Below are 60,948 nucleotides of genomic sequence, written 5' to 3' on the forward strand. Positions count from 1 at the left end.
CCATCCCCACCCTCACACTCTCCGATCACACCCATCCGGTTTTCCAAACACAGCCGTGCAACACTGCGCAACACTTTATAGGGTTGCATTTTGGTCTAAAAAGAGTGAACCATATAAATTTCATCACTGTATTCTCCTGTGGTGTTGATGGTGTTATTATTACTATTATTATTAATGCATTGGTGTAATATTATATCTGAGAACAGTTATATCTGAAAACCCACAGATAAAATTGATTTTATAAACCAGCTAATATTAGCTAGCTGCAGAAAACACTGTTTCAATGTGGCTGCACTGAAACATCGTATTATCATTTTTTAATGTATTCTGATATATTGTTAAAAGGTTTACAAAGAAATTTCAAGGTAAAATTGCTTGTTTACCATACTGTACAATAATTTCAATTGACTCATAATTTCAATAATGGAAATTTGAATTAACTTTAAAGTAGAGTTTTTCAAGCTGGAATGTCAAAACGTTGATGTGACCGAATTCCCCAGTGTTGAATTAACACCTACAGAGTGAAATGAACATGAATGATCTCTGGAGAGTTAATTCAACACTCTAAGTGTTAATTCAACACTGGGGATTTTTGATATTCAGTACAACAGCACAATCGCGAGTGTGATATTGCTTTTATACAACAATTCTATAAACAAGAAATTAATATCAAGTAACTGACACATTATCACCAAATAGTTTGTTCATTTTTGTGAAATTGTTCCCAAGAAGCCACAGTTGGATCGAGCCTTGTGTGTTGCCATGCCAACGCCACAGACTGGCTGACAGCCCGTAGTAAGTAATGAACTTTTCCAATCAAATTAGTGGACTGGAGCTTACTGTATATATAAATATAAATATAGTTATAACACAATGCTGTTGAATTGATGCACCACATAAACAAATTAAAAAAAAAAAAATGTTGTTGTTGATATGGTGAAGTTTTCTGCAAGAAGATGTTTATTTAACATTTTTGGAAGGAGTCTCCAGTGTCAACGCTTTGCAATAGTCGAAGGTAAAGCTGTAACTTTAAGTTTTCAGACACGGGAAAGAACAGAAGACTTTTCATTTTTTCATTTCTGGGTAACATGACAAGTTCGTACAAGTGAACAGGAGCTAACTTGTTTCACGGATGTTTTATATCATGACCTTTGATATGTGTAATGAGGTCTGATTAGAAATGTAGTTTGTAAAAAGTGTGTTTTTTTTCATGTAATTATAATTGAGCGTGTCTAGTAGGTGTAGTACGAGTAGAGATAAAGGCAGCAGCGGCGTCCTGTTCGGCGAAGAGACCCGATACATACAAGAGTGTTTGCATGACAGGCCTGCTAAGAGTTCCCATGACGACACACTCTTCTCTTTTACAGCCTTACAGCCCAGTGAATGTGTGAGTGTATGAGTGTGTGTGTGTGTGCGTGTTTTGACTCGTTGCTTGAGAGTTTTATTCACGTAAGAAGTATCTGTGTGTTAACGATGCACTGAGAAGACGGACTCACAAGCACTCATTCAACTCCAGAATAAAACTCGGGTACGCTAGCGATATTTCCATTTGTCCTTTAGTGGTACTACACATGTCCTACTTTGTGTGTGTGTGTGTGTGTGTTATGTGTGTAAGTGTATATGACAAGTCAGATAAATGGGTTCCCATGACACCACTATCTCCTCTCGTCACAGAGCCGGTGTGTGGAGGTGTGTGTGTGTGTGTGTGTGTGTTGCAGACAGTGGAGCAGGACGAGAGAAAGACGAAAAGGTGAGACATGGAGAGGGAGATGTCTCGCAAATTGGTTACAAAATTCACAGAAATAGCGCAGGGCTCCACCCTTTTATTTATTCATTCATTCATTCTGTCCTCCTGTTTGGAACAAGAACCAAGAACTGGGTCAAAGCCTGAAAGAGAACCTGAGTGTATGTATTTGGCTGAATTTACATTCAGTAGCTGTCTGGATGACGGAACGTCTTTGTCGTCGTGTCAAACTAAGTCCGGGTTAGAAAAGGTGAGAGGTGTATAGCTTTGGCCTGATTACTTCACGGTGTGTCTGAGGTGAAAGAATTCGACTCCATGACGTCTCTCGTTTTTGTAGAGCGGGAGCCGGATTAGGCTGATGAGAGTCACTGAGACAGACAGACAGCAAAATAGAGTGAACGAGAACGAGGTCCAGCCAGATACGTATATTGGAGCGGAGAGAAAAAAAGGGTACAATACAGAACACATCTAATTTAAACACTTTCAATATTTTCTCACTAAAGGGAATGGAGCAAGCGCACTCCTAATTTCGTGTTTACATCCTGGACCACATTTATGTGCATTTTGTGCCAGCGGGTGTGTTTGTTTTGTCTACGTTCGTTATTCCTTTACGTTCAGGGACATACTAAGAGTCCATTAAGTGATGCACAAGACGCCAGTGTAAGAGCTTTTATCTCTGTGCTGTGTGTATCCCAAATCCGATAAACTGACGTCTAAATGTCTAGCTTTGCACTTTATCCAATTCATCCACACCAACTACCAACCTGGACAGTATAAATAAATAGAAATATTTCCTCCGAGAACAAAATGTAAATAAATTTTCTTTTAGACTAAATATAATCAATCAACCAAGACAGATTTGGTGGCTGAAGTTAGCTTTTCTTTTTATAGTAAAAGAACTATTGTTTAACACCACAGTACTGTTCAATGCTTGATCCTGATTGGTCAGAAGGACAACTCAGACAGCATTGCTGTAGATCTAGTATCTTATCATTTCCAGTAACAAATTACACACGCACTTAAACAGCAAATGCTCCACATAAACGGAAAAAAAAAAGGTTTATCTGGTGAAGTTTTCTGTCCAGAGACATTTATTTAGCATTTATGGAAGGAGTCTCAAATGTCAGCACTTTGTACCATTCAGAACTAAAGCTGTAACTTTAAGTCTTCAGGACAGAAGGCTTGATTGATTGATTGATTGATTGATTGATTGATCGATTGATTGATTTAACTTCAAGTAAGAGGGAAAAAAGAGCCTGGTGAAGGAACACCTGTTTATAGCTTCTATAACGTAAATACAGTCATTCCACAACGTTAATACAACTATAAAAAGGATTTTAAAAATAGTGTTTTGTTATATAATTAAAAAAAAAATTACAGTTGGCAAACTGCTGTGGAAAAAGAGGAATAAAACATTTCAGGACTTGGGGATGGTGAAAGTAAGTCCGCTTTGCGTCAGGCTGCATCACGTCACCCGGTCGTTGATTGTTTTTCTATAACATACAGTAGTAGTTTATTTCCTGTGTAAGTTATGGTCAAAGTGGCCCAAATCAACTCCTGAACATTTTCAGAACACTCGATGAATCTTGACTGTCCATCAGGCACTAGTAAGGGGAATGCGGTAGCAAGGAATAATAGGCAAAAGTGTTGGTTTTATTTTTGTTATTCTGTTGAAATATAATTATGCATGCATTACATGACATGAGGACATCTTTGGGTTTTTTTTTTGTGTCCTCATCCGAGAAAGACGATATAGATTTGCATCATCAGGTGTCGTACGTATTAATCTTTCAGATCTTTTAGACTGGTGTTTCTGCATAGTCAATATTTTAAGTATAAGGTCATTGTGTACAATCTAAGAAACAAATAAGGTGTGTGAGATGTAGAGTCAGAGCTCCTGCTGCTTTCCAACCCCAATTCACAGGCCCATTGCTGCAGAAGTGCTGCAGAAGTGCTGCAGTACGGAGGCTTTGGTTTCAGAGAGTAACTTTTTCAAGTCAGTTATATTTGTATAGCACTTTTAACCATGGACATGGACACAAAGCAGCGTTACAGAGATACGGATGTAGATTTATAACTTTAATAAGCAAGCCAGAGGTGATAATAGGAAGAAAACTCCCTGAGATGACTTGAGGAAGAAACCTTGAGAAGAACCAGAGTCAAAAGGAATCCGTCGTCTTCTGGTTGTCACTGGATAGTGGAATTATAAATCATTACATTATTCAGGTGACTTTGGTGACTTTTTAGACCCCATTAGCGACTTTATTGAAAAAATTATTGACTTTTCTGCACTCTGTACAGCCCTCCAGCTCACATCACAGCTGCTGGTTATATGAGGTGAGACAGCAGGTTCAGTCAACTCACCACCAGTGTGTAAAACCTGAATGAGCTGTGAGTCTGTGTTCCCAACGACCAATCACTGATCACCATTGTACAAAACAACCAATCACTGATCACCATTATGCTCACTGACGTATCACTGATTACGATTTTTACCAAAGATCAATTACTGATCACCATTGCTCCCAACAACCAATCAATGACCACTATTGTTTCCCAATGACCAATCACTGCTTAGCATTGTTCCCAAAGACCAATCACTGCTTAGCATTGTTCCCTACGACCAATCACTGCTTAGCATTGTTCCCAATGACCAATTACTGATCAACATTTTTTCCAACAACCAATCATTGATCACCAGTGTTTGTCCCACACACACACACACACACTTCTTTGTTCTTAGTTTTCTCTCTTCTTGGAGATATTTACACGTAGTAAAACGAGTTACTTCTTCCATAACAGGCTCCTTTATGTCGATTTTTCAAATACTCATTACCAATGCTTCACTTTGTCTAGGTTCTTGATAGAAATTATATTATTTTCAAAATATGTAAAGTGGCACCGTGACCAAAGATTTCTACTTTCTATAAGCACTTCTATTCTATTCAGTTGTGTCTGCTGAAAATCTGCCTTCTTCATGTAACATATTTTGATATGCAAATGATGATTCAACGAATAAGCAAATTAGTAACAACTTCATCTGGTGCCTTCTAGCGACTTTTTAAGCACACGTTAGCTACTTTCCTCTGAAAGCGAGGAAGGAAGCAGTACGAGAAGCTTGGAGCTTAGACAGTGGTCTATATCTAGGTATTTTCTTTAGAATAGATAATCCACTAACTCATTCATTTATGAGAAACCAGTGATGTTGCTTTCTGTGTATATGGAACGTGGACAGAAAAGTTGCATGTGCAGCAGTGTGTGAGTGATCGAGAGCGAGAGAGAGAGAGAGAGCGAGAGAGAGAGAGCGAGAGAGGAACTATTTGTTTGAGCCGAAGCTCCACTTACATCCTCTTCTCATATGACTCTGACTAATTCAAGCTGCACCTATTGATTTCGGCAAGGGTCACCTTTATCAACGCGTGCTACTCTTGCACAGAGCGACAGAGAGAGAATTGACACGCGAGTTGAGAATATGAGTTCATGATGTGCAGCATTTGAGTGATGATTAAGAAAGGCTGAGACCCTGTGAGGAAGATCGGAAAGCTGAAGTGTACATATGACAGAGAAAAACAGCGATATTCTGGAAATAGAGGAGGCTTTGAGGACTTTATTCATAACTGAGTGAGCAGTGAATGCTAATCTTGCGCACTGTGTGTGTTCAGTATTCAGACTTCAGAATTATCAGTGAACTTTAGGAGTGATGCTGCTTGTTGGAGTTGAGCAGAAACAGACGCTCAGTTATTCATGATTCTGGCCTTAAACTGGACGGGATTTTCTTACATGACATCATCCCTAGCCAAGTGTGGCACCACTATCAGGCAGCAATCGATGTAACCACCCTGAAATTTATGATTTAGGCAATGTACATTCTACAAAAAATGATTTCAAGGCAACGTTAAAATATATAAGTAAGCCAAAGCATTTTTAACCCGTTACTCAACCTCCCAATTTCTTTATAGTGTTTAAATAATATATAAAGACGATACACAAAATGGTGTCCACGAGTGTGTAGATTGCTGCATGCTCACTGCAGATCACTTCTAGTTCATCATGAAAAAAAAATCTTTTATTATTAGGATCAGTAACAGTGATTCGGTATCAGTGTAACGTTTTATAGGCTTGTAGCCAATGAATTTTGCAGACTCTAGATTGCTAAATTAATCCGATTAGAGAAACATTACAATAACAACTAGGACTATTTATCACATGTAATATATTGTATGCAAATGTTTATGTCAATATTTACCTTCTTTTCATTTATATAGTGTCCGATCGGTTTAAAATTCATTCTCTACCATGTTGCAGTTGACACCAAAATCTGCTTTATGTCTTTTTTTTGTCTCCTAATATTTGTTTTTTGTGTGTGTGTGTTTAAAGACAGTGCGAGTTTTAAAATTAGTCTATTATTAATGGTCTAGTATTGCTGGAGAAACATCTCAGAGGAGTGAATTGTTTGCAGGTAAGTACAATTAACAGAATTTAATTTCAATTTCTCAGCATCTCTTTTGACGTACGGTATCGTTTGAACTTAATTTGCAGACTCGGTCTTCAATCAAGAGAACAGTTCGATTCAAATCACAGCGTTATATTAATGCACTTGTCCTAATATGTTGTCGTTCCTATAGCAACAGCTCCTTCACATCAACTCGTATGATGGATGTTCCTCAAAATGTAAAACAAATACTAAACAGATTAAAAGAAAAGGGTGTAATTGTTGATATGTTGATGTTTTCTGTAAGGAGAAGTGTCAGTGCTTTTGATCCTGAGCTCAGGTTAGTGTCTGTGTGATGTTTTGGATGTTCTCCTCATGTTCCTACCTCCCAAAAACATGCTCAGAGGTGAGTTGGATACACAAAATTTCCTCTAGGGTGTATTTCAGCCACGACGTCCAGTGTCCCGGGATACACTCCGGATCCACCACTATCCTGACCAGGATAAAGATACTGAAGATGAATGAAGGACGGTGGGTTTTGTCATTACTCCATAACATGACATGCTGCATTTTTCTTATTAACTTCGAGAGAAAAACATCAAACCTTAAGAGGAACTCGTTTCAAAAATTCTAAATGGAAAAAAAGTGTGAAGTGTTATTCTTTAATTAATAATAATTTTTGGAAAAATGCTGCAGTATAAGAAGAATAAAACACTTGTGGATGTTGTGTTGTCATTGGAAACTAATCAGCGTAGAGCTGGGGCCATATCACACCACACCTTCGTTGATTAGTTTCCTTTAACATCACACCCTGTCATGTTTTATTCATTACATGATATTCTCAAATTCTGTGCACTATTTGTCTTCCGCAGGGAAAGGAATTCTCAGATCAAGGCTGTATCATGCCACATTAATAAAAGACTCTCCCATCCTCCCATATCTCTCAGACACCGAAACGCCATCGACCGAGTCGCATCATTGAATATCGCATCTATGATCTCGTGGCCTTTTGTCATTTTGATCAAGCAATATCAAGATGAAAGAGGTGGCTAGAACAGTCCACAAAGGGCCTTTTGTTCTTTAAACTCACACATTGGACACTATTTATTTTGGTAGACCAAAGCAGTGAGGATTTTACTGCTTCCTTGTACTTTATTTAAGTTGTTGGGGTAAACATGTGGATAAAGACACAAAATTCATTCTCATAACCGTGAAAAATTAACTAGTTCAAATGAAAACCTGTGAATAGCTGGGTGTATGCTGTGTTCTGATATAAAAAAAACACACACGGTGTCATTGTTGTGGACCATATAAGGCTGCCTTTAGGATTACCAAAGTGTCATAATTAAACATTTCTGGAAGGAGTCTCCAGTGTCAGCATTTTGAAACAGAAAATTAAAGAAAGTCTTCAGGATGGAGGACTCTCTGCTTTTCAGTTTCTCAGTAAAGTGACAAGCTGTGTTATTAGGGCTTTTTGCACCGCTTTAGTTCCAGAACTAAATTTATGGTACTAAAGTACTGGGCGATTTTGCGTGAACTATTTCCCAGTACCGTTTAAAGGGCTGCATTCGCACCGACAGCGGGCACTAGGAAGTGACGTAAGCCGGTCGACAGCGACGTCATTTGTGCGCGGCGTTCAACAACAGAAACAAAGAAGAACAACGTAAACAACCGGAGGATGGAGGACGCTGTGATCGGAGCTGTGTGTTTGTTGCGTCTCGCGTCCATCTATCGCTGTTCTCCATACTTGCGAAATAAGTCGACACTACAGTATGTTTACACGGAGGTTTAAATCATGGCGGGTGAGGGCGTTTTCCTACGCGTTTGGCCAATCAACGTCTCCTTACGTCACGGATAGTACCAGTTGTGCTGGTTAGACCCTGCTCCGGAGTAGGAGCTCATTTGGTTCTCGAAAAAGGCAGTCGGTACTAAAATCACACCCAGTTCCGGAGGTGCGAAAACGCCAAAAAGTGGGTAGTTCCACAATTAGTTCAGGTACTACGAAAAGGTTCCTGCGGTGCGAAAGGCCCTATTAACTTCAGGAGAGGCTAGTGAGGAAATCCTTATGGAAAAATGCACATGCATTTCACGTGATTATATGAATAGCGTAAGATCAGACGTGAAAAACATATGAAGGCCCATTTCAACCTGATATGCGCTGAAGCAACATTTGACAATAAATCGTAAAATGTGAGAAAATAACATCTGAAAAAAAAAGAAACCATGTTCCCTACATGGGAAAAAAAAACAATGTGAAAAGAAATGAATAATGTGTAATAATCATATAAAAAAATGAATCGTTTGGGTTGGAGGGGGAATCACGAGTCTCTCATAAGGATGAATTTATAGCAAATTAACAGAAATTAGAAACACGCCTGTTGGGGGGAAGGGTGGCATCGTGACACACTTCTATAGGACGTTCATTAGACTTCTGTATTTGCCCTATTTGCTCGTCCTTTCACGTCTCTCTCTCTCTCTCTCTCTCTCTCGCTCTTCCATTTCTCCATATGCTGAAAGTCGCCATGTGCTTATCTTCCCATCAGTTTTTCTAGTTGTCATGGAAACATAGGGATTTTTTTCCGTATTGGGGTTGCAGGGTCATGATGGAGAGTACGGATCTTTTATTAGCGCCTCCTCTTCCTATTTATTTTACATGAAGAGGTGAATGAGAGCATAAAGATGGTTATTTCTTTGATACCCTGCTGCTGAATGCATAATCTATTAACCTGGTTATTGAAGTCATCTCATTGGTGTGCACTGTACATCTTCCGCTTTGAGACTTATCAAGTAGCTTCCAGGCTAAGAAATGTAAAATAACCTTTTTTTTTTTTTTCAGGTAATTAAACATGAGCTTTGATATAACCTTGATATATTTAGTCTTTTAGATGGAGAGATTTGCAGAGATGCAGCTCAAAAGAAAAACGGTGTCCAGGTTATCCTGCTTGTTTAGAGTAAGTATGTGACCTAGGTGACCTTTGACCTTTGAGCGGAGATTGTGTGTTTATTTGGATGTCCTTGAAGGACGGATGGTGAAAACATTAGCCAGCGATAAAGACAGACACCCGACTGCTCCTTCATCACTCCATCTATTTTTCTCTCTGACAATTAATCTTAACAAGATTTTTGCCTTCCGCAGTTAACCCCTTAAACTCCCCGAATTACTTTCATCCCTCTCGTCACTACAAACCTACTCTCCTAGTTTCAAATGTAGGTCTTGAATAATAAGTTTTAAGATAATAAACAGAGACGTTATGTGGTTGATTAAATATAAATCAAAATCACAACAGGGCATGCTGTTACAGGAAAATAATCCACAACGGGGAAGCAAAGCTACTGTTCTTACCCTGAAGTTGATTATTTCCCAGAGTGTTTTATTCCCCTTATACCAGAGTGATTTTTTATTCATTAAAGAATGACATGTCGTACTTTTTTATCCATTTATTGTTACATTTAGTGTTGGGGAATGTCCATGAAACAAGTTAGATCCACATCACTTAACAGCTGTGAACAGTCGTTCCCTCACCAGCCTCTTCTCCTGAAATCAATCAGACTATATATGTGTGTGTGTGTGTGTGTGTATATATATATATATATGTATACACACACACACACACACACACACACACACACACAGAGTATATTCAGCTTCTCATGTTACTTAGAACCCACAAAACCCTCCGCCCTGAAAACGTAAACGTTACAGCTTTATTTGTTATTGTTACGAAACACTGACACTGGAGACTCCTTCCATAAATGTTAAATAAACATCTCCCTACAGAAAACTTATCCACACCACATCCACATAAACATGCGTTTTTTATTCCGTTTATGTGGATCGTCCTCCATACAACTGGCTGTGTGCCATATCAGAACGAGCGCATTAGTAGTAGTTAACCTTGAAGCTGATGTAGATAATTAGTCAACTCTTTCTGACCAATCAGAATGAAGCATTCAACAAGGCTGTGGTGTTCATTTATTATTCCACTCCTGGGCAAAAAAAATGGGTCAGGTCCAAAATGGCAGATATGAAGCTTTTAATGGTCTGAACTCCTGAGAGCTCCTGTGCCTCCATTCGCTGGTTTCCTTCTGCTGTTTGGGGAAAAGCTAGAAACTTCACTTCTATAGTCTTCTTATACACAAAGGTAAAATCATGATAATGATTCAAATATTTGATATTTTCAAATATCTTCTGGGATGTTTTTTTCTTCTTAAAAGATTAGTGATTATTTGGTTATCTGCCACACCTGATGCAGCTCATCAAGAGCCACGAGGCTTAAACATTTAAAGCAATCGAAGAGAAAAGCTCTCACATACTGAGCTCCTTTATCTATCTGTTTAACTCTTGCTAATTTCCTGACCAGTGATTTGTTATTAAGACCATTAAAAGCTTAATATTTTGCTTTTTTTATATATTGTTTCTAGCTGTTTCTAGCTCATTAAATCATGAATTTATGAATATATTTTCACTGACAATTTGGTGGAATATTCAGCCTATTTCTCAAGTTTCCTTTGCCGTCCTTTTTTTTCTAGCAGAAATACATTGATTTTAAAACTGATAGATTACAGAATATCTGCTAAAATCTGCAAAAAATTTAAAGCTTTTGTTATTTTCCTTTTGATAAAAGTTATACTTCCAACTAAGCAACAGATGTTTGGGTGGCAATGAGGTGTCAGTTCCATGTGAATTAAGATGAATGAAGCTAAGTAACCCGACTCTTCCGTGTTCCTCTCTGCTCTGTTGTCTTACCCTTTTCCTATAGTTCAAACTGTATTTATTTGGATTTGGGTTAAATGCCATTTTAGGGGTCGTTTTTCATCCTCGTTTTATCCACCAATGACTCTGCATTCATCTGCCACAGCGGGGGATGAATAGGTGAGTAAGGCGACACTAAAACGGCAGTTGAACTGAATTCAACGTGACCCTTAAAATGGCTGCCGTTCTGGCTATAGACAAAGAAGAGCAGGCAGCTGGGCCTGGATGATGTGAAGCTGGAGAAGGCTGGTAAATAATGCAGAATCGTCAGAGTATGTCCGACAATAATCACATGTAAGCACACTCTCTTTTCTTTCCTCTCTGTTGGAGTTAATAAGACAAAAAATGCCGCTTGTTATATCACCGAAAAACTTCATACGAAGACTTTCCTGTGGAGGAAAACTGTTCCAAGGGCTGACACTGGAGACTCCTTCCATACATTTTAAATAAACATCTCCTTACAAGACGAATTCACAATGTCAACATTTTTCTTTGTTAAATAACAACACATTTTTAAAATCAGTTTATTTTTAGACTTACATTACATGGAGCATTTGCCATACCCGCCCCTTGTGAATTAGCCATTACTAAAGAAACGATAATTTATTAGAACAAACGCATTAATGTGGAACGGTGATTTATCTTGCAGACGAACTTCTGTCAGAGCTGCGGTTATGGTCTTACAATCAGACCAACACACAAACACAGACGCTCCAACACTTCTAGCGCAGCCCAGAATAGTGGAAAGTGCATCTGAGCCTCTTGCTTGCCAGCCAGCCAGGTAACTGGAGACTGTGGGTCTGAATATTTTAGACAGAGAGAAAAAGAAGGATAAAGAGAGAGGGAGAGAGCAAGAGAGAGGGAGTGAGAGGAAGGAAAAACACACATCCACTACCCTTTGAATGTGCTGCATATGTGTATTGTGGTCCAGATCCATTGAGGTGATATCAGAAAGAGTGGAATAACACATAGACACAACAGCCTATTAGCCAGCTGCTATTGAGCCACCAAGGCCGCTCAGGAGAGAATGGTTGGAGCAAAATGTAACATGATTGTCCACCTCAGGCCAAAGTGAATAGAATAGAAAATGAAGAGGTAAAATGAACCCCTGAAAGCCAGGAGAGCAATCACATGTGGCCTAAAGCTGCCACCGTGGGGTGTGACCACGGTGTATTTAACTACCGAATGTCAGTCAGTGGCTGTGTGTGGTTATAGCGATAGTGGTCACATGGTGTGGGTCAGCTTCCTGTGTGGCTGGGGTCACAGCCGACGGAGAGGCTCTGGGGTGATGGGGTCATTTGTTCATGTGAGGAGGGGGAACAAGAGCCCATCAATCTGATTAAGCCCTGACCCCTGACCTGTCCAAGACCTCAATCCAGCTTCACGAGTTTTGGATTTCAACAGGAGGGATTTGGGTGAAGAGAGAAAGACAAGTTAGAGTTATGGTGGGTACTTTCTTAGTTAGTCTGATGGAAAGTAGCGCTTTTTTTTTTTTTTTTGCGTTATTTTATAGCTCTGTGGAAAAGCATCTGAAGAACTAGAAAATCTGAAAAGCCCTGATGGATCTATAGGGCCTTTTGCACCGCTTTAGTTCCAGAACTAAATTTATGGTACTAAAGTACTGGGCGATTTTGCGTGAACTATTTCCCAGTACCGTTTAAAAAGCTGCATTCGCACCGACAGCGGGCACTAGGAAGTGACGTAAGCCGGTCGACATCGACGTCATTTGTGCGCGGTGTTCAATGACGGAAACAAAGAACAACAACGTAAACAAGTGGAGGATGGAGGACGCTGTGATCGGAGCTGTGTTTTTGTCGTGTCTCGCATCCATCTATCGCTGTTCTCCATACTTGCGAAATAAGTCGACACTACAGTATGTTTACACGGCGTTTTAAATCATGGCGGGTGAGGGCGTTTTCGTACGCGTTTGGCCAATCAACGTCTCCTTACGTCACGGATAGTACCAGTTGTGCTGGTTAGACCCTGATCCGGTCCTAGGCAGTCCGGTCCTAAAATCGCACCCAGTTCCGGAGGTGCGAAAACGCCAAAAAGTGGGTAGTTCCACAATTAGTTCAGGTACTATGAAAAGGTTCCTGCGGTGCGAAAGGCCCTTATCTGTGCCATAGTAATACACCGTTACTCAGAGAACAGTGAGAAACGATAAAGATACGAACAACATCCAGATGCGCATTATGTCCCATATTTGGATTCTGAAATTATGCTAATTAGTATTTAGACCTCAGACATAACTACAGTGTTAAACTCTTTTCAGACAGTTGGGCAGGAGTTAAGTGTTCAGGGTGGAGTTTGCTTATAACGGAGGTGTGTCCTAATGAAACATGATTCTGAACTTAGAATTACACCCATTTTTCTTGCATGATATCAGCTCGAGTGAGGAGCAGAAGAAGTCCAGCTCCACTGTCTGACAGTTTGATATAACCGCAATACGTCACACTGAATTTATGTCTTGGGCTGTAAATACACTTCAAATAGTATGAAATGCCATTTGAGGCCAAAATTTCAATACATAAATAGGACACTCTTAATAAATTAATACAATCATCCCTTTAAAGTCCATGAAAATCTTTTTTTTCTGTACGGAGGACATAAGAGGAGACAGCATCTTATATGGAGACCAGAGGATTGAATTTTTTAGTTGATAAAATTATGAACAAAGTGAGCAGTAAGAATGACAGAGGAGTGCTCGGTCAGCTTATCCTTCAAACTGTAGACGTGTTTTTGTGTTTTCTAATTAAATAAAATAGCAAATTAAAAGCATGATAAAATAACTTAGATCCATGCACACATTATGATTTCATGACCTCGATTCAGTATCTTCATAAAGTTCTACTTCTTCAGTCTGGATTTTCTGTTCTCCTGATTTATTCTGGGATTAATGGCAAGTGATTGTGTTTAAATCCCACACTATTAGAAATATAATAGAAAAATCTGCACAGCCTAGGAGTCAGGAACTGCATGATCATTTTAATAATCTGAATAAACCCAAAAAATCAACTTAAGTAACCCATAGCTGAATATGTGGACACAAAGTCAAGCTTATATGCTAATATGGCTAATTAATTACAGCTAGGATGATTCTAATTACTGGTTATTAGCATATTTAGCAAAAAGCTGTGATAAATGGAATGTAAAGGGATGTATATGGGATGTATTTAAGAAACATTAGATGGCTGGTTGATGATTATATCATACAATTCAACACAATGATGCTCATCCAAATGCAGTTTGGAGTTGCGTTGGCATTTTTTAAGCTCCGAGCTCAGAATAATTAGCCGCATAATTTCCAGACACATTATTTTTGGCTTCTAAGAGATGCAGACAAGTGAGAAAGTAATGGAAAAACCAACATATAAAGTGTATGAGTGAGGTATTACACCATCATGAACCACCAGAACAGCTTCAATACACCTTGGCATGGATTCTACAACTCACTGGAACTGTACATAATGCTGTACTTAACTTAACAGCGAAAGATTCATCCAAAAGATGAATTCCCTCAGTTGGTGTTTTGATGGAGAGCATTGCTAAAAATCTCCTACAGGCGTTAAACTGGGTTGAAATCTGTGAAGGTTTTGGCCTACATCATTGACTTCGTCATTAAAACACTCAGGGAGCCCTCATGCCATGTGGAGGGGGGCATTGTGGGAAATAAGGAGGCTTTGGGTCAGAAAATAATGCAGTGTGCAACAATAACGGGACAAAAAACTAAACGACACTAATACAAGTCACCTTGTAGGACGTATAAAGTTTATATAAAATAAAAATGCCTGATGTATGACAAGCTGTAACATGGCTTACGCTCAGACTAAAGAGCAAGTCCAGACATTACAGTGTGCCGCTTGTTGCTGAGCGTCTCGGACCAAAGCTGTGTTGTAATTGGCTGCTGGTGTCAGTTCCAAAGTGATGTCATCCGTTTGCGTGTGGTCAAGTTTTGTTTGTGGTGTCTGCCTGCGTGCATGAGGACAGTATTTGTAATGTCTCTTTCTCTGGAGTAGGTTTGGGAAGCTGTGTTGGTTGAGTCGTGTGTGTGTGTGTGTGTGTGTTTGAAGTCTGCAGTGTGTTTGTGTGTGTTCGTTGTTCAAAGGTGTCTCCAGGCTTTGCTTTCGCCTCTCCTTTATGTGTGCAAGTGTTTGTTTATTGTTTGCCTAGTGATTGTTTTGTCTCCTGTCTGTTTCCTCCGTTTCCAGTCAGGTGTATTCATATGTGCGTCTATGGAGAGACTGATGGACAAAGAAACTTGTTTTAAGTGGGTGCGTTTATGTGTGTGTGTGTGTGTGTGTGTGTGTGTGTGTGTGTGTGTGCGCAGCTTTCCTGGTTTTAGCTTTCTCTTCTGTGTGTGATGCAGCATGCCCCTGCTATTTCCCATCCCCCTCATCTCCAAGGCTCGCTGTATGGATTATTCCATCCCCACACACACACACACACACACACACACACACACACACACACACACACACACATAAAAAGAGGAGTGTCTTTGTGTCAGATAATCCACTCACTATTCAGCATAGCTTTAAAAAAATAAAAATAATCAAAACTATTTTTAAAACAATCATTTAAAAAACTGTTAAACAGTTAAATATAACATTCATTTTGTACTACATTATTTTTTATCTACTATATGTGTAGTTTTAGAGTACAATGACTCGGAGTAAACACCTCTTTGTGTGTGTGTGTGTGTGTGTGTGTGTGTGTGTGTGTGTGTGCATACAAAGGTGTTATATCCATGTCAAATATGTATGTATCAAGTATGCCTGGTTTTCTGCGTGTTACTGAGATTTTAGAATAATTTTGGTTCCTTGTAAATGCTGATTTAAGTGAAAGTATTGTGTTTGGTTGGTACACACACACACACACACACACACACACAAACACACACACATAGTATCATTTTTACTTTAATGAGATGTAGGAGTGATTCGTGTCCTGTCATACCCTGACAAAAGAAGAGCATGAACCCTACGGTACCTACATGACCCCTGTGTGTGTGTGTGTGTGTGTGTGTGTGTTGTTCACAGTGTGAGACGATATGTAATGCATAAGCAGTACACAAACCAGGCAGCAAGCAAAACAGTTTTGTCATCCATCCGCTCACTTCCTGACCTGCCTGTCCATCTTTGCTAGTGTGTACACCATCTGTGCTGGCTATTTGACGTTGGCCAGATGAGCATCCCCCTCTCTTTTTCTTTCTCTACCTCTGTGCTCCTCCCCCAACCCCTCCATCCCTCCATCCCTCCATCCCCCAGCTCCATCCCTTCATTGTGGACAATTGGCTGACTTTATTTGTGACACGTGCTTTGCCAGAAGGTCTTTGTCATCATCCCCCCCATTTGGATTGCTTCGAAGGCCCCTTATCTTTGCGAGTGTGTGGGTTGCGGAGGACCCCTTTTGTCCCTCGGATTAACCCCCCCATTTTTTTTTTTCTTTCCCCACCACATGCTGCTCCTAAAGTGTTAAAACTCCCTCAAGCAGAAAACGAGGGGGCAATTTACAGCCTGCATGGTCAAGAAAAGATGAACAGAAAGTTAAACTGAGAGAGATAGAACTCTTTTTCTCTCAATTCCAATATCAGCTCCTTCCTCTGTACCAGGTTTTTTTATTAGCTGATATACAGGAAAATAAATTAAGCAAGGTCAAATTAAGTATTTATGAGATTTCCGTTGAGTTAATAGACGAGGCCTGGAAACGATTCATTTTCCCAACCATGCCGCTTGATCTTTTCGTAGGTTTATGATGTGAAAAACCATCCCAACTTCCTCATAGTGTGATGACTGGCAGCTTGTCTTTTCAAGCTGGCTTTCCCAAGGGTTATTTCTAGAACCGCAGTGACCAGCTCGCACGTTTTTGAAGGATGTAATAGTGTTTTAATGTGTCTGCGGCTGGAAATGTGTGTGCACGGTTTTACAGCCTTTCTTTCATACCAGGAAAAGGGGTCTGAAAAGGGTGATTGAGTTTGCTAGTAGAGTTGCGGAAAAGGGGGTCAGCTTCTGGTAGAGAGATGTGAAAAGCTACGCCGCTCTATTTCACTCTCTTTTAGTCTGTCTTTCTCTGTGTGTCGTAGGAGAGGAAGTGGACAGGAAGCACATATCATTCTGTAAGTCTGAATGTACACACACTCAACAGGAGGGCGGAGTGTGTGTTTTAAGGTTGTAATGAGTCATGGGTGTTGAAGAGAGACATTTAGCACAGGGATTGTCTTTCACTAGACCGAGCTATGTATTTTTTTTTTAAAAAAAATACTGTAGCAGAGACGATAAACGTATGGGAAAAATCTTTCAGCAACTCTAGGGTCACTCTAGGGTTCTGGTAGCTATAGGGTTACAAATATTTGCACAGAAAGGGGAACGTTTTCAAAGGTGTTAGTAAATTTTTCTTTTTATGTACACCCTCTGGTCTGATTAGCTAACTGACCACATGGCTCGTTTAAAGAAAAGTTCAAAATAAATATTCTCATTTATTCAGAGTCCATGGCGCTAGTCATACGTGGTAACACGTTAAGTGTTAAAACGAAACAAAACATAACCAATCCCAATGGTGTTACTTATAGCTATAAACTAGTCGTTAATGGTTATGCATTAAGAGGTAATTGTTGCCATTCAGTCATGTTAGATGCGTATCCAGTGTTTTGTTAGCAAGGAAATTTATCTAACTGTACCTTCACAAATTTTAGCTGGTTTCATGTGGATGCTTGGATATTGTTTCTTATAAGGATTTTAAGAAATGTAGACGGAGACAGTTGGTGTAAAAAGAAAGAAAAGCAAACAAAAGATGCGCTTTCTACATTCATAGTGAAGTCGTGAGTACCAAATTAGAGAAGCGTGTGTGTTCTTGTCCTGCTCCCCGTGTATCTTTCTGGCTTTCTGATTGGCCAAGGAAGGCAGAGTGTGAGAGTTGGGGGTGGGGCAAGGGGCGTACTCTCTCTCTCTCTCTCTCTCTCTCTCTGTCTGTCTCTGTCTCTCTCTCTCTCTCTCTCTTCTCCTGTCCCTTCACTCCCTGTCTCTACTTGACAAGAACAGAAGATTGCTTTTCACCATGAGGCAGCTCTTGTGCTGCTGCTTCCTACAACGTCTACCTTTCTTCGTTCTCCCTCTCTCTGCCCCGTCCTCTTTCCCTTCATCCATGGGCTGATTGAACAAGAGGAGTTTCCGAGCTTGAACGGGACAGATTAGCCCCAAGGAGGGGGTTGCAGAAGAACAGAAGGGGGGTGACATCTCAGGGGAGACGCTTCTTTTCTCTTGCCTCAGCAGGGCAGGGAGAAAGAAAGACAAGAAAGGGAGAGGCAGCGTGCTCTTTTCAATGCAGAGGAGCTTTTTTCTTTCCTTGGGTTTCCTTTTATTCGCCCTGCTTTGTTTCTTCATTCCCCGTTGTCCCGAGTGCGGGGACAAAAGTGAACTACGGCGGACAGGACTTGCACAACAGTAAGCATTGTGTATGTATGTATGTGTGTATGTTTAAATGCAGGAAATTGAAGAAATGTGGGCATGCATTTGGTTTTTAATGTGTGTCTCGGAGTTCGGAAGATACAGGTGTTTCCTCTTCACACCTTCACACGTCTTTCTGTCTCTTGGTCTCTCTTAATGTCTTTCTATGTTGGCTTTAATTCCTCTAATGGAAGGAAGGCTTCTGGCCAAAAGGTATAATCTCTCTTTCTTTTCTCACCATTTTCGGGACCTTGGGAGTGTTAAATGCTCATACAGTAGGACAGTATAGCTGGTCAAGAAGAAAGACCTGCTGATAGTGCCAGGTGTGTGTGTGTGTGTGTGTGTGTGTGTGTGGGCTGTTTTCTCAGCTGCTTTGGTTTGATAAGATAAAGTGATTAGAGAATGAGTGCAAGACCTGGGGCTTTCTCGTCAGCTCTCCGTGCGTCACCTGCCGTCTGTTGCGTCTTCCTCCTGTCTTGTATGTCTCTCAGCGTGGGCGTGTGTGCTGTTCGAAAATGCAGGTTTTTTTTTTTTTTTTTTTTTGGAAAAGGATCACCTCTGGAATGAGACTTGAATGCTCCTTATTGTGTCCTCGGCTTGTGTGCGTGTGTGTGTGTGTGTGTGTGTGTGTGTGTGTGTGTGTGTGAGGGTATGTTCTCTCAGCTCTGTGTGTTTGTGGCTGCCAGTTGCCAGCAGACGAATGTGTTTATATTAGCTAAGAGTTGAAGTAGTGAAGCTAACTCCAGATGGTAGTTTAGTGTGTGTGTGCAGGTTTGGTTGGGACGAGCACACTTTGGCATATGTGCATGTTTGCGCGTGTGTGTGTGTGTGTGTGTGTGTGTGTGTGTGTGTGTGTGACCCCAGCAGGCTGAAAACATTGCACTTCTGGATGGAAAACACATCTATATCTGTGTAAGCATTGGACTGAAACAGGGGAGGGACACATTTGGCCTCAGCTGTGCCTAAGAACGACCCATGATATGTGTCAAACTATTCCAGTGTGTGTGTGTGTGTGTGTGTGTGTGTGTGTGTGTGTGTGTGTGTGTGTGTGTGTTTGTTTTGTGGACAGGCCTTATTGGACAGAAAACAGTCCATGTAAAACAGGGCATTTGTGTGTATGTGTGTGTTTGTGTGTATGTATGTATGTGTGTTTTGTGGACAGGCCTTATTGGACAGAAAACAGTCCAGTTCATCTGCCATGTAAAACAGGGCATGAGTGTGTGTGTGTATGTGCGTGTGTGTTCGTGTGTGTGTGTGTGTGTGTGTGTGTGGACTTTTGCAGTTGTCAGACTGCCTAGCCTCCAATTGCTGTCTCTCACACACTCCCCTCTGACACACTGTAGTTTCTCTCTACCATGACACACAGTCTCCACATGGCTGAGTGTTTCCTGAACTCTGCGTAGTTGAAAAAAAAAAAATTTACATTTCCCGTTGTATATTTACATTGATACCATGGCGATGTTGAATTCTCGACTGTGATTGGTCAAAAGGTGTTGATTAAAAAGCAAATCACAGGTTTATATTAATACACAAACATTAAATATACAATAACTATAAACTCATTTAAAAAAACTAAGACATGTCATTCAATAGTGAAAAAAATAATCGTTGGTAAATTACTGTGGTATAAGAGGAATAAAACACGTAGAGACGAGCTGTTATTAAAAAAAGTAATCACCTTCAGGATGGTCACAGTAACTCTGTTTCTTCACCAGCCATTAGAAAAGCAGAAATTTGCAAATATAGTAAGTTGCATTGAATTCCTAACCAGACTAAATTTACCCCGGGATGAAGAACTGCTATTAGCTTTAGCTAGCATTTGCTATCTAGCCTGTTAACCAGGGAACTTCTCTCACCAGTTCCACTAGCGAGAATCCCTGACACCATCTTAATGGCTGTTCCATAACTCTACTCGCTCAAGAGCGGTTTGTTAGATGACCGCTTAGTGCGATGACGGAACGAGTCGATGTAGACGTAGCAGAAATCATTGCAATCTGGTGATTTCATTCCCACTTCCGAAAAAAAATGAAGGACCGAGCGGTTTATAAGTGCAAACCAGAGCAATAGAGTAATACGATACTTTGGAAACAAAACACTTCATTTGCTTTATTTAGCTTTAAGTGTTGTTGATGCGATTTTGTTTGCATTGCTAAGTAGTTAGTAAGCTTATGTTTGTTCAGAAATGGTTTTCAATTAACCTTATCGTTTTAGTTTTTGCTTTTTTTAAGGTCAGATTGAAGATAGGGAAAGATCTAGCATACTAAAGATGCGACTAGCATCGCATAACATCACCATGCTTGCCATGTAGTCCATCTGGTGCTCTGTAGACTTGTCAGTTGATTGGAAAGGGACCACCGTAGCACCAGATATCATTTGGGTGGTGGATCATTCTCAGCACAGGAGCATGGCTATGATTCTGTACACACTGTACACTTATTAGACACAGTTAGCTTGCTGGCTCATTTTGTTAGAGTATATTTCGAGCCCAGATCTCATCCTGAATTTCCTGAAGATCATGGGAAGAAGAAAATGAAATTCTCTAATCATGGATGCTAGTTAACCACATTGTGTGTATTTGCTAATCCTATTCAGCTTGTTAGCAGAGAAACATTATAAACAATGAGATGATGATGTCTGAGATTCTTTTTTAGGTTTAAATGCATGTTTTCGTAGATGTTCAGTGTTGAAAAATGATAAAGAAAGAAGAGTTCAGATGGCTAAATGACCTTTGATTGAAGAGTGCCTTTAGACGTTACAGCTTCATTCAAAGCTTTGTGTGTGCTCCACAGTTTTCATTGTGCTTTCTTGGTCAAAGAACAACATCGACAACTACAAAAAAATCTATCGAGAACGTTTACTTGTGAACTGTTGATGTGGGTAATCCAATTTCCCACCTCTAGATTCATGTTTGTCCTGGCTGAACTTCATTTACCCCCGACCGAGTTTGGATGTGACAACCTCTGAAGGCCGTCTGCAGATTCCTCCGTCTGTGTGTCATCTCGCCAGTCAGATCATGTCACACATGTCGCACTTTAAAGACAGCCTCTCTCTATAAATCATTTCTTTTTTTAATAACCTGAGATTGAAAGAGTAACTGTGCCCGGCCAGCCTCTCCCGCCGCTTCCAGGACCTTCTAAGTGGGGAAAAAAAAACACCACCACCTGGCAGAACAGATGCCTGCTATTGGGATGGTGCATATTGGTCGCACAGCGTCTGTATATGTATGTGTGGAGGATACAGTTTGTCTCGGAGGACTGCGTGTGTGTATGTGTGGTGTGTTTAATTAGGGGAGTATGGACAGACGGAGTGAAGGGGAGAAATGATAGTACAGCTGTCCATCGGTCCGTCTTACTGCGTCAGAGAAGATGCAATCTATCGTGAGAGCGATAGATCTTCAAATCTAATAAAGTCAGTAAGTGGAGAGTAAACACCAGATGGTGAGTTTAGGTTCAGTGCCCTTTAACCGCCCCAACAGTCTGAGGTGAGAGCATCCAGCAACCCTCAAGACATACACACTACAGGTGGAAGACGACGCCACTACCTGCCTGCGATCTTTTCTAACAAATAGAGTTGGTTCATTTTTCCAAAATATAAACAAAATAGTAGACACATTTAAACCACCATGATGCTGACCAGTGATGCAGTTACTAAGCACTTCCACGAGCTTCATATCTGAACGACTAATGCGTTTAGAATACGTTATCAGGTAACGTGTAATGTATTCGCATTTGGTCACGTCCCTAATGCATACACAACACACATTCTTCACTCTCTATTATTTCAGCACACAAAGAACATTAATTCATTGCGAAGCCTTGCCAAACATGACAATTGTGTAAGGCCTGAGCCTTGTTATTCTTCTGATTTATGCTGTGTTTGACCTTTTGCCCATCTTCTTGGTTTGTTCTTTGGATTATCCTTTGGCCTGCTTGCACTGTGATTTCCCATGTTCTGAGTAATGCCTGGTTGCAGACGTTGATCTAGATTGTAATTTCAATTTGTATGTTTGCTTTTGGTATTAAGAACATGGACTCTAACGCTCTCTTAGAGTCTAATTACAAAAAAAAAACAAATTGGATGAGCTAAGAGCTACGATAGATGTTCTTCAGTTTCTACGCACTGTATGTGGTGAGCTACAATAGCACATGCATTGAGGAAATAGTTTCCATGACACATAAGAACAAGGTCCATTAAATTAAGAGTATTCTCCTGAATGCAGAAGCTGTTGCATATAAGAGAGCTACAAAGAGGCAAAAAAACAATACGGACATAAACTAGAGCAATAGAAACAACTGAAACATTGGAGAAGAGCAACGGTTCTTTCCTGGATGAACTAAACAACTTTCATGCTTTCACCCAAAACGTGTTTTTATTAAAGACCTTCATTACTTTCTATTCTGAATAATCAATAGCTGGATGTGGCAGTTCCAGAAAAATATCATTAGGCTTACCCTTTTAACCTCATTAAAAAACTAGATTCAAAGATTATGCAGAAACACTTCAACACTCGACTCTCAATTTGCTGTGTCCTATTCTCAGTGAACTGTATTAATTAATATAATTTTGGAATTTTGCCCTCTCAGGATAGAAAAGTGCTGTTGCAAGGTCCTGAATAGTATTTTATAAAACATGTATTGTTCTTTGCCTTCTTGTGCTTCTCATTTGCATGGATTAATCTCATGGCTGTTAAGGCGTACAGAGAGAATTCAGGGCTGCGTCCCAAACCACATAATGCTCTTAAGTATTATGCCTAAATAGTAATGACTATAACGGTGTATTGACAAACTAATTAGTCCGGTAGTTTGTGGTTTGAGGATAAAATTAAATGCTGATGTTTCCTCTCTATAACAGAAATATAATGAGAATTAAAAAAGAAATAAAGAAAAATTTTATTATGCACGTTGATGTGACTATAAGTGAGTTACTGAGTACCAGATGAAAGACAAAACCTCTCGGTTGCTTGACTGTGATCCCAGAATGCACTGCTGCGTCGGCTCTCGTCTCACAGCACGCTGCTCTGCAGGATCACATGTGTATCAGAGATGAGTCTGTGTACCTATGAGGCCGATAGACACAAACAAGTCCATTAACTTTAGCTAGCTCTTTAAAGTATAGTATGGAGAGCAAAACGATCAGCTCTGATCACTTCTGATGTATGTATTTTTTTATTACCTAGATGAATTCTCCATCAATTTTATTTTATAATCGGTATATTTTGTTCTCCAGCTTGTCAAGCACATTAGGCATGAGCCAGATAGGATTAGCATGCTAGCCAAAACACTGATCAATAAATATAAGTTTTACACTGAGGTCGAGCAGATGCCCTTGATGACTCACTTTTGCCTGAGTGTGAAGTACAAAAATACAAAAATTTACACGAACACGTTCCATTAGTCACTAGCCAGATATCACGAGTTCTGAGTTCACAACTGGGTAATGATACAAATTCCACAATGAAGATAAATAGACTGACTTCCTATTAAATGAGAAAACCTGAAGAGGAAGAATAAAGCAAATACTCTATCAGTCTTGAATTCTTTTCCTATAAAATCAGACTCTTTCACTCTCACACTCCCATTTCCTTTGCCTACACTCTCACTGACTTTCTCTCCTCTGATTGGCTTAATTTTGTGCTGACAGTGTATTATTTCTGTATTAAATATACATCTAACAACTGCCTCATTAGCACTTTCATTAGTTAAGACACCTAGCTAACTGATTTAGCTGGCTAGTCAATGTATTTAACCGTAGCCAAACATGTCTAAATATACCACACCAAAACCATTTTGTTCATTTCCGAGTTATCTACATGGGTAATGCTGCTAAAGGTTTGCCAAAGAAGTTGGACCAAAGACGTGGAGCTTATTTTATCTAACATTACTAACTGGGCTCATATGTAATGGTCCCCAAAAACACAGAAGTCTGGGTAAAATTAAAACATTTGTGCTGTGTTGACAAATTTGTCCCAAAAATGGGGCGCCACACTTGAAGCTCCTCCCTCTTCCTAGTTAACCTCCTATCCTATTTCCCTACTTATGACAGTGTTTCTGCACCAACTCCCTGTTTCCTCCCTGCTATGTCAGACCTAGCTGTCTAGCACAACACAAAAGCCCAAGTTCTCAGTGTTCTACCTTTATTGCAGTTTAATAATCACTCTTCATGCCATATTTTCACGTCTAAGGCATGATCTGCGCTCACAAACACCAATCTAATTGTAGAATAAGTTTAAAACATAGAAAAAAACCCATTGTGGAAGGTTCCAACTACACCATGCATGGAACCTCCATGGACAGTGTACAGTGTGGAGATATGGAAGACTCTGCAAGGTTGCAGGTCCGAAACAATATCAGGTTGCGTCCGTTGGGAATGCACCAAGGGACTGGGCGTAACTGTCCCAAAGAAAATCACAACCGATGGTTTCAATGACTGTAGGAGAGTAGCACTCAAGTACTTCTGAAAGCGTTTTGAGAGGATGGTTTTCTTATCACCACTCCACATCCAGTGATGATGAGATCTTCATTGCCTTACACATTGCCTTGTCCCTCTTGGCGAGTAAGTCATCGATTATTCCTTAGCAGATTGCTCAACACAATCATCCCCACCACAGTGCCACACAATTTGTATAGCTTTGTCACTGGATGTTGGATTTTCTCGCAAGCCAACCCCAGACTTTTCGAAGAGGTAAGGTCACTTCTTATGCTGATTATATATACTTGAATAACCAAGGATGGATTCTCAGTCCCTTGCTCTTCACGCTCCAAGAATGTGTCAACATTCATGATGGCAATAATACAGATCATCTGTATACAGGTAGCTGTATACATAACATAGTCATGAAATTCTTGCCAATTTCTATTAATGTACCATTGAATGCACCCTCACCAATTGCAGTATAGTAAAAAAAACTACACTGCCCAAAACCCCCAAACCTCTAAACAAGTGGAACAACCTTTAAATAGACTTGAATTGAAAACTATAGTGAATTTTCGTGGTTACACAATTGCACTTTTTGACCATATAGTACTCAGTCATAGCAGGGAATTACTTATAATCGCACTATTGGGTTCCCTTTTGAGTCTGGTTCCTCTCAAGGTTTCTTCCTCATGTCGTCTCAGGGAGTTTTTTCTCACCACCATCACCTCTGGCTCGCTCATTAGGGATAAATTTATACATTTAAAACTTATATGCTGCTTTGTGACAATGTCCAAAGTTAAAAGCGCTATATAAATAAAATTGAATTGAATTAATGTGGATAGACCAGACCACCATGAGCACAGCTTTCCCAGCACTTAAAGACATTGCTCACATATGGGTTTCTTCCTGCAATAGCATTAAAGTCCACACCTGCCCCCAGCACCGCCTGTTCACACTCCTGTCGTCTGACAAATGGTACAAGGTTTTTGAGATCAAGGATAACATCTAGCCAATGTCAGCACAATGTGTGCAAATTACATTCAGCTCATTTGCTAATCGGAAAGACTTCGCGACAAAGACAGTTCGGATCACTGTTAATGCATTTTCTCAATATTCCTCTTCTTTCATACAAGTTGAAATATTTACTCCATTGCAGTTTGTTGTGTGTTACTGCCTTAATGAAGCCCTATAAAAGTAGGTTCTGCTGATTAATTGCAGGAAGAAAGCTGTGTGACGTGAATCTGTTTGTCGCATGGGGATAACGTAGAGATTAAATATATCATCACGACGAGCGAGGGCGCTGTCTTATGACACTGATGAGATTAAATCAGTGTTGAACCAACATCTTCCCAAGGTCATTGCTCTAAACCAGCTGATTTCCAGTACAGTAGTTTATACATATTCACATTTTTTTTTTTTAATGTAAGGAATAAAACACAACAGGGGAAAATAATCAACAACAGAGTGGTGTGATGAAGCTGAAGCTGCTATTTCACACTAACAGCACATCCCAAAGCATTTTTTTCATCGTATACAAGACAGCAATTTGCTAATGCTAACAACACGTTATTTACTAAATGCATTTAGATTTACAAGGTCATTCCAGTTATCCTATCATATTATAAACACTCGTTCCCTTACCAGCCTCGCTTTCTCTCTCTCTTTAGTTTATAAAATAAAAATTGCAGCTGCTCATGTTACCAAAAAAAAAAAAAAAAAACCTACAACTCCTCCCACACCCCCTTAAACGAACAACTTTACCTCTTACTGTTAAAGCGCTGAAGCTGGAGACTCTTTCCAAAAATGCTAAATAAACATTTCCTTAGAGCAAACCTCACCATATCAATGGAAAAAGATGAGACGATGTTATTCCAATCCCATCAGGAGTCAGTCTGCTGTTGTTGTAGCCCATCCATCTCATGGTTCAATGTGGTTTTTGTTCTGAGATGCTTTTTTGCTCACCACGGTTGTAAAGAGTAGTTATTTGACTTCCTGTCAGCTCAAACCAAAGCAAATGTGTCAAAGCAAAAGTGTATTGCCAGAGCAAAATGTTGCACAATTTTTTTTTTTTTTTAATTGTCAGAGCAAAAGTATTTTGAAAGAATTTCACAACCAAACAAACTGTCCCATGGACTGTCTATAAAATATACAGAGAAAATAATTTAAAAAAAAAACACATAGTGTTGCCTGTATCCACTAATATTACCACTGAGCATTTTGTAACATAGCGGTTTGATTCACAACTGCGCTGATCTAAGAGTCAATAGATTCTGACTGTGGTACATTTCGGAAAGAAAACCGAGGTCTGGCAAAGAAGCAATGACACTAATGAGGCCCAATAAGTGACTCCTCTGTTTTTGTAACTTTGTGTGCGGCTGTTTCTTATGCGGTTGGGTAGTTAAGGACCATATTCATGGTCCATTAGGAGGTAGTTATTACTGTCATAACATCAGTATGTTCTGCATCATTAAGCCCAATATGCAAGTTTATAACTGATGTCATTTATGTTTTACAGCCTCTGGATGACTTCAGTTGTGTTGTCATTAGTTCTTATAATGTGAATTAGTCACTTGGATGGAATTTGTCAGACGTCTTCTCTGACAAGCATTTCCCTGACTCAATAAAGCAGTGAAGCATTATTGATGCATAACGATTGGCTGTGTCCAAATGACAAATTCAGAAAAGCGGAATGCTTAAAGCTTTCTGCATACTTCCATGTCCATTTGTGCACTTTGGCACCAGACCTTACTGGAAAGAACTGATCTGGAAAAAACTTCTTTCATCAGGGTTTTTTTTTTTTTTATTTGTCTGTCTCCATCACTTCCTTTCTCTTATGATGGCAGTACAAGCGCCCTTTTATGAGTCTCTTAATTGTACCTCAGCACAGCACACATCTAGTAACTTTGCAATGATGTCAGGATCAAATTATGCAAACCGACTAATTTTACTTTGCTACTGTAATGAAGTCTGGTTTTTAAGTATCTGTACTTTACTTTCACATAATACTTTTGACTTTTACTCCCTCGTTTCTATTTCAACAGTAAAATCTTTCTACCTTTCACTACTACACTGAGATCTGATATCCATCACTGTAATCTATCACATCTAGGAAGTTTGTATTTGTGAAAGCTAGCTATTAGCCTTCAGCTGGTTGGTTTGCTTGTTAGACTTATTAGCATGCTAGCTAACATTTGAGAGATTAGCAATAAAGCTGTTTTTAGTTTGCCTTAGCTAGTCTTGGTTTCTCGGTGAAAGGGGCACTAGTTTATTATCAGGAAGTAACATCAGACGTGAATCATTCTTGTACTTTTACTTACATGCTTGAGATAAATTTAAGAGTTTATACTTTAACGTGTGTGACTAATTTGAAACTGTAGACTTGTGTATTTGTTTACCTCCTCCTCAAACTGCCGATACAAGGACAGGAATCTCTGAGAGTTTTGACGTTTTGAGGACACAAGTCTCCACAAGGAAAACTTACTGTGTCTAAAGTAAAAAAAAAAAAAGTAATAAAAGTGCGTTTTTCTATCTGTGTGTGAGTGTGTACTGTGCCTATATTTGAATCACCACTTATTTCCTTTTTTCCAGGAACTGTTTGATCATAGTCTGGATAAGTGTGCATGCTGACGTAATATTTGTCACCTTTTTGTCTTCTTTGTGAGGGAGCATGTAGTCACACTGTTTGTATATCTTAGTGGGGACCAAATTTCCAGGCAAGGACAGGAATATCTAACATTTCTGACATCATTTATTTAAATAAATTAAAAGTAGCAAAAGATTTCATTTTGTTTACTGAGGTTAAGGGTAGGGTTAGGATTATATTTACATTCTGGCATAGCATTAATTAGCTGCGATCATATTTTAGCCAATAGAAGGTCCTCACAAGGATAGTAAGACTAAAGTGTGTGTGTGTGTGTGTGTGTGTGTTTGTCTTTGTTGTGTTGCCAGCTGGATCCTTTGGAAAAAAGGTTCTTATTGCTTTGAACGGGAAGCATCTACTCATTCCTGGAAAAAGAAAGTGCGTCACTCACTGTAGGAGGACCTGCATGATAGCACTTCATACTGCTCTGTAGCTTTAGCACATCTTCATCACTACCTCTATCATACATCATCTCTCTTCTCTCTTCTTTGATTTCAGCCTGACCATTAAAGGAGACCAAAATGCTTTTGTGGCCAGCAGAAGCACTTCCAGTTAGCACTATAGAGTTAAATCCAGTCATGCTGCCTGATTCCTACTAGCTTTAATTAATTGGCCACATTAGGACTTGATGAAGTATGCTTTTAACGTGGAAACAGCTCTATGACTTTTTCTCTTATGCAAACCAGGACCTTTCTCTAGCTATTTAATGCATAGACCTCTAAAGCCGTCAAAGCTGAGTGTGTGGAAATAAGTTATTACCTGCTTTGTTCCCTCCTTGCTTTGTTTTTGCGTGCTACAGCTCTTCTGAAAAGAGCCTCATTAAATATGAATTGGCTACATTTCTAGAAAGTTCTATCACAATATCGTAGAGTGCTGCTGCTTCATCCAGCAGTAAGAGGCAGCTACATTTTTCTAGTATTTTAGTGCTCAAGTACTTACAGTGGTCTTGAAATATATTGTTTTATACCATATACAGCTCTGCTGAATGCTCGATTCTAATGTTGAATAATTTTCTCTGGTAATGGCAGTAGTAGAATTAGTGTATTCTATTTATCTGCATGATCTTTTCTATGGTAAAAACTTACACTGGGACTTACACAGGGAGTACGCTCCACATAAATGTGCAGAATGTTAGGAGAAGTGAAGTGAAGAACTAACATGTTTTGCAGACTTTTCACAACATTAAAAGTAACTATAAACAGGTACGATGTATGATGTTCGATAATTTAAAAAAAATGAAAACATTGGCAAAAAAAAAAAACACTTCATGATGTGGTGTTATAGGAAAATAATCAACTTAGTGTTAGGCCACATCATACTATCCCATCGTTGATTATTTTCCTATAACAGCATGCCCCACCATTATATCCTTGTATATATATGTATATATAAAATTCACATACGTCTTTACATCGTTTCTAAAGTGTTGCCTGTGTTCCCTCTTAGGGCTTGTGTGAAGCTAGCATTTGCTGACCAGATTCAGTGGACACCATCCTGACACTTTGACGCTTTGATGAGGTAACAGTCAACCAATTTGCCCAACATCCCACTGAGGAACCATGGGCCAGAAGATTTCAGGAAGCATCAAGTCGGTGGACGTGAGAGGCGAGCCATCCTACCGCCCCTTACGGAGAGAACTCCGAGGTCCAGATTTCTTCAAGCCAGCCAGGCTCGACCTGCTGCTGGATATGCCAGCAGTGTCCTCCGAGCATCAGCTGCAGCATGCATGGAACCCAGATGATCGCTCTCTCAATATCTTCATCAAGGAAGATGACAAGCTGACTTTCCACCGCCACCCGGTGGCCCAGAGCACGGATTGCATCCGAGGGCGAGTGGGCTATACGCGTGGCCTTCACGTTTGGCGCATCCATTGGCCCGCCCGGCAGCGGGGTACCCATGCCGTAGTGGGTGTGGCCACATCAGAGGCTCCTCTCCATTCGGTGGGATACACCTCTCTGGTAGGTAGTGACAGTGATTCCTGGGGCTGGGACCTGGGCCGCAACAAGCTCTACCACAACAGCAAAAACCAACCAGCTTCATCGGCACCCACCTACCCCAGCTTCCTGGAGCCTGAGGAAGCCTTTGTGCTCCCTGACACCCTGGTGGTGGTGCTGGATATGGACGAGGGGACACTTAGTTTCATGGTGGATGGACAGTACCTTGGAGTGGCCTTCAGGGGGCTCAAGGGAAAGAAGCTGTATCCCATCGTTAGTGCAGTATGGGGACACTGTGAGATCACCATGCGCTACATCAATGGCTTGGATCGTAAGTCTTTAAATTTTCACTTTTTTTCTTGCTAGTGACATATGAAGATTGTTGCTTTTTAATCCACCCTGTATAACACCTGGGCGACACCTAGACTTGAGGAATTTTAAAATCACAATAGGCAGAAATGTAGCCAAGTCCTTGACTTCACATTTTGTAAGGTAAAGCTTGATCACTGTCTAATGAAATTTTGTTATCCTTATATGACATTAGAAACTTGTTTCTTGTTTTAGGACTTATATTGATTTCTACTATAGAATAGATTCTTACATAGATTTGAATATGGGCAGTTCTCCAGTTTGTTCCTGCCTCCCAAAAACATGCCAGTAGGTGGATTAGCAACTCTAAATTGCCCCTAGCTGTAAATCCGTGTGTGCACGGTGCCTTGCAAAGGACTGGCATCCCATCCAGGATGTGTTTCTGCCTTGCGTCCAGTGTTCCCAGGATCTACCGTGACCCTGACCTGACCTGAATGAAAATGTATGTTAATTAGCGGAGGACATATACCAGTGCGTGTCCACTTTTTGCTTTTAGAATAGCCACCATCGAGATGTACTTTTCCTATCTGGTGTGTGCGAAACACGTTTGTTAATCTGGCAGTGCCAGATGGCAACCGTCTGTGTGCAGATCACTGGTTTGTTGCCTTAAGGTGGCTGTTAGAAGCTGTTTGATAATCCAGCATCAAGCTTCTCTCATCCATAGAACAAACACCTTTGTGAACCATGTCTCATTTCCCTTGTGATAGTTTATTAGTGAACATGGTTTAACACACACTCCATTTAATGCTTTATAATCAATGGCAATGTCTGGATTAAATGCTCAGCCTGACACAGTGTCAGGTGACTGGGATAACCACATAGTCTTTGGGATTTATAAAGGACCATGAAAGGGGTCACCAAAAAAGCGGTCACTAATCAATTTTAAAATTTTAACCAACCCCATATGTAGTTGCTTTTCAGTCCTGTGTGGCAATTAATGTATCCTGGTCCATTTCCTTAAATGAAACTCTTTAAGTCCACGTATATTGGTGGAATATCTTTGCCTCTATCAGACCATGCTGCTTCATTTCAATGTGACTGAATCTTGGATAGTGAAATGTCTTCAGTTTAAATTATTGTCGTCTGCATTTTATATCACAGATGCCCCAGTACCACATTTTCAGTGTTTTTCTTGACTAGAGAAGTGCAGTTGAAATTATTTCCTTAAGGCTCTTTGGCCTTGTGTTGATCTTTGCAGGACGCCCACACTTAGCGATATTATCTGTGCTATTAAATTTCTTTTCATCTAAACTATCTCTCTGACTGTACAGTGATAGTGGGATTTAAAAAAAAACTCATAACATTTATATAAACATCATCAGAATTTCTTCTTAGATCTCTCTTAATCGGAATTTAGCTTTAGCATTTTTAATGTGTCACCTGACTTCGCGGTGGCATTTCCAAACCCAAAAATAGACCACCATAATGAGCAGAATGCTTCCATGACACATTTAAAAGGTTTTTTTTTTTTTTGTCCTATTAAGCTCACTTGCCCTTCCTTTTCCTGGAGTCGTCTTTTGTGTATTGGCTCTGTAGCGACAAAGCTGAGAACAACCAGCTCACAATTTAAAGTTGAAAGTAGTTACGGTTGATTTAACACAAAGGGATCCCATGCAAATTGTAATGGGGGAACTCAGCGTGCAGCCTAAGAAGTCTCAAACCTCATCAAAGCTTTGTTTAAGAGTCTGGGTTTATGGGAAGGGAAAGAACGATCTGTTCAGCCTTAAAAACAAGAAAAGAATGCAGAAACTTATTCCTCCTTTTTTTTTTTAGGGCTCTTGGCTCGGTTGATGAAAGCACTGGCGCATTTTCTTCCCATCATTTGTGACAGCGATGTGGAAAAAAACGATAGATAAGATGTAGTGCAGACATGAGTCTGTACATTGGTATTTGTTTGCAAATAAGGATTGTCCATCAGAATGTAATACATACCTCCCAATCAGAGTTAGAGTTCTCATTAATTAACTAGTAATGTCATAGCGTTAAACAAAATCAATCCAAGAGTCTTGACGCTTGACTTATGCTACAAGCTACTACCTAGTAAACCTTTATAGTAACCTGTTCATAGGCAGATGAGAGTTGACCACATAAAGTCATCCTGCTTACAGTCTAGCAGGTCATTTTGAATGATTTTAGATGTAAATTTGTACAACTGTTTATGATACAGCAGGTGTGTTAGCCGTCGCACACAGAAGAGCTAATATCTTTACCCAGGGTTGCCAGATTTCAGCAAAATTTCCAGCCCAACTACGACCAAATCTCGCAAACCACCCAAAAGATACTAGCTCCAAAAGTTTGGGCATTGCAAATCAAGAGGAGAGACATTTTACTTCTTTTTCTTAGCCTTTGCTTGGGAAACACGGTCACTGTTGTGCACACGCATTTCTAACGTACGGACGTGATCCACTCCGTAATCTGTTTCCCAATCGTTGCAATATATCTTACAAAAGAAATGGTTTTGTACATCACAGACACACTGTCTGCACTTACACTTTCAGAAATATATTATATTCAATTGCAATTATTTGATTATTTGCCCAATTTGGCATAAATAAACACAACCCTGGCAGCTCTGTCATTAATTATTCTCCATGATATCTACATGATTTAATGTATTGTGCTGCTGCCACATGATTGGCCAGTGAGTGTAGTATTTTTAATAGGGTTTTATCCATATGGATCAGTTTGCATTACATTTTTAAACTGGATCTCTACAAATGTCACGAGGTCATGGGTCTCTGACCTGCTGATTGTTGCAGAATCCACAAGGAATCTTCGATAATCCGTATAAATGATTTATGCAACAAAAACAACAACAACAACAACAAAGAAGTCATTCGAATCAGTGTTGGAATTTGCAGCTTGCTTTTAGAGAATTGCATTAAGCACTAACACGCGAGAGAGAATGCATTAGAGTCGGGACATTTTGCATGACATGCATTATTACAAAGCTGTTCAGAAACAGAGAGAGAGAAAGAAAGAGAGAGAGAGAGAGAGAGAGAAAGTAATGTAATGTAATGTGAGAGGAAGAGATTATGTGTAAAAATAATTTTGCTGGAATGCTAAGATGCAGATTAGTGTGTGTGTGTGTGTGTGTGTGTGTGTGCGCGTACAGCAAGTCTAAAAACCCTGATTATATGAAGCTGGAGGAGCACAGACGGAGTGTGGGAGAGATGATTTGTGTGTCATCAGACAAAATGAGTGTGTGTGTGTGTATCAAAGCAGCAGTGCTGTAGTACTAGCGGTTAATTTATTACAGCTACGTATAATGATTGCAAATGAAAAGCAGCAAACGCGGCACACACACACACACACACACACACACACAGTGACACTGGGAACGGATGTCTGTTCAGTAACGTTGCCGGAGGACGTCTGCAGTAATTATGATCGATTGGCACGGGATGAGCGCTGTTTGGAATGGGATGGGAATGTCTTCATGACGTACTCTAAAGAATTCCATGTGTACTACATACGCTTAATTTTAATTCAAACTATTTTTTTGACCTTTATTATAAGCTCTTATTAAGGGCTTGTGGATATGCACTTTGTGTACATGGTACAAATCACTCACACTGGAGACTCCTTCCAAAAATGCGTAAATAAACACGCTTTTTCATCTCGCTATATGGAACATACACCATAAAAGTCCCTGTGTAAGACGATAACATATTAGAACGAGCTCATTAATATAAACATGCAGATGAAATACCGTCAGAGGTGTGTGTGTGTTTTCCTAAACTTCCGGTTTAAGCCACACCCACTTCCGGTTTAAATACTACAGAAGCTCTGTGCTGCTACGCATGAGATAAAAAAAAATCCCATCAGTATCATGTTATTACGGGAAAATATCACATTATCACGAGAAAAACGTCACGTTACTCAGACAAAATCAGGAAATATCACGTATGAGATAAATTTTTATAAAAGCATGTTTTTTTTTCGTAATAAAGTGATTTTTTCACGTAATAACGTGATACTTTCACATAATAATGTAACATTTTTCTTGCAATAACACAATGTTTTTCTCATACTGATGTGATATTTTCACGTAATAATGTAATATTTGTCTTGTAATAACGTGATCTTTTCTCATAATAAAGTGATATTTTCACATAATAACATGATTTTTTTCTCATTATAGCAAGACATTGATGAGAATTTTTTTATTTCACGCGTGGCAGCACAGAGCTTCTGTAAGATACAGATAGTGGCACTGCGTTACACGTACTCTAATTACATACTCTAATTAGCCCACTTTTGATTCCTTGAACAGTGGCATCTGACCCAGCGATACACGTTCGTCCAGCAGGGAATGAGGGATGAGAAATAGAAAGGAGAATAAATGAGGAGATAGCATGCAGGTGACAGAGATGACACGAGACAGTGGCAGGAAGACAGAGAATATCAGACGAGCCACAGAGAGATAATTGTTGTCCTGCAGATAGACAGAGAAAGTCGAAGTCAGCATCAGATTATTATTATGCGCGTTAATTTTCCTTGTTTGTGTGTCTGGTTCAGGGTTTGACCTCTGAGTTTCGGCTCTGAGCATCTTCCTGAGGGCGTTTGGTTTAACATATGTATAATATATGTATAAATATATATATAAAAGATTCACTCAGGCATGCATCATAGTGGAAGGCTGTTATACGGGTCAGTGATTTGCTCTCCATGTCGTGCTATAATGCTCAAGGCCTATGTCTAGTGTGTGTTAAGGATTGTCTACATCTTATAAAGAGCTCAAGAGTGTGTGTGTGTGTGTGTGTGTGTGGGTATGTGTTGGGGATTCGTAGTCTAAATCCTGAGCAAAAATAACCTTATTGTTAATATTCAGTATATAGATTTAAACATATACAGTGTCATATACTGTTCATGTGCCATGAACTCTGTCCTGAACTCCATAAAATGAAATTTAAACACAACCTTGTATATAGCAGAGAGTCTTGGGGATTGTGTATTAAAGTGTGTGTACAGAGAACAGAGTAGCTGCTACTGATCATGTGTGTTTACTCAGAGAAAACATCAGGGTCTTTTAATTGATCTGTCATTTAGGAATGACTGTATGACTGCAGGGCCATTTAGCGTTTGTAATCTTAAAAACAATTTTTTATTTTTCAATATTAAATCTAAGAAAGCAAGAATATACAAATCTGTTCAAAAAAATGTTTTAACTCATATCAATATAAAAGCGATATCTCATTTTTACAACATTTGCTGATAATGGTTGCATTTTGCGTGTTTTTTTTTTTTTTAGCATAGAATTAGCAAATATACAAAATTAGCATCCATGCTAATGACCTGATGACCTTAAGGACATTAGGATCATTTACTTAAAATAGTTTTAGTCAGGCAATATCACAATATCATTGAAAATAAAGCGAAAAAAAAGAATGAGAGAATTTCTTCTTCCCATGATCCTCGAGAAATTTGTGCTGAACACAAACAGGGTTCAGTGAATGTTGGCCACAAAATAGACATTTTTTTCTAAATTATAACGAATGACTCGTGGAAAATGATGTTTTAAGTATGAGATATTAAACCTATTCACACATTACTGCAGAAATAAGATTTCGGAAGTATTTTAATGATTACGTTTTTGTGCTGTAGATTTTTTCCAATCGTGGATTCACCCTTAGGATGTTCAGCGTTTATTCTTGTCTGCAGTTTCTTTTCTTTCCTGCGTGAATGGGACGCCTCACATGTGTTTGTTCACCTGTTTTATTAGCAGTTTTGCGATTGAAGTCTATAAATGAGGTGGAGTGGAAGAGAAGTGACTCAACCTGCAAGTCATGGAGAAAAAACATAATAAAAAAAAAGGCAGAAAAATAGAGGCACATGGAAGAGAACGTTAGGAAAGTCTGGCGTTCGAGGAAAAGCGGCTGCATGCTAATTGAGGGCTTATTATTAGAGGATTATGCGGTTGGATCGGATTTCGTCGAACCCTGCACAGCTGTAGTTCCACTTTGTCGTGTACAGCTGTTACATCTGTCCTCGGTCTACCACACACACACAAAATGTCATCCGGTCAAGAAAGGAGGGAAGGAGAAGGAAGAAAAGGAAAGGAATGTTAATGGGAAAAAGACTGCTATGCTAGATCAAAAGTGTCACGCTATAATTCTCTGTATTAAACACTTCGATTGGACGGCTTCTGTCTGACGGAAACAGACTGTACTGTAGCAAAGCATGCTGAAATGAAAAGCACTTCGAACTAAAATCTGCTCAACCAGCAGTTGTTTTTGAGTGTGTACATGCGTCAGTTTATGAGCTGTCGTCTCAGTCAGCACGCCAGCTTTATTTCTTTGTAGACGCGTTTCGGAGGAAACAAAGCCAAGGCGAGCGCCGATTGTTGAAAGCTTGGAACGAGTTCTGGTGTGGGTTGGATCGCACAATTTCCCAGCACGAACCTTTTCAAATCGTGTCAAAGCTGTGCTGTGTGTCTGTCTGTATGTTTCTGCATTTATTACTTTTCCATCATTCCTTTAAGGAAAAATCCACCCTGAATGATTTGCATATCAATATTTATAATCACTATCTGGTCTTCAATACTGCTTTATAGTGCACACAGGGCAAAAAATTAACTTCACATTCATAAACAAGTTCTATCTTCTTGTTGTCACTTTGTCTAACGGTTCCTACGTTACCCACAATGCCGTCTGAAGTCTCTGAGCTACAATATTTTCAAGCTTGCTGCATTCTAGCTGCGAAGTGGGGAAAAAACATGGATGCCTTTTGTTAGCAACAAGCTAGCCAGTTTACGTTAACGATCATGAGTTTATGATATATTTACTTTCTCAAAACAGGAAACTGTATTACCAGTGTTACAGTTTTAACCAACTAACCAGCGTCTGTGTTGATTGATCTACAGTAAATACTATATATAAACTCATTTACAGTACTGAGGTGATATTTTATTTATTGTTGATGGCATGAGCGGCCATGTTGACACAACTGAATTCGAGGTTGAGGAAACCTTCCCGACTTTCCGAGTAGAAATTCCAAATTGAGGGCGGAGTTTTCTTTGTTTTTTCCTGAAATGTCAGAAATTTTGAGTTACGAGCATTAAATGAATGCAGCATTAGTTCTTGCTTCATCTCTGTCTAAAGTTAGATGCAGTGGCGCTTTAGTCCTTTAGTCTGTGCAGCTGTCTCACATCCACATCCGTACACTCTGCTCAAACAGATCAGCTTCCAAAGCTTCATCAACACCATCATGTTCATCATCACGTAGATTGTTAACTAGCCGAGACTGTCTGCTTCGTATTGCTGCGTTGCGTTCTCGTACTTTGAATCCAATATTTGCACTAAAGTCTACCCTACTGCTTTGTTGGATTTCTCAATAATGAGATGTTGAGCGTCACTGAAAAAAAATCCAGAAAGCGAGAAAAGAAGCTCTTCCTCGTTTATTTTTAGGCGGTAACCACAAAAAGCTGAAATTCTTCTCCTATTGAATACCATTGTGACTGTATGCTAGCGATGCCCCCCTGTGTCATCAGCAGTGACAGCATTAATGTGATCAAGCATGAGGTTTTCCTTTTTGGGTTTGAGATTCACTTGACTTCGTTTCATTCACCTGAGATCTTCGTGGAAAGTGCTTTTTGTGAATTTCGATGACTCAGTTTTATGTATTTACTGACATTTACTTACATTTATTTGTTTCCTCATAGCACTCCTAATTCATTCCAAAATAATTGCCCAAAACAGAGAGCACAAGCACATAAAAATGAATAGTCACAGAAAGAGAATGGTAGATTAAGTGGGAGTAAATGAAAGGGATGGCAGCTAACATCAGGGAAGACGCCATGTCCGCGGAGCTGTCTTCTTGATATTGAGTTGTACAGAGCGTGCTTTGCTCTCAGAGTTCTTTTTAAAAGCTGACAACAGAAGCTTACTGCCTTTAGTGATCTATAAACCCATTACTGATTTAGCTTTTGGATCTAACCTGCAATTTGTTGTGAAGGTCCTTCTAGACTAGATTTGGTCTAGCAAGACTCCACCTGTCTTTCTCTGGCCTTTAAAATGGTCCTGTAATGTACATTCAGGAATTCGATTATCAACAGGATGCTGTTTTATCTGTGAATGCAGACCGTGCTTTTAAATAATTGATTGTGATTTGAGGAGGGAATGTAAAACTCGATGGCTTTTGTTTTGCGCTACAAGAATGGAGAATATGAAGGAATTGACAGCATTCACTTCCAGCATTCAGATGAAACAAATCTCCTCTGAGCTAATAAAAGTGCAACCAGGAAACTTATTGCAGAAGTTATTCAGTTTTTTTTTGCAACTCTCTACTTCATATGCTCCATCTCTAGATCCAAATTTAACTTCACGCCTTCTTGTGTTTAGTGGGAGCGATAGCATGGGAATTCTGATAAAGAGACATCTGCTCTGTCTGCTTTGGCTTCCTCGTCTTCCTCCGCTTCAACTCAAGATTTCAGCGAATCAGCATTTTGTCCTTAAAAGCTCTGTGCTGGTGATGGGGAGATAGAAATGAAACAGTGAATCAAGGACTAATGAATCAATGAAGGGCCTATCGGTCTTACTGTTTACTACTGGGCGCCAGTCTCTCTCTCTCTCTCTCTCTCTCTCTCTCTCTCTCTCTCTCTCTGTTTCTGCTGTCTGATTGATTCTCTCTCCATTTGCTCTGCCTCGCCTCCTGCTACATGATCTGCAAATCTGGGTGAACCAGCTCTTTCTAATCCCTTGAAAATCTCTCCCCTTAGTGCACCAACATTCTGTTTTTTTTTCTTTATTCCCAACTGCTTTATCCAATATCTGGGCTCAAAATTGTTTTTGGTTCATCGGACACGCTCCTTTCTGTAACCCGGGCTCTGTCTTGTTGGCTTGAATGCTAAATTAAGATGGACTGCCATGCTTGAAGGGATTTGGAAAGCAGCTGCCTTAGGAACCACATCTTTTGAAGGTAGCTGGCTTACTGGGCAACCTTTTAGCTGAAAAGGAACCTTGGCATGCATTTAGAAATCACATATCCTTATCTTTAGTATATTAAAAATGCAACCAGACCATGTTTACTCAATAATAGGTAACTGGCTAACTGACTTCTGGAAATCACAAATTTCCTGGGAAAAAAAAACCTACGCGTGGTGAAATTTTCTGTACTACAGACTTTGCTGAACTTTGCTGAAATATGTTTCTCTTTTGGCTGTATCTCAATCAAAATAAAGTTACAGCATTTTAAAATGTGCCTATATATAGAAATATTTGAATTTGGAGTCCTCAGTTACTCTGTTGTCATCTTTGTATTGTGTCATTTGGAATTATCTTAACTTGATTTAATATTATCCCACCGATCTCTACATTAAAAACCTTTATGGAAAAACAAAGATTATAATTTTGTGATGAAAAAATGAGCAATCAATTCGTCCATATAGCATACTGAAATATACTACTAGGTCTAACATTTGAGGTAATAATTGAAAAGGAAACCCACATGAACATGGGGAGAAAATGCTCAGAAACTCCACACAGAAAGTTACCTGAGCTCAGGATCGAATCAGGATCGAATACCCTGGAGCTCTGAGGTGGAAACGCCATCCACTGCACCACAGCCAACCCTGTAAAATGCCTGCTGAAAATTTTATTGGCTGATGGTGGCCAGTTTTGTTCAGTAACCCGAACATTATTAGAAATAGTCTTACAGAATAGGACAATGATGCAGTATACCAAATTTCAGCTGAATCCAACTTCCAGATTCTGAGAAAGTGTTATTCAGTCTTCCTATACTTCCTCAGAACCAAGTTCATGAACCAAGTCAATTCAAGCAGTCTTGAGTTACATGTGAGTAAACTAAGCTCTGCCCACTAGGATTTATTGGCATGTGACGGCCATATTGTTTACAAATATCAACATAATTTTGGATTTTGAGACTCCCCTGAGTGTATTGATACATATTTTGTAAAGGTTTTTTTTTCCCAAAAATTTTCAGACTACTAGGTCTAACATTTGAAGTAATAATAATAATAATAATAATAATAATAATGTTCTTGCACTGACTTATAACCTTCAAACGTCAGTGGGATCTGTGAATAAGTCCTCTATAATCTACCAGGCTGTGGTAATCTACAGTGATGACAAGCAACCTGATCCCAAGCTTCACAAAAAATTTGATTACTGCAATATGTTTGACCTTTAAGGAGGTTTACAGCTGCAGAAACAAAAGGCAAATTGGTGTATCACCTGTCCCGGGGAAGCCGAGAGCCGAAAATAGCAAAGTGAATCATATTGCTTTTTCTCAGGTGACAATTCAGCGCTATTTCTCAAACATTTTATTCTTTTATTTTGATCTGTTAAATGATCTTCTCATCCAGGGCAGGCACATTATTAGCACAATGAGCAAATTGCAGCTCAGTCAACGTTGCTACTCATGGCTCAATAGTGATATGATTACGAGACACTTTAAACAGCATTAACGTCACCAGAGACAGGAAAGTGAGTGTGTAATGTAATGTAGTGTGTAGTGAGGGAACAGAGTTTTGGCATCCAATGTCGAATAGTTTTAGGTTTTCATGGAAATGAGTGCATTAGTACCACCAATGATCATGAGAAAAATACACTACGAATGGTATGAAGAAGCGAAATCTTCAGATCTAGGTCTAGATTACAATCCTACAGATGGTGTTGGTACAAAACACATGAAACGCTAAACTGCCATCTAAGAAAAGATACAGCATCAGGACGATCATGTAATCTATAAAATCGAAAGTCATTACAAGGATTTTCTCTGGACTACATTCTACCTAGAGGCATCAAATTAATATACAGTATTATCGGCTGTTTTTACACCTGAACCAAGTGTGAGCGATCTGAACCTTTTTGTGAGGGAGTCATTACAGTTAAAAAAAAAAAAGGGCATGTTGTAGGTTGGATGGTATTGAACTGACTAGCTTATTAGCTGTGTTATTTTTAACCATTTTAAACCATTATCTCATTCCAGTTAACATTTCGAATAAGGTGAAAAAACAATGTGCGAGATACACAGTGGGGACGTAATGCTCCCGGAGAGGTGTTGGTCCTGTTGGTGCCCTCTGGGGGAGTGGAGGTGGAGAAGATAGTGGATGAAAAGTGCAATTTCTGGGTCATTTTAGAAAAACATGAGCAGTGTAGAAGAACAGGAAGATCAAACCAAAGCATTTGGTGTATATATTGAAGAAGGTGTTTGTCTCTATTCAGTGGATTTTAAACTTATCTGCCAAATCATTAGAAACCAAAATACACCTTAGGCAACCTTGTTTTTCTTTCTTTTTCAGTCAACAGAACTAACAGTCAGATTGAATTATGAGCTTTAAGTTGGTCTAGATATTACTTACATAGTACTTCAGCTAAATCCTAAAATTTCTCACTTCTAAATACACCTTATTTATGCTAACAATAAATGTGCCTATTTCTTATTTAACAATTTAGCACTATCACACTGTACATTCCATCATAGCTAGCTTATTTGTAATTAACTAGCTACATTTTAGACAATATAGTATATTTAATATATTTCATATTTCAGTATAAGATTGCAATGTCGGGGTGGATAAATCACTAGCCTAGGGAATCAGTTATCAGTTTTTCACAGCATTTTTACAAATTAATTAGCTTGAATAGATGCTAAACAACATTTCTAGAAAAGTGACTGATATAAAACGGATATATATAACTCTAATGCTAGCACGACATGCAGTCACCTGACATTTAAACACTTCACTGAATAGAAATGAAGACGCTAGTTGGACTGGAATAACGTTTTTATGGCATGAGACAGGAATACACCCTGGCAAGGCATCATGCACACACACACACACACACACACACATTCACACACTTATTCACACCTAGTGGCAATTTGGAGTAGCCAGTTCACTCAACAGCATGTTTTTGGGGAGGTGGGAGGAAAACGGAGACAGACACAGCGAGAACATGCGAAACTATACACCCGAGTTCAGGATCAAACCATGGAGCATTACGTAGTAGAATAAAAGTTTATTGATTGTGTTTTACTGTATGCCGAATATGACCTTGGGGACAACCTTGGACAGTGTTTTGGATTTCAGGAAAACTGTTCAAATATTTATTAGAGTTGCAATAAATAGTGCAAAAGGTTTTATGCAGGAAGTGTGTCTTACTACTTCGAAAATGAGCCAGTGATAAAGACTGTTACAGGCGAAAATATTATGTTTATTAACACAGCTGTGGTCCGTGTGTTATACCAGTGACTCCACCAGAGTGCATGCAGCAGTGTGAAAACATCAGGCTTAAGTGTCAAATCAGGGTCCTAATGAAAGTATGTTTTCACCTTTTACAACCTGTTATACCCTGTGACTCAGAGACTGATGCAAACAAATGACAGGCTTATGCATCACTGACCAATCACTGAAAAGGCAGAATTGAATCTATGCCTTATTATGTAGCATAAGTAAGGAATAAAACACTTGGGAGTGTGCTGTTAGAGTAAAATAATCAGTGATGCGAAGTGGAGTTACTGTTACCACACTGAAATTGATTCTTTTCCTATAACAACTTGTCCTAAAGTGTTTTGATCCTTTTACACCACAGCAAAAGATTAACTTTTTATCCGTTTACAGTTATGTACAAGTTAGTTCCTGTTACTACTTACTACTGTTATAGCAGCTATAAACTTTAAGTTAATAATAATAATAATAATAATAAAAAGAAACACAGCTTGTCATATTTCCACGAAACTAGACAGTTCATCTGTCCTGAGGACTTTACTGTGGTGGAAAAACTTCCAACAATTACAAACATTCCTTCCATGAAGGTAAAAAAAAAGTCACAGAAACTTCATACTATCAACAATTAAACATTTTTTTCTTACGTTATTGTTTTTAAATCTGTTTGTTATTAGGTTTAGATTATATGAAGCGTCTATCATATTCTTAAGTCCCTGTTAATGAGTTGTTACTATAGAAATGAAAATATTAGAAAGAGCGCATTAATATAAACCTGTGGTCGGCGCTACTGTCAGACCGGATGTTATATAATAGAAAATCAGTTAACACCATCTAAACATTCGGATTCAAGAATTCAATATCACTGTGGTAAGATGGTTGATTTGTTTACATGGTAAATCACCAGCGTAAGCAGCAATATGTAGCAAAATTTTTAAAAAAATCTCTATTTAATAGTACGTGGGGTGAAGGTTTCCCACTCCCTCCTCATTCCTTTTGCTCCTACTGTGTTGTGCTCTCCTCTAGCGATAGTGGAGGCTCAATTTAGACTCCTTCCCCCGTGGAGAAGGATAAACAAGAAGAAGAAAGGAGTGAGACTAAATGAGTCATCTAACTCAAATTAAATGACTCATGTCTGGAAAAAAATAAATCAGATACTTGATATGAAGAAGTGAGAAGATGAAAAAGAGATGAAGAGGATGAGAAGAGAACAGGAAAGAAGAGACGAAGGCTGAAGAGTGTTGTTTAAAAAAAAAAAAAGATGGAGAGAAGAAAGGACAGGAGAAAGAATCAGTAATGTTTTTAGATCGCTTGTAGTGTATCTTCCAGCATGCTGTGTTCTCAGTCGGGTGGTGCGGTAAACTTTAAACCCCCAGAATCTCTGTGTGTGTGTGTGTGTGAGAGAGAGAGAGAGAGAGAGAGAGAGAAAGAGAGAGAGAAAGAGAGAGAGAAAGAAAGCAGAGACCACAACTGTGTGTTTATAGCACCTGGATCTAAGACTTCTCTCTAAATCTACAGCAAAGTGTGTGTACATGTGTGGAAAAAGTAGATGATGGCTTTTTGAAATTGTAGCCTTCCTGCAAAATACACACCCACACACACACCATTTCTGTGTTGGCAGTGTCAAATATGCTGTTATTATGGCTGTCTAGTTTTCTGTATATGAGGCTGCCACTCAAGAATTACAGTATAATTGTGATTTTTTTTGCTTATTCTCCCAACGTAGCTTATGCCACTAAAAAATCAGCAACTTACGTCCAAGAGTTACGCCAATATTTAAGCAATATTTAATATCTTCGTATTCAGAGACATCTTACGCAGGTAGTCACGATGATGTTGATTTTCAGATTATTAAAATTATAAAATTATTATAAAAATTTTCTTTAGCAGAAGTGAGCGAGACGAGGTTTTTCAGTAGCATCTAAAAATGCAAGCACTTTCCTTAAAAAAAAAAAAAAGGGGGGGGGGGGGGATAGAAAATGCGGACCGAAGAAGTAAATGATGAGAAATAAAGCAGACTAATATAATGATATATGAAGGAGATGATTGAATAAACATCTAATTGGAGTCTAGTATTGCCAGTATATCGCAAAAATATGGCTGACATTCTTATTATGTTTATAAAATAGCACTTGATCCAGCATCGTGCAGGAAAAGCAATCGTTGTTAGACTAGCTGAAATGGTTTTGCTAGTCCATCATCAACACCACCACAATCATTACCTTTTCTTACCCTCACACTCTCACATCAACAGTTCACAAAAGCAAATATTTTACGCATTTATTGCTTTTTTTGCCTAAATTCCAATAAGAAATACATGTTCAGTTTCGTACACTTGCCAACCCACGCACTGTAGTGATGTAGTGATTTGTGCCATTGTTTTTTTTGTTTTTTTTGGAGCTTCTTCCAAGCGTCGCTCATTATTTCAAATCCCTCTCAGCAACTCACTGCTGTGTCAGCAGGATATCACCAATCTGAATCTGCCTGGCACTGTTCTTGGTTTTAATGAGAGAAAAAAAAGGGTGTGTATAGATTTATACACACCTTCGCCCACACACACACGCACACACACGCACACACACACATCACACCAACTAGAAGTGCATCATTAGCTAGACACTAGCTGTCACACCTCTTACTCATTATCACTTAATAAGTAAGGAGGAAATTTAGAAATAAATAAAACAGTCCACATCAAAGTCAAAGTTGCAGAGCTGGTAAGGTGATTATTATTGGTGGTTATTATTATTATTATTATTATTTAAATAAATTGTGATAACAAATGAATAATATTTATCCCATGAGTTTCTCGAGAACTATTTCATGGCCACGATATGGTTTAAAAGGCGTGAGACACAAAGAAATCAATTGAATCTGACCATTGTGGTCATAGGAAGTGTGGAGATGATTATGATTTGATAATATTACATTTTACCTCAATCATGGAATAATACATAAAGACATACTGGAGTCACTGGTGGTGCGATATGCATATGTGATAATCCAATTTTCAAAGTAAATTTTTTTCATCCAGTTCCACTAAACAATTAACTAGAAATTAGACAATTCATGGACGCAAATTATTATGTTTTGGCCACAAAATACTCAAAATATTACCTTGTGGTCTCAGTATATTAATCTTTGGCCTGGCTTTTTATTAAAAAAGTCGTCTCAGAGGCTCTGTACGATATTGCAAACTGTGATTGTGTGGTACTTGTGAAACCTCTATCATTTTTTATTTGCCAATGAACAAATTCATGGTAAAAAAAACAGCATAAATCATCACCCGTGGATTATGAATTGCAGTCTCAGACAGGACAATATCACGGGTGCTGCTCTGCTAACTAAGCAGAAACTGTAGCTACTCGAGGACGTAAAAAATGCATTAGCATTGCATAATACGTAATGAGACTTAGTGTAAGTCACGATTCAATAGTGCATGGTGCATAAATTCATGTTTCATGTCGCATAGTACACATAAAACCCAAATTTGCTTTAGCCTGCTATCAAAGGTTTTAAACAACCTTATGACTTAAAGTAATATCATTACACATTCAGAAGACCATTTGCTAATATTGGATGAAGAAGCAGCATATGTAACCACCTGAACTTATCCCGGCCTTCCCTCGGGTATGTGAGAGAGATGGTTAGTGCTAAATGTAAGCAAATAGAGAGGATACATATACATTAATTATGTGTCAGATGAAGAGATGCAAGGACAAGCTGTGAAAACATGATTTTCGGTATACACCCACATACAAATACACTCAAAAAAATACCAGTCATGGAAACTGTCACTTTCATTCAGACAAAAGAACCTCCACATTTAACCAGTGAGTCATTTAAAGACCTACGAGGTCCTACTTGCTGCTTGGAATAATACACACACTGAGTCATATGTGGTTGTAAATGAATAATAATTTTGAAATCAAGTTATTAGTATGTAGATAAGGAGTTACTGTTGGACCCTCTTTCAAGTATTTAGACTATGACGAGTATGCAACATGAGTGACTCAGTGCTAGCGTGTCGTGTTTGGTACAATACATTCAATACAATTTTACTTGTATACCACTTTTATTAAAAGACATTATTGTGACATTAGTCACAAAGCAAGATGTAGAATTAAATCTGTTTAACAAAATCCCTGACTAAACGAATCAGTTGTTAACCTAGACTCAAAGATTGACACTGTGCCTTAGTTCTGAACACTAACTGGAAAACTATTCCATAGCTGGGGGTTTTTGTAGAAAGAAGCTCTCCTCTTGCTGTAGTCTTTATCATTCTAGGTGCTAATAAAGAACCTGCATCTGCTGATCGAAGCAGAAGCGGTGGATCGTAACAGACCAAAAGTTTGCTCAGGTTAGTGATATTTTAGAATCAATGTGAAATTTGACTGGGAGCCAATGTAGAGAGAATCACGATTCAGTGTCTAATGTCCTTTAGACATTCCTTCACTTTATTGAACAGTGTATATATATATACATATACATTAGGGTAGGCTAGAACACAGCCCTGTGGAACATCAAACTTTACTTTTTATACGCAGTCAGCAATAACATTTACAGACTGATAACTGTTAGTCATATACTGTATGACCTGAGTCAGGAAAGAGCCATTCTCTTAACTTTTTTTGTGTGTCATGTCTATCCAACTACAATTCCCAGAATACACCGTGGCCTACAAACATGGCCACCAAGGACTACAACACGCAGTCACCACAGACTCTGTCATGTTCACGTTCACCAGATTACTGATCACTCACACCTGGACTCAATTACCATCACAGCTACACTCACAGTATAAAAGGACGCCACAAGCCACACACTCATAGTTTATAAAGCCAGGAAAACACTTTAAGGAAAAACACAAGCCATTTTCTCCATCTTGGTTGGGCTTTTGAGAATCTGTGGGCAGCAATTGTGCATGTGTTCATGTGACTATCAGTCTGAGTTTGCCTGGATCTTCTTGTTTCCATAGTTATGTCCAATTGTCCAAGGTCCAAATTGAAGTTACATAAAATACAACAGAGGTTCTCTAGAAGTTGTTCCTCCATTGTACTCCAAAAACCTTTCCACATCCAAACCCTCAAATATTCAAAACCTTATATTTCACCCAAGTAGTAAATCCGGCCTGTTTGTTCTACACAGACACAGAGGACAGGCGGTGATATCAGGTAGCATCACTCTGGTCTGGCGAGGTGATGAATCTTCCCATTAGAGTACTATCCTTTCAAGCCCTGGAGCCACGTAATCCACCATAGTTCTCCGAGGATGTCCTGTCAGCATGACAAAGCTATTTACCCTGCCTCTGAAATAGGGGTGGAAGAGTATGGAAACTTCACTGTGTAACAACTGTACATGGAATCTGCTTGCTTTGTATTTCTATAGACAATGACATACAGTCATGTATACAGTCATAATGCTGCGTTTATGCTGCAAATATTCAAATATAATATCACTCCATTGTTGATTATAATCCTTTAACAGCACATCCTGTCATGTTTTAGTCTTTAAGTAGCACATTTTACATGCTATGGCATACCTCATAATGGCATTTTTCCATACATTCTCCCATTTCCATAGTATACAGTTATACTATTATACCATTACATTGCTAAGCTGAACGTCTTTGCAGTTTCTGTCTGGATCTGGCTTATTGGGAGTGTGAGAAAAACCTGATGGCTGTCTGGGCATCTCCAAACCGCATATTTAAAAATAACCTCATTCCAGAGTGTAACAGTACAGGAAAAATATTATGTCTGGGGTTGCCTGATGTATTAGCATCACTGACTGAGTATTAAAGCTGCCTTCTGTGCTGTCTGAAATTGTCCTAAGTCTCTGGAACACTTGAGTTCTTATAAACCTAGTGCTAACAATTGTCCATTTCATTTAATTCCTAAATAAAATGCATTTGTTTTAGCATCATCGCTGTTGGTAGTTGTGTAGAGTGTCACGAGTGCTTCTGAGCTATTGTTTACCACCCTGAATTGATTATTTTCCAATAACTGCACATCCCAAAGTGTTCTGTTCCTCTTAATCCAAAGCAATATGCCACCATTTTAAATTTATTAATGAACAACGCATCATTCTTTTTTATCTATTTATTGCTACGTTTTTGCAAGTTTTCATGTTACCGAGAAACTGCAAAACCATCCTGAAGACTTTCCGTGTCAGAAAGTTGCAGCTTTACCATTTACTGTGACAAAGCACTGACAGTCGAGACTCCTTCCAAAAATGCTTAGTAAACATCTCCTGACAGAAAACTTTTTTTTTTTTTGTGTGTGTGTGTGTGTGAATTGTCTACGATAGCGTCGAACAAGTGCATGGCTTCGCTAACGTGGTGGCACTCCTGCCTACATGGTATCTGAATCTCTTCTCAAGAGCAGTAATTGTACACTATAAAAGTGTCATATTCATTCACTTGCCTGGTTTGATGTAATTAGAGTATGTTTAATCAGTTCCAAGCCAAGTACTGTATGGAACTGACGTTCTTTGTAAGTGATTCAATTATTCATGGTGTGAAAAATGGGCACTGGTTCTGACTCAAGGGCTTTCTCCTAAGTTATAAAAATTTGCTTATTATCAGTCAGTGTTAAGTTCCATTTTCTGCAGACTTTTCAAAATATTCCCTTGGCTATCGGTTTAGACACTTCAGAAGAGCAAGAGAGTTGAAAAGTGCATTTTGAAGGGCAATAATTGCCTCGGGGAAAGATGTGGAAGGATGCACTTGATGTCAGAGTAGACAGACATGGTGAACACCATCTGAGTCAGACCTAGGTGAGAGCTAGTTTGCTCTCACTTCTGGTTATTGGCATGTAACCTTGGAACACTCGGAATGAAAATGTGCCATCTTTCTATCTCGAGCACTATTCTTGACAAAGATTTATGGGCTAAGAAGGCAGAGACAGATCTTTGTCACACTCCATGAGCCAATGCTGCCAAACAATGATGGTGGTGGTGATGTAATATAAGATGGTCTAAAATGTCTAAAATCTTTCAATAGCTTGATGATGAACCTTTTTGGGTTGAGCAATGCATTATATATTTGATGAGATGAGGTATCGTCAAAGGCTTCATGGTATCCTGTGTCTTTTTCTTACCATCATTGGTTCCACAAAAGTCCAAAAGAAGCCAACATTTGTTAACAACAAATAATCGGACGTGGATGCCAAAAATGAGCCCATTTATACCAGCCACCCCTGGTTGGCAACAACATTTTGTTTGTGCCATTGTCATGCTGTTCGGAGTTATACAGCACAGCACATGTTGTAGGCGTGGGTGAGCGTCTGTCTGATGGTCCCACTCTAGCAGGTTTCATGTGTCCTCCTCTATGTTTTCTTTCAAGTCTAATCTTCCCATCTGGTGGGCCGTTATTGTGTTGAAGCTGCAGGTCAGAGACTGGCCAGACTGTGTATGTTTCATCACTGCGATGACTTTCTGAATCATTATGTTCTCTATAATCAGGGATGGCTTCGTGTGTGTGTGTGTGTGTGTGTGTGTGTGTGTGTGTATATATATGCTCAGATTTGTGAACAGGGTTTATTCTGGAACTATCCGGCTCCTCTCATAAACACAGCCTCCTGCTGTTCTCGGAGGTGCTGAAGCCTGATTAGCGTTAGTGTTTATCCCACTGGGTGTATTTTTAGCACAGTTTTAAAAAATAGCTCTTGTTGTATAGATACTTGCCTAATTCACTTGGTGTGGGAATTTTATCATTCAGTTTTTTTGTCCTGTTCAGACAACACAACATACAGTATAACAGTGACGAGACAAAAATCTGACACTGGCACAGTGGTTGAAAATTCTTTACAAAGTCATTACAGTTTTGTCAGCATAGCAATTTATTAGAGTGATTAGTCATTACTGAAGAACTAATATGGTAACACTTGATTACTTACTGCCAAGCCGGTAAGCAATTAATTAAAGATCTGCATTGCATTTGACAGCAAAGGAAACTTCAGTCCGCATTTTCTATCCCTGATTTTTTCCGAGTTTAAAGGCACATGCTTATGTTTAAAGGCACTAGGCACTACTGGCAAACCCAGTCTCGGACACATCTACAAAAGACAAATCTGGCAACCACAGGGTGTAAACTTTATGATTTACACCCTGAAAATTTCCCCGCATAAATATTTTACAGAAATTTTGGACTTAAAAAGTGGCATGCTCTGCTAATCATATCCATTTAATCCATTTTTGCCACATGGAAACAAGCAGGCTGCACAAACATGACAATGACTTTTGCATTTTTTTATATGCTAATTTGATCCCAGCAGGCTGTATATATTACTGTGTATATTGATTTTGTATCTTTGCTACACACTTTCCCTCTTTTGTGCAAATAGTGGTGTCTTATCTAAATTGGTAAGCCAACCTTGAACCCAGCAGGGTGTGTACATGTGTGTGTACGGTGTAGAAAGAGACTGTGAGTGTTGTTGTGTGAGGAGAGGTAGGAGGTAAATGATAATGGGTATTGAGGCTGCGGTGGAATATGACTGCCTCATCAGTCACTGGTGCTAGCATGAATGCACTGCATCTGTATTAACGTCCAAGTTAATGATTACAACCAGCCTTAATGGAGAACTTCACAACGAAAATATTAGCGCTAGTGGAGATCGTGGAGATCGAAAATCTTACAGGACAGTTAATATGATATCACTTAAAGGAAAAATCCACCATGAACAACTTGCACATTAATCTTTATAATTAACTTGTGACCTTCACTGGCATCCAAGATTTATTCTTTAATGAAATACTGAATTGAAATTTTTACAAATTTTATCCCTTAGATTTTTTTTTGACTTGAGACCCCACTTCCCCTCACAATTGAGCACAATCTTTTATCTATTTTTTTTTTTTTTTTTACTTCCAACATCTTGGATTGGATTGGATCTCAATTGGGAACCTCTGCTTTAAGCAGCTGAGGAGAACACAGCTGCGTTAGTGTTTGCTGAGACAACGAAGCCTGACAGCATGAGCAAACACATTTAAATTATCCACCATAATGTCGTTTTGAAATACATTATGTACATGATTGTTCTGGCTGAATCAGTCCTTTCCTGACACACATTTGGAAGTAAATTGACAATGTGCCATGCAAAACGCATTAGCGCTATGGGACGTCAGATGTGAAAAGTGCTGAAGCATGACACTCCGCTAGTCATTTACCCACAATCCTCCTGCAGCTTTATCTGTAACATTTGATTAGTCTCGGTTAGCTGAAGGTGTGGGTAGTGGAGTGAGTGCGTAAGGCACATGGTGACTGGTTCTAGCCAGATGGGTAACAGCAGTATCATTTGGAAGAACTAGCTCCAAGTGGCATCTATTATTCAAACCCTTCGTCAGCTGAAGTGGAAGAGTGTTCAGTGAGATATGGAGTGACGGGCGAATACTATCCCTCTTGCATGCATAGACAGAGACATTGAATTATTTTGTGTTAAGGCTTTGGCTGAAGTTGTGAAATGCTTGACAGAGCTTCATTGGTACCATGCTGCACTTTAGGCTACATAAATATTTAAAACAAAGTTATGCCAATAGGCAGGTGGTATTCCGCCTCACTGCTTCATCGTCCCTGGTTCAAACCTGAGCTTGGCTTACCGTCTGTGTGGAGTTTCACATGTTCTTCTTGTGTCAGTGTGGGTTTCCTCCCATCTCCCAGATGGATTAACTAGGTTTAATTGCCCCTACTTGTGTTCTTGAGATGTACTGGCATCCCATCCAGGGTGTATTCCTGGTCTTGTGGCCAGTGTTCCTGGGATAGACTCCAGATCCACCATGACCTTGACCAGGATGAATAGCTTACTCAAGATGAATGAATGAATATTCCAATAGGCAGTTGTTATACACCTAAACCTAACTCTAAATAAATTGCCCGTTATTCTTATCCTTGTGGGCACATTTGGCTGGTCCTCGTGAGGAAAACTGCTTTATTTACACAGCTAAAAGAGCCAACACGCCCACAACGTTCCCACACAGACACAACATCTAAAGTGGGATGGCCCAACAGTACATCCATTGCTAAATAATGAACAGAACATGATCTTCAAGTGTGTAGGATGTATGCAAAACTGTTCACATTCAGCACAAATTAATATTTTCTTCATTTTCTCTCTTCTTCTTTAGCTGAGCCCCTGCCTCTGATGGACCTGTGCAGGAGAGCAGCGCGTCTAGCTCTGGGCCGTGACCGACTGCAGCAGATCGAGACCTTGCCTTTACCCCAATCTCTAAAAAATTACCTCCAATACCAATGATGTGGACGGATCCAGCAACACACAGATTCACAAAGCGCAAGCCTCGAGGTGCGGCGACTCTAGCGCCAACAACAGGGCGAATGTTTACACTACAACACACTCTGTGGCTCCTACCAGAGATGTTCTGTTCCTTCCACCATTTCTCTTTTTTTAACGTTTTAACTTTTTGGATGGTATGTTGAGATGGACTGTGAGGTTGGAGTGTAAGGATGCCACAGCGCCCTCCACTGGTAGTCTCTCCCTGAATGTTAGGGCTTGGCATAAAAATAAAAAAAATGCTACACAACCTTGGGAATGCTCGTTCGAGGCTCACAGCGATGCTTAAACATTCCAGAAGGAAACCAAGCACCTTAGAGGCCAGACTCTGGAGCTGGAGCTGGAGCGGTATCCGGTTTCTAGCAGGTCTTTCCTGTGCACAAGGGCGACCGCTACCTACATCAAGACCCGATTCATGAGACTCGTCAAGAAGTGCACTAATACAGCACAAACACTCCAAGCAAACATTTTTCCCCCAAATCTAATTTGAGTCTCTTTTCTATTCCTGAGTGTGTACCTTAATTATTAAGGTGAGTGTGATTTTTTTCCCCCCCAAGGTTGATTTTATGACTATTATGATACAGATCCTGTAACAAGTTTAGTGCTATGTTTTATTTTATTTATCTGGATGTAATTCCTTTTTATTGAATATGAGATTGTGCATACTAGCACATGGACATGATAAATCCATCCCAAATGGCTTTTTATTTGAAACCAGGATGCTGCTTTTTTTCTATTATTATTATTATTATTATTATTATTAATATGATTATTATTATTATTGATGCTGGTTTGTCTGCCTGATCAAACTGGAGATCTGCAGTAAACAGTGGAATGTAAGGACACCGCTAAACATTAGTATATTTAAAATGTGAATAAAATCCAAGTGAATGAGAATAGTGTTGCCATTTTTATTTTTGAATTATTGCTGTGTGTGTGTGTGTGTATGGAAAAGGAAAAAGGCATTGCATAAATCTATTTACAGCGAAACTCATAAGATAATTAGAGATTTTTTTCTTATGAGATCTCGCTTCATAAGAAAAAAAAACTGAAAAATGGCCTCAGTAATAATAATAAGAAGAAGTCAAGATGGTTACTGTAGATTTTAATCCTTATCTTGCGCCGATATCGGTAACGAAGTTTCAATTCTTTTAATTCTACTGACATGTGGGTTCCTTAAATAAGTGCAGCAACAGCAAAAGATGAAGATGACTCATCAAACACAATTATTTTCTTTTCTCACATTATTCCATATGGCCTTCCTTTCATATCTTAGCCCATATCAAACACCAAAATAATGTGTCTGTTTCTGAGTATGAAAACTGACAGAGGTGATACTTTCACAGAAAGAACAAGTATGCGTGTGCTGTGGTGCCTTTTTCAAGATGCAGTCTTTCTTCAGATAAATGTGAAGTCTCCCTGTGGGGCTAAACGAATGTGAAAGCAGACTTTGACTTAATCCTTAGCTTTCAGCTAATGAGTCTGGAGGCGTTTATAGGAAATTATCGTTGAATTACATACTGCCTTTTTGGAGCAATGCAAAAACAGACGGCTTTCAAATTCACGTATACAGCTAAGTTGAATATTTTTTAAATTTCACTTTTTGTGTCATCACTAATTTTATATTAATTTTATATAAACACTCGCGTATAACATTAAAAACAGGGGCGTACTTCATAACACCTGCAAAAAATGGTCTTCGAAGGATTTTCACATAAGCAAATAAGGACACCTTGACCTTTTTTTCTGCATGTCTGGCTTCATGATTACGCAATTTGGGGAGTTTCTACTGAAAAAGTGCAAAATACACAGCAGTGTTTATGCAAAATAGATTCATTTAGTACCTACACTAAGATGGAAGTCACTTCAGGAATAACGACTGTATGTATAAATTTGGACAAATGAAGGGCAGGTGTTAAGTAAGGAATAAAACACTACAGGGTGTGTTGTTGTAGGAAAATAATCAGAGACTGGTGTGATGCAGCCAGACATGAAGTTGATTTACTGTTACCAACCCAAAGGTCAATATCCGCATGTCCCGAAGTGTTTTATTCCTCTTATACTACAGCAACTTGCCAAATATTACAATTTTTTAATTAATTTAAGAGCGACAGTTTAACACTTAACATATAGCAGCTTTTTTTCTTTTAAAGTTAATAAGACAAAAAGTGCAGCTTGTCATGTTCCCAAGAAACCAGAAAATGCAAAGTCGTCTGTCCTGAAGACCTTCATGCGGCAGAAATATTATCACCATATTAATGATTAAACATTTTTTTAATATTTATAATTCGTCTTAGACTATATGGAGCACCCAGTGTACAAATCCCAGTGAATGAGCTACTATAACTAGGATAATGTATTAGATATTGTTTTATGCGAGATGCATAATACAAGTGTTAGTCACTTGTCACAGTTTGGGAAATAAACACTGAACAAACTTCTTTTCCACAAGGGCTTCTTGCATTTCCAGGATATTATCCACTGGACTGTTTCCACTGGACATGTTTGCAGGTGTGAAAACAGAGAGAGAGATAGAGAGAGAGAAAGAGAGACAGAGCGGGGCACTCATACACCGCTGTGGGACCTTTGTGACTATAGCGTGAAAAGAGCGAGGCATCCTTCTTGCACTTCCTCCTCTCTGCTGGGACAAAGTGGCGTGTGAGAGAGAACGGAGATATAAATAGTGAGATGCCTACAGCAGCATTCAGTCTGGGAGGTTCTCAGTGTCACTCACGACCTCATGACCTCCAGACTGTACACAGGTGCATCCTGGATTCAATAAACTCCTGAGAACGCTCTCAAAGTGTTTCTTCAGGAAGACGATGCTAATAGATGTTAAAAACAGCGCTGGTTGTGGGGATGGTTGCTTGTGATATTAAATTCGAGGCTAAAATCTATCAACAGTGAAACTATTAACACGATTTCTTGCATGGCGTAATAAAAATGATATGGGGCAAAATATTACAGGCACAGTTACAGAGCAATTTTTATTTACGCTGTTCCAAATTTCATCACAAACATGATAGATCAGAGTCAAGAGACTCTCAGTAGTCGTCTTGTTGAGTAAGGGATTACATGGATTTTATTCCGAATGTAGAAATTTAGCGTGGTTGCTTTTGTCTGTCGTGTTGTACACCAAAACATGGATATGTGGAGATATAAGATAAATAAATAAAGACAGACAAACAATGATAATACGTACAAATGGTCTGTCTTTCTCTCTCCCTCTCTCTCTCTCTCTGAGTAAATATAGCATTCCTCATCCCTCAAGTCTGCTGCTGTTCCCACCCTCTCTACTTCCTGTTTGGCTGATTTTTTTTCCCTAGCTTCCTCCAGAATGCCTAAGAAGAGTCTATTTAGCCCCGAGGATTCACATCTAGATCTACAATCAACAATAGATCTTGAAGAAACACAGCAAAGCACCAAGAACAAGCCTTAATGACAATGTTACGGAAGGAATTGAGTCAGAGATGAAACTAACGAGCGAAACTGGACAAACACAGCTGGGGCTCAAGCTATCTTTTGAGAAACAACCACAAAAAAAGGAGGAAAAAAAAACATAAGTTGATACTATGCTAAACACTAGACACCAATGTATTAGAGGAATTTTGGTACAGACCAAAGGTGTATCATGTGAAGTATGAAGTATCATGTGTAGACTGTGGTGAGAGAGCAGAAAAAGCAGGCCTGGGTGGTGATGGTGGAGTGACAGTGGGTCAAGAATGGAGTTCAGACACTTCTATTATTCTAGATTTAATGATTTTGTTGTGGAGGTTATTCAAAGCCTCTTTTTGCACCTGTTTCCAGGCACAATTAGGCTTAAGCTTAAGTGTACAAAACTTGTGCATGAGCCTAAATGCCAAAGGTTTACGCATGGTGTACAAGGTGACACACAAAGTAAATGTCTCTCCAAGATACATATATATATGATGGAGAATTATGCAAAAATTACCACAAAAAAAGGGAGACGGAGTTGGGGACATGCGAATTGTGGCTGGCTGTGTTCCTGTTCATCGTTCTAAACTTTGGACAATTAGATATTCTTTATGACAAAATGTCTAGTAATATTATTGGATGATTTTAGGTGAAAAAACTGAGTAGACCAAGAGGACAATTTTCCACTTTTATATGAAGAAGCTTATTCTGTACGCAAGTCTTTTCATTAGAGTAAATCAGCTGAGGATCTAACGGCAGCTGTATAAATACCTTTTATACATTTAACGTCGCTTACCCAAAAGTCTTCATTTCATAAGATCTTTATTACACATTTTTATGAGCATTTTCATTTCAGAATGGCTTCAAACCTCAATTTACACCTCACGCAGAGTTCATTTACTAGGTGGTGCCAGGTGCAGGTTGAGTGATAAGCTACAGCGTTTGTAAATGTAAATTCGCTAATGTTAGACGCACCAAAAAATTTCAGTCTTGTCGATGTATGTATTTGTATCTGGCCCTTTGAATTCAAAATTCAGCTGTCTACCTTCTCCATATCACCCCTTTAATTCACCAGCTTCACTGACTTCACATAAAGCATCATATTTCAAAATTCGGCATTCTCCTTAATTATAAATCCATTAATCATCTTATTTCTTAATCACCTCTCTGATTCTCTCTGATTCCCTGATAAATCACCTGCACCCTCAGATCCTCTAAAGCAGCAGCCGTCAACTGCGGGACCATGTAGCAGATCTGTAAAAACCGTAGCAGAACTATTAAACTGTTTTTAGTACTCCAGTATTAAAAGCTTTTGTTTGAAACAGCTGATGGAGGTTAAACATGTATAGCCGTTTGCAGTGTCAGTTAAACATCCTCTTCTTGTGGTTATGCTAAGTGACAGAAAGTGACAGACTCTAGTGAAAGCTAGACGTCTGGGTCATGGAATATTGCATGGGTGGCTCCCTAACTTTCAACCTTGCAACCTTTTAAACTCACCATAAAACTAACCTTAACCTCTGTATTTGTTTTTTGGTTATTTGTTAACCAGTTTTTTTTTTCCTGTTGTATGTAAGCTCTATTCTTTAATATTATTCACTATTTTACCACAGCACTACTGAATTCTTCTTTTTTATAATTAAATGTAACTAGAAGTGGATAAAAGTATGATGTTTTGTTTGTTAATTAATAAAAATAACCAAGTTTTGGCAAATTGCTGTCGTAAAAAAGGGATAAAATGCTTTAGAAATGTACTGTTATAGGAAAATTGTCAACTTTCGTGTGGTGATATTTACTTCGCTTCATGTCAGGCTGCATCACACCACCCTGTAGCTGATTTTTTTACTAAAACATCACACCCTGAGTGTTTTATTCCTTACTTATCCTTCAATATTATTCCTATTCTTATGTCCTTCCTGTCTGACCTGGTTAGGAATCTGCTGTGAGACACTTAGTGCCACTCTTCATTTCACAAATGACCTTTTCTCTGCCAACATGGGAGTTTCTGGAGCTGTCAACCTTGCTCTGGCTTTTCACGCTCTCGCTCTCGCTCTCTCTCTCTCTCTCTCCTTGTTCATTCCTTTTCTCATGATTTATCAAGCATGTGATGATAGACACCTTCTGTCCACCTTCCAATCAAACCTGATGCCCTGTGATGAAATGCGAGTTTCCTCTTTCCCCTGTAAATGAGACCTGATTAAACTAAACACATTAGACGTGATCAGATGAACGATATTCCTACATCGGATCACTTTTTGTTGACAACGTTATAAGTCCTGGCAAAGCACTAAGAGCAGAGACGCTGGTGTAGAAATATGCCTTGAGTATGCGGGGGGAAAAGATTGCAAAATAATTGCAATGTTGACGATTTTGCTTTAATTCATAGTGATATCAAGGACCCTCAGAAGGACCTTTTTTACACGAGTATTAAAAAAAGGTGGTGTAATATCCCTGTTCACTGCTTAGAGGAGCCTTGCTTGGCTGCAGGCACGGATGGGTGAGAGCAGGGGCATGTAACATAAGGTTATAGCTTAATGAATCATGGCCAAGGATGTTACACAGACAACTTAGAACAAAATGAATCATTCCACACACCCTGAACTTGGCTGACTGTTTTATTTTGCTTCTTTTAAGCTCTACTAACCCCAATCTTTCAAAATTAGCTTTGGGATTTTGTGTTCTGTGGCATACAAGTTCACTGAAATGGGCACAAGCAAGAGCATGGGCTGCCCTCTACAGGATGAGAATGGTAGTTACAATTTATATAAAACGATAGCAAGACAGGAAATACAGGGACCTGCTTGAAGAAAGTGTCGAAATCAACAACAACAACAACAACAACAATAATAATAATAATAATAAGAAGAAGAAAGCTACCAACTGGGGAGGGTGAAAGCTAATGACGTGCTTCCTCTGACACATGAAGTCAGCCAACTGCATCGTCACAGGGCGACGCCACACAACACGCTCAGAGGAAAGTGTTATCTGCCCTCTTCTGCATACGTGAGCTCAGAGATGCCCATGATTGGCTAGTGTTACTGTGATTGACAGGGTAGAGAGAGAATGCCCCTCCCATCCAGAGAGCACTGCCAATTTCGCTATCTTGGCTCCTGGCCGCAGATTGCTCTGGCATCACTGGGATTCAGTCTCGCAATCTCTGGAAAATAGGACAAAAGTCATTCTGTTGTGCCACTCTGGAGCCCTGGGTCATTTCATTTGCAGTGAAAATGTTCACTGGTATAAATATAAGGTGGACTGGGAAAACCTATCGCATGTCATTGTGGCTCAATTCTGGCAAAAAAAAATTACAATGGTAATGATGTCTAAAAACATGCAAGCTAAGTGTGATTTCTTCACACTTTACCTTTCTTCATCCCTGGTGGTTCCTCATCAGAGATATTTAACCTGAAAATGCACGTTAAAATTGCACTTTCCCAAACCTGCATGCACACTATACTTACCATACGCCCTAAAAAACTTAAGACTGAGACTCGAACCCTTCCCATTATAAACTGACCCTAAGAGAGGAACTGTGAGCAATCCTGAGTATTACATTAGGACTTAAGTTCTTAAGGAACAAGAATGTGCAAAATGTTTATATATCTACATGTACCTTGTCCCAGAGAGCTAGGACCATCCTGAGCCATGACACAAAGATGACCCTCATGGTTTAAAAAAAAAAAATTAAAAACTGGTGGTTTTGCAATGCCAATAGATAGAAGTAATCACTTTAAAAAAAATTAGAAAAATTGAAAACAGTCAAGCAACCAACTTTCCAATGATTGGACCACTTGTGATGGAATGAGCCCACAGTGAATGCCAGGTTTCGATCAAGTTGTTGTTTAGCAAAACAGACAAATGCATAATCAGTTCAGCTTGTAATCAGATGCCGACTGTCAAAATGACTGTGATGCTGGAGTGGCATTTTTCAATTTCTTTCTAAAAACAGGCAAAATGATTTCCCCATTCTAATATTTGATGTGAACAAAAGCTGAAGAATTTGATGTGTATCTGCATGATTGTATTCACTGCATTGCTGCCACATGATTTTGTTGATTTGGATAAATGGATAAAACAGCAGATATTCCTATTAAAGTGGCTGGTGAGTGTATATGTGTCTGTATCATCTATATAATATTATCGATCTTTTAATCAATTTAAAGTATTTAACATCTTTGCCAATGATTGCAGTCTGTAGTATTGTTCATTAATAAACAAAAAAACAAAGAATTACTATTCATTACAGGTCAGTACTTATAGGATTAAAAAAATATTAACATATGACCAAAATTACTCACTGGAAGTGGATTTG

General features: G+C 39.1%; 1 protein-coding gene across 3 annotated transcripts; it reads left to right on the forward strand.

Annotated features, from left to right (window-relative positions):
* The first annotated feature begins 17,902 nt into the window (after window positions 1-17,902).
* On the forward strand, window positions 17,903-54,101 carry spsb4a (splA/ryanodine receptor domain and SOCS box containing 4a). Of its 3 annotated transcripts, XM_053233594.1 has the most exons (4): window positions 17,903-18,368; window positions 28,734-28,803; window positions 29,872-30,690; window positions 53,041-54,101. In XM_053233594.1, the coding sequence occupies exons 3-4, from the start codon at window positions 29,985-29,987 to the stop codon at window positions 53,166-53,168; spliced, it is 834 nt and encodes a 277-aa protein (XP_053089569.1). In that variant the 5' UTR covers window positions 17,903-18,368; window positions 28,734-28,803; window positions 29,872-29,984; the 3' UTR covers window positions 53,169-54,101. The 3 variants fall into 3 exon arrangements, with proteins under 3 accessions (XP_053089569.1, XP_026791935.3, XP_053089568.1); XM_026936134.3 differs by lacking the exon at window positions 28,734-28,803 and having other exon boundaries at window positions 17,903-18,379; XM_053233593.1 differs by lacking the exon at window positions 28,734-28,803.
* Window positions 54,102-60,948: the final 6,847 nt, after the last annotated feature.

This window comes from Pangasianodon hypophthalmus, chromosome 4 (assembly GCF_027358585.1).
Source record: "Pangasianodon hypophthalmus isolate fPanHyp1 chromosome 4, fPanHyp1.pri, whole genome shotgun sequence".
In the NCBI taxonomy this organism is placed as follows: domain Eukaryota; kingdom Metazoa; phylum Chordata; class Actinopteri; order Siluriformes; family Pangasiidae; genus Pangasianodon; species Pangasianodon hypophthalmus.

Coding starts and splice junctions, on each gene's coding strand:
- spsb4a (XM_026936134.3), top strand. CDS start 29,985: ATGGGCCAGAAGATTTCAGGAAGCATCAAGTCGGTGGACGTGAGAGGC. Junction 30,691..53,040: donor CTACATCAATGGCTTGGATC/GTAAGTCTTTAA, acceptor CTTCTTCTTTAG/CTGAGCCCCTGCCTCTGATG.